At 36.8% G+C, this 72,089-nt stretch overlaps 1 protein-coding gene across 1 annotated transcript; it reads left to right on the top strand.

Annotated features, from left to right (window-relative positions):
* Positions 1-11,961: 11,961 nt before the first annotated feature.
* LOC127733529 (uncharacterized protein DDB_G0283697-like) lies at positions 11,962-50,686 on the top strand. Its single transcript, XM_052242881.1, has 4 exons — positions 11,962-11,998; positions 39,704-39,793; positions 40,217-41,485; positions 50,673-50,686. Exons 1-4 carry the CDS (start codon positions 11,962-11,964, stop codon positions 50,684-50,686), a joined length of 1,410 nt encoding a protein of 469 aa, XP_052098841.1.
* The last annotated feature ends 21,403 nt before the right edge of the window (positions 50,687-72,089 follow it).

Here is a 72,089-nt window from a genome sequence, read left to right on the forward strand (position 1 = left end):
GTGAGGCTTACCGAAAGAATATAGGGTGTATACATATTTTTTTCCTTAACAGCAACTTTGAACCCCAACAATTTCCGAATGGGCCTAACTCCCAAAAATTCATTTCAGTGTGGCCTTCCCCAAGTTATTACCTTTCATTTGAGCCATGTCCGGTGGCGAACTTTACCGTACAGCGCTGGTGAGGCTTACCGAAAGAATATAGGGTGTATACATATTTTTTTCCTTAACAGCAACTTTGAACCCCAACAATTTCCGAATGGGCCTAACTCCCAAAAATTCATTTCAGTGTGGCCTTCCCCAAGTTATTACCTTTCATTTGAGCCATGTCCGGTGGCGAACTTTACCGTACAGCGCTGGTGAGGCTTACCGAAAGAATATAGGGTGTATACATATTTTTTTCCTTAACAGCAACTTTGAACCCCAACAATTTCCGAATGGGCCTAACTCCCAAAAATTCATTTCAGTGTGGCCTTCCCCAAGTTATTACCTTTCATTTGAGCCATGTCCGGTGGCGAACTTTACCGTACAGCGCTGGTGAGGCTTACCGAAAGAATATAGGGTGTATACATATTTTTTTCCTTAACAGCAACTTTGAACCCCAACAATTTCCGAATGGGCCTAACTCCCAAAAATTCATTTCAGTGTGGCCTTCCCCAAGTTATTACCTTTCATTTGAGCCATGTCCGGTGGCGAACTTTACCGTACAGCGCTGGTGAGGCTTACCGAAAGAATATAGGGTGTATACATATTTTTTTCCTTAACAGCAACTTTGAACCCCAACAATTTCCGAATGGGCCTAACTCCCAAAAATTCATTTCAGTGTGGCCTTCCCCAAGTTATTACCTTTCATTTGAGCCATGTCCGGTGGCGAACTTTACCGTACAGCGCTGGTGAGGCTTACCGAAAGAATATAGGGTGTATACATATTTTTTTCCTTAACAGCAACTTTGAACCCCAACAATTTCCGAATGGGCCTAACTCCCAAAAATTCATTTCAGTGTGGCCTTCCCCAAGTTATTACCTTTCATTTGAGCCATGTCCGGTGGCGAACTTTACCGTACAGCGCTGGTGAGGCTTACCGAAAGAATATAGGGTGTATACATATTTTTTTCCTTAACAGCAACTTTGAACCCCAACAATTTCCGAATGGGCCTAACTCCCAAAAATTCATTTCAGTGTGGCCTTCCCCAAGTTATTACCTTTCATTTGAGCCATGTCCGGTGGCGAACTTTACCGTACAGCGCTGGTGAGGCTTACCGAAAGAATATAGGGTGTATACATATTTTTTTCCTTAACAGCAACTTTGAACCCCAACAATTTCCGAATGGGCCTAACTCCCAAAAATTCATTTCAGTGTGGCCTTCCCCAAGTTATTACCTTTCATTTGAGCCATGTCCGGTGGCGAACTTTACCGTACAGCGCTGGTGAGGCTTACCGAAAGAATATAGGGTGTATACATATTTTTTTCCTTAACAGCAACTTTGAACCCCAACAATTTCCGAATGGGCCTAACTCCCAAAAATTCATTTCAGTGTGGCCTTCCCCAAGTTATTACCTTTCATTTGAGCCATGTCCGGTGGCGAACTTTACCGTACAGCGCTGGTGAGGCTTACCGAAAGAATATAGGGTGTATACATATTTTTTTCCTTAACAGCAACTTTGAACCCCAACAATTTCCGAATGGGCCTAACTCCCAAAAATTCATTTCAGTGTGGCCTTCCCCAAGTTATTACCTTTCATTTGAGCCATGTCCGGTGGCGAACTTTACCGTACAGCGCTGGTGAGGCTTACCGAAAGAATATAGGGTGTATACATATTTTTTTCCTTAACAGCAACTTTGAACCCCAACAATTTCCGAATGGGCCTAACTCCCAAAAATTCATTTCAGTGTGGCCTTCCCCAAGTTATTACCTTTCATTTGAGCCATGTCCGGTGGCGAACTTTACCGTACAGCGCTGGTGAGGCTTACCGAAAGAATATAGGGTGTATACATATTTTTTTCCTTAACAGCAACTTTGAACCCCAACAATTTCCGAATGGGCCTAACTCCCAAAAATTCATTTCAGTGTGGCCTTCCCCAAGTTATTACCTTTCATTTGAGCCATGTCCGGTGGCGAACTTTACCGTACAGCGCTGGTGAGGCTTACCGAAAGAATATAGGGTGTATACATATTTTTTTCCTTAACAGCAACTTTGAACCCCAACAATTTCCGAATGGGCCTAACTCCCAAAAATTCATTTCAGTGTGGCCTTCCCCAAGTTATTACCTTTCATTTGAGCCATGTCCGGTGGCGAACTTTACCGTACAGCGCTGGTGAGGCTTACCGAAAGAATATAGGGTGTATACATATTTTTTTCCTTAACAGCAACTTTGAACCCCAACAATTTCCGAATGGGCCTAACTCCCAAAAATTCATTTCAGTGTGGCCTTCCCCAAGTTATTACCTTTCATTTGAGCCATGTCCGGTGGCGAACTTTACCGTACAGCGCTGGTGAGGCTTACCGAAAGAATATAGGGTGTATACATATTTTTTTCCTTAACAGCAACTTTGAACCCCAACAATTTCCGAATGGGCCTAACTCCCAAAAATTCATTTCAGTGTGGCCTTCCCCAAGTTATTACCTTTCATTTGAGCCATGTCCGGTGGCGAACTTTACCGTACAGCGCTGGTGAGGCTTACCGAAAGAATATAGGGTGTATACATATTTTTTTCCTTAACAGCAACTTTGAACCCCAACAATTTCCGAATGGGCCTAACTCCCAAAAATTCATTTCAGTGTGGCCTTCCCCAAGTTATTACCTTTCATTTGAGCCATGTCCGGTGGCGAACTTTACCGTACAGCGCTGGTGAGGCTTACCGAAAGAATATAGGGTGTATACATATTTTTTTCCTTAACAGCAACTTTGAACCCCAACAATTTCCGAATGGGCCTAACTCCCAAAAATTCATTTCAGTGTGGCCTTCCCCAAGTTATTACCTTTCATTTGAGCCATGTCCGGTGGCGAACTTTACCGTACAGCGCTGGTGAGGCTTACCGAAAGAATATAGGGTGTATACATATTTTTTTCCTTAACAGCAACTTTGAACCCCAACAATTTCCGAATGGGCCTAACTCCCAAAAATTCATTTCAGTGTGGCCTTCCCCAAGTTATTACCTTTCATTTGAGCCATGTCCGGTGGCGAACTTTACCGTACAGCGCTGGTGAGGCTTACCGAAAGAATATAGGGTGTATACATATTTTTTTCCTTAACAGCAACTTTGAACCCCAACAATTTCCGAATGGGCCTAACTCCCAAAAATTCATTTCAGTGTGGCCTTCCCCAAGTTATTACCTTTCATTTGAGCCATGTCCGGTGGCGAACTTTACCGTACAGCGCTGGTGAGGCTTACCGAAAGAATATAGGGTGTATACATATTTTTTTCCTTAACAGCAACTTTGAACCCCAACAATTTCCGAATGGGCCTAACTCCCAAAAATTCATTTCAGTGTGGCCTTCCCCAAGTTATTACCTTTCATTTGAGCCATGTCCGGTGGCGAACTTTACCGTACAGCGCTGGTGAGGCTTACCGAAAGAATATAGGGTGTATACATATTTTTTTCCTTAACAGCAACTTTGAACCCCAACAATTTCCGAATGGGCCTAACTCCCAAAAATTCATTTCAGTGTGGCCTTCCCCAAGTTATTACCTTTCATTTGAGCCATGTCCGGTGGCGAACTTTACCGTACAGCGCTGGTGAGGCTTACCGAAAGAATATAGGGTGTATACATATTTTTTTCCTTAACAGCAACTTTGAACCCCAACAATTTCCGAATGGGCCTAACTCCCAAAAATTCATTTCAGTGTGGCCTTCCCCAAGTTATTACCTTTCATTTGAGCCATGTCCGGTGGCGAACTTTACCGTACAGCGCTGGTGAGGCTTACCGAAAGAATATAGGGTGTATACATATTTTTTTCCTTAACAGCAACTTTGAACCCCAACAATTTCCGAATGGGCCTAACTCCCAAAAATTCATTTCAGTGTGGCCTTCCCCAAGTTATTACCTTTCATTTGAGCCATGTCCGGTGGCGAACTTTACCGTACAGCGCTGGTGAGGCTTACCGAAAGAATATAGGGTGTATACATATTTTTTTCCTTAACAGCAACTTTGAACCCCAACAATTTCCGAATGGGCCTAACTCCCAAAAATTCATTTCAGTGTGGCCTTCCCCAAGTTATTACCTTTCATTTGAGCCATGTCCGGTGGCGAACTTTACCGTACAGCGCTGGTGAGGCTTACCGAAAGAATATAGGGTGTATACATATTTTTTTCCTTAACAGCAACTTTGAACCCCAACAATTTCCGAATGGGCCTAACTCCCAAAAATTCATTTCAGTGTGGCCTTCCCCAAGTTATTACCTTTCATTTGAGCCATGTCCGGTGGCAAACTTTACCGTACAGCGCTGGTGAGGCTTACCGAAAGAATATAGGGTGTATACATATTTTTTTCCTTAACAGCAACTTTGAACCCCAACAATTTCCGAATGGGCCTAACTCCCAAAAATTCATTTCAGTGTGGCCTTCCCCAAGTTATTACCTTTCATTTGAGCCATGTCCGGTGGCGAACTTTACCGTACAGCGCTGGTGAGGCTTACCGAAAGAATATAGGGTGTATACATATTTTTTTCCTTAACAGCAACTTTGAACCCCAACAATTTCCGAATGGGCCTAACTCCCAAAAATTCATTTCAGTGTGGCCTTCCCCAAGTTATTACCTTTCATTTGAGCCATGTCCGGTGGCGAACTTTACCGTACAGCGCTGGTGAGGCTTACCGAAAGAATATAGGGTGTATACATATTTTTTTCCTTAACAGCAACTTTGAACCCCAACAATTTCCGAATGGGCCTAACTCCCAAAAATTCATTTCAGTGTGGCCTTCCCCAAGTTATTACCTTTCATTTGAGCCATGTCCGGTGGCGAACTTTACCGTACAGCGCTGGTGAGGCTTACCGAAAGAATATAGGGTGTATACATATTTTTTTCCTTAACAGCAACTTTGAACCCCAACAATTTCCGAATGGGCCTAACTCCCAAAAATTCATTTCAGTGTGGCCTTCCCCAAGTTATTACCTTTCATTTGAGCCATGTCCGGTGGCGAACTTTACCGTACAGCGCTGTTGAGGCTTACCGAAAGAATATAGGGTGTATACATATTTTTTTCCTTAACAGCAACTTTGAACCCCAACAATTTCCGAATGGGCCTAACTCCCAAAAATTCATTTCAGTGTGGCCTTCCCCAAGTTATTACCTTTCATTTGAGCCATGTCCGGTGGCGAACTTTACCGTACAGCGCTGGTGAGGCTTACCGAAAGAATATAGGGTGTATACATATTTTTTTCCTTAACAGCAACTTTGAACCCCAACAATTTCCGAATGGGCCTAACTCCCAAAAATTCATTTCAGTGTGGCCTTCCCCAAGTTATTACCTTTCATTTGAGCCATGTCCGGTGGCGAACTTTACCGTACAGCGCTGGTGAGGCTTACCGAAAGAATATAGGGTGTATACATATTTTTTTCCTTAACAGCAACTTTGAACCCCAACAATTTCCGAATGGGCCTAACTCCCAAAAATTCATTTCAGTGTGGCCTTCCCCAAGTTATTACCTTTCATTTGAGCCATGTCCGGTGGCGAACTTTACCGTACAGCGCTGGTGAGGCTTACCGAAAGAATATAGGGTGTATACATATTTTTTTCCTTAACAGCAACTTTGAACCCCAACAATTTCCGAATGGGCCTAACTCCCAAAAATTCATTTCAGTGTGGCCTTCCCCAAGTTATTACCTTTCATTTGAGCCATGTCCGGTGGCGAACTTTACCGTACAGCGCTGGTGAGGCTTACCGAAAGAATATAGGGTGTATACATATTTTTTTCCTTAACAGCAACTTTGAACCCCAACAATTTCCGAATGGGCCTAACTCCCAAAAATTCATTTCAGTGTGGCCTTCCCCAAGTTATTACCTTTCATTTGAGCCATGTCCGGTGGCGAACTTTACCGTACAGCGCTGGTGAGGCTTACCGAAAGAATATAGGGTGTATACATATTTTTTTCCTTAACAGCAACTTTGAACCCCAACAATTTCCGAATGGGCCTAACTCCCAAAAATTCATTTCAGTGTGGCCTTCCCCAAGTTATTACCTTTCATTTGAGCCATGTCCGGTGGCGAACTTTACCGTACAGCGCTGGTGAGGCTTACCGAAAGAATATAGGGTGTATACATATTTTTTTCCTTAACAGCAACTTTGAACCCCAACAATTTCCGAATGGGCCTAACTCCCAAAAATTCATTTCAGTGTGGCCTTCCCCAAGTTATTACCTTTCATTTGAGCCATGTCCGGTGGCGAACTTTACCGTACAGCGCTGGTGAGGCTTACCGAAAGAATATAGGGTGTATACATATTTTTTTCCTTAACAGCAACTTTGAACCCCAACAATTTCCGAATGGGCCTAACTCCCAAAAATTCATTTCAGTGTGGCCTTCCCCAAGTTATTACCTTTCATTTGAGCCATGTCCGGTGGCGAACTTTACCGTACAGCGCTGGTGAGGCTTACCGAAAGAATATAGGGTGTATACATATTTTTTTCCTTAACAGCAACTTTGAACCCCAACAATTTCCGAATGGGCCTAACTCCCAAAAATTCATTTCAGTGTGGCCTTCCCCAAGTTATTACCTTTCATTTGAGCCATGTCCGGTGGCGAACTTTACCGTACAGCGCTGGTGAGGCTTACCGAAAGAATATAGGGTGTATACATATTTTTTTCCTTAACAGCAACTTTGAACCCCAACAATTTCCGAATGGGCCTAACTCCCAAAAATTCATTTCAGTGTGGCCTTCCCCAAGTTATTACCTTTCATTTGAGCCATGTCCGGTGGCGAACTTTACCGTACAGCGCTGGTGAGGCTTACCGAAAGAATATAGGGTGTATACATATTTTTTTCCTTAACAGCAACTTTGAACCCCAACAATTTCCGAATGGGCCTAACTCCCAAAAATTCATTTCAGTGTGGCCTTCCCCAAGTTATTACCTTTCATTTGAGCCATGTCCGGTGGCGAACTTTACCGTACAGCGCTGGTGAGGCTTACCGAAAGAATATAGGGTGTATACATATTTTTTTCCTTAACAGCAACTTTGAACCCCAACAATTTCCGAATGGGCCTAACTCCCAAAAATTCATTTCAGTGTGGCCTTCCCCAAGTTATTACCTTTCATTTGAGCCATGTCCGGTGGCGAACTTTACCGTACAGCGCTGGTGAGGCTTACCGAAAGAATATAGGGTGTATACATATTTTTTTCCTTAACAGCAACTTTGAACCCCAACAATTTCCGAATGGGCCTAACTCCCAAAAATTCATTTCAGTGTGGCCTTCCCCAAGTTATTACCTTTCATTTGAGCCATGTCCGGTGGCGAACTTTACCGTACAGCGCTGGTGAGGCTTACCGAAAGAATATAGGGTGTATACATATTTTTTTCCTTAACAGCAACTTTGAACCCCAACAATTTCCGAATGGGCCTAACTCCCAAAAATTCATTTCAGTGTGGCCTTCCCCAAGTTATTACCTTTCATTTGAGCCATGTCCGGTGGCGAACTTTACCGTACAGCGCTGGTGAGGCTTACCGAAAGAATATAGGGTGTATACATATTTTTTTCCTTAACAGCAACTTTGAACCCCAACAATTTCCGAATGGGCCTAACTCCCAAAAATTCATTTCAGTGTGGCCTTCCCCAAGTTATTACCTTTCATTTGAGCCATGTCCGGTGGCGAACTTTACCGTACAGCGCTGGTGAGGCTTACCGAAAGAATATAGGGTGTATACATATTTTTTTCCTTAACAGCAACTTTGAACCCCAACAATTTCCGAATGGGCCTAACTCCCAAAAATTCATTTCAGTGTGGCCTTCCCCAAGTTATTACCTTTCATTTGAGCCATGTCCGGTGGCGAACTTTACCGTACAGCGCTGGTGAGGCTTACCGAAAGAATATAGGGTGTATACATATTTTTTTCCTTAACAGCAACTTTGAACCCCAACAATTTCCGAATGGGCCTAACTCCCAAAAAATCATTTCAATGGGTCCTTCCCCAGGCTTACCAGAAATAGAGTGTAGAATGTTTTTTTTTTTAAACAACAAATTTAACACCCCATAGAATTGCCGGATGGGCATAAAACACAATAAAAAAGAGGAATTGCATTGGCCTTGTCTAAGCTTTTAACTTTACTCTAAGCCATGTCCAGTACAGATTTTTTTCTGCATGAAAATGCTGTGGCTGACTAAAGAGTGTAAGGTCACTTTGATAAATCCCTATGAATTAAAGAAACGTTTTTTTACATATCTTTTTTTTTGTTCTGATAATCTGTTTCCATCCTGAAACTATATTTGGTTCAAGTTTACATTTATGAATAACGTATCTACATAAAACCATGATATTTGTTTTTTGCTGACATTTTGAACTTAATTAGGCCATTAGTTTTCTCGTTTGAATTATTTTACTTATGTCATTTATGGGGCTTTTTCTGGCCGAGTATGTGGTATTGTCTTAGCTCATTGTTGAAGGCCGTACGGTGAACTATAATTGTTAATTTTTGTGTCGTTTGGTCTCTTGTGGAGAGTTGTCTCATAGGCAATCATACCACATCGTCTTTTTTTTTTATTATTAAATATAATCATTACTTAATTTATTTCTATTCAACAACATATGTCACATGACAATCAGGGTTCTCCTACCATGCCAAAGGAGCACTATCTTTTAGACCAAATTATACATGTAGACGGTTTTGAAATTGTTACAATCAATGAACCCAATTCTAATTTCCTATACCAAATTCAAGTTATTTTTGCAGGTTGAAGTTTTGAAGATATATCCAAAATATTTCCAACATATTTTTTTAAAATTTTTATCACTATGTATTACCTATGGTCATCGTGTATCTTCCAGGAACGTTCATCGTATAAAGTCTATCTTATCCAAGAAATGTGTAATGTTAGGGAAAATGAAAAAAGGGCTTATAGTCAGGGTACGAAGGTTCGATTCCTTCCCTAGGCTTATACCATAATCAGCTGGTTGCAAAGAGGACAGATTGCCTAGTGGCCTCGCCCTGATCAAGTCTTTTTTTCTGTTTATGTAATGTACCATGAGAAAATACAGTTTTGTCCAACTACTACAATAAAGCTATATAAGTTTACTCCTGGCTAAGAAATAAAAACGTCAGAAAATGTTCAAATATTACCTAATTTCGTAAATGTCGTAAAATAGATATCCGAAATATCTCAATATTTTTTCTATCTTTTTGTCATCAATGACAGTGATATATTGACACACTAATTCTACTTTATCAGCCAGTTTGCTTCAATGTTGTGAACATCAGCTTTTTATTTCAAGTTAAAAATCATCGCGGATGAATCATTCACTTGCAAGTGATTATTTCGACCTCGTTGATCCGTATTCATGTGATCTTCAAATTAAACATTGGCCAGAGATGGGTTACGCATGAATTAGATGTGTTCAGTTGTTAAAATTAAAAGAACGTAAAGATTGAAAGTGAAATGAGAGTAGATTATTTGATTGAATGTATCGATCCACAAGAACTGATACTTATACCGGTAAAAAGGAGGAAAACAAATATTTTTCAAACCTGAAATATGAAATCAAACAGACCTACAAAAATACAAGTAAATACATTTGCAGGTTTTCGTTATCTTTATCTATATTTATTTTTTATACGGGTAATATAACAAGTTTAATAAGTCAATACCGACGTTGATACACTACATTTATAAAATTCAAACAGTAATATCCGAGGTTCTTGTATCAATACTGACTGTAATACTTTACATATCTATCAATTATTTTTTCTCTTCATCCAGTAACAAAAATAGTTTATACATGTTCAACACGAATAAGTAGAAACGATTTCATGAATTAGGGTCCGAAAGACCTAAAGGGAGATACATTTAATTGAAAAGTAACATATGGACCACCAATTAAATCCCCTCTATGATTTTAAATTTCAACATCCGGGCCAGCCAAATGAAGTGTTTTTTGGCAAGTACAATTTAACAAGTCATCACATAGAATAATGAAAAATACGAATTTTTTTCTGGGAAAGAATCTGAAACATTTTAACAGTCTTTCATTTATGACGATTATACTGTTGTGATCCAAAACTTTTTTTTTCAATTCTTGTATTGCTGACTTACAGAAGAAGGAAGTTGCATGGTAGAACATAAGTTAACCTGTGCAAGAAATGACCAAAATCCGACTTAGGATCTCAGAATACTTAACACATTCGATCTTTAAGATTCAAAAATGCAACAATGTCGTTCTCTTAATATTTTGCAATGTGTGCAACCTAAAAACTATTATGTCAAACATATTATGTCAAACACAGGAACATGTCATATAATGTTTTCTCCATGAACATGGGAAATAACATATAAATCATCTATTGAATATACATTTTGTACATCACTGCGGTATTTTTTTCTTATTTTTACTAATTTTACTACTGCATTGCAATTCTTTCTATCTATGACTGTTGAATTTAGTTCTGCATTGATATCTAGGAAGGATCTCATATATGCATTCAGTGGTTGATTGGTCTCTTATTCTTATTCCCATGGCTGAAGTTTCGCCCCCTTTATTTTTTTTTTAAAGATATCCGCCTCTTAAATATTTCAAATTGAAAAACGTAAAAGGTCTCCGTGTTGAAGACCGTACTGTGACCTATAATGGTTTACTTTTATAAATTTTGACTTGGATGGAGAGTTGTCTCATTGGCACTCATACCACATCTTCTTATATCTATGAACAATATATATTTTTTTTAATCTTATAACAAAAATCAATAAATCATTTGTACCACATCTCAAGAAACCTTTTTCAAACAAAACAGGATTGTTACAACCTCCCTTCATTTTGGAAAACATCCTAAAAGTTTCTTCTTTCAGTTCTGAAAAAAAATCAATATTAGTACCATTTTCTTTCCGAAAACTCAAATAAATTTCGATTCAGGGGGAGGAGGGGGTGTGGTAACTCCTGGAAAAGGAATTAATATCCGCTAGCGGGGCAAGACAAAAACACAGTTTTGGACGATTTGTTTATTTATTCAAATTCATTTCATTTGTGAAAAAAAAACATATTTTTTTTCTTTGCGATCACATATAAGAACGTACACTTTCTACGCTCCCTGGATCCACCAATGTTTAGTGTTTCTTCATTAAAATTGAGCTTCAATAGATATTCGAACTATCGAATTAATGAAAGATCGGAAGTAAAGTAGTTTGTACGAAAACTTTAAAAGTATAAATATCCATTTTTGTCACAATGAGATAAACAACCTGTAAAATGTAATTTATTTGTATGATATAAAAAAAACCCCAAAATTTACCTTCATTAGATTATTTGATTCTTGCTGCTGGTATCCGACATTCTTATTTGTTTACCGATGGCATAATGAAATTACCTACGCAAAAGATAATACACAGGGCGCAAAACTTTATTGTGCGAGTTTTCATCTCATTGGATAAAACGGTTACGTGATCAATTTCTAACATTAGTTCCAGCTATTACAAATGATATATACCACGTGTACCGCCTAACTCATTTACATATTTGAACGAACTCACCCTTCTGATTTGTTTGTTTAAATATGTTAACTCGTAAGAACCATAGTGTATAAAGTACATTCCATCCACACCCTCGAATCAGTTGCCGGGTGCTTCTGAGAGGTCCGCGTTTGAACAATATAAATAGCTGCGTCAAACTCAATATTTCCCGCCAAACAGAAAAAGAAGAACAAAGTAGTGGTTGTTTGTAAATTCAATGTATTTTCAATTCAAAGATTACTGTTTGATATAGACACTTGGTAAAGGATTTTTTATTTGTGATTCTATCAGATTTTCAATTCTTATGGATGTATCTAAAGCAGTCGGGTAAAAAAGAACAACAAGGTAAGTTTAATTTCTTTATTTTATGCCTGTTATATGTGTTTTTAGGTGTATTTTATTGTTTTTATTTCAGCCCGTCTATTTGTTTTGCAGTCAGTTATGCTATGGCTTATTTTGTCGTATTTATTTACAAACTTAGAATGCCAATTTTGTACCTGTCATTGACATTGTTTTCTTCAATTCTACATTTAAAAAAGAATTTGCTTGATTTTAACTAAAATTAAATATTCATGTTTTTTTTCTCTTGGCTGAATATAACCACATTGTCAGATTTGGGATCCGACCATTCTATGTCAATTAAATGTGATATTTCAATGTTTTAATATCGTAAACCACATTTGTTCAATATCATGAACCTAAATTATGTCAAAATTTGATCCCAATCCGAATTCAGACAGTATCAGCCATAAATATCGTGTCCAAAATTAAACCCACTGTTCAGGGTTCGACCTATGCGGTAGTATAAAGCTGCCCTCAGCGAAGCATTTAATAAGGAAATATTATTATTATAAATATTGACGACAATCTTCTTTGTCGAAAATGATCACTATTTTTATGGCCTCGCAACAAAGTTGTCGGGGCCATATAGTTTTACCCTTGTCCGAAATCCGTCATTCCGTCATTCCGCAACAAACCATTTTACGGTGTTTTTTTTTCTAAACGCCTTCAGATATTGGACTGATTTTTCGTATGTGAGTTAACCATTATGAGTTACAGATCAAGTTTGAGTTTCGTTCCGCTCCACTAATTTTTGCCGAAATTATGGGCTTTGGACTTCGATAAATTGTGGAAAATCACAGTTATACGGGTTTTTTTTCTAAACGCCTTCAGATATTGGACTGATTTTTTGTATGTGAGTTAACCATGATGAGTTACAGATCAAGTTTGAGTTTCGTTCCGCTCCCCTTTTTTTTTGCCGAAATTACGGGCTTTGGACTTCAATAAATTGTTGAAAACTACAGTTATACGGACTTTTTTTCTAAACGCCTTCAGATATTGGACTGATTTTTGGTATGTGAGTTAACCATGATGAGTTACAGATCAAGTTACAGTTTCGTTCCGCTTCACTAATTTTTGCCAAATTACGGGCTTTGGACTTCGATAAATTGTTGAAAATTAGTTATACGGACTTTTTTTCTAAACGCCTTCAGATATTGGACTGATTTTTGGTATGTACGTTAACCATGATGAGTTACAGATCAAGTTTGAGTTGCGTTCCGCTCCACCAATTTTTGCCGAAATTCCGGGCTTTGGACTTCGATAAATTGTTGAAAATTACAGTTATACAGACTTTTTTTTCTAAACGCCTTCAGATATTGGACTTATTTTTTGTGTGTAAGTTAACCATGATGAGTTACAGATCAAGTTTGAGTTTCGTTCCGCTTCACTAATTTTTGACCAAATTACGGGCTTTGGACTTCGATAAATTGTTGAAAATTACAGTTATACGGGGTTTTTTCTAAACGCCTTCAGATATTGGACTGATTTTTGTTATGTGAGTTAACCATGATGAGTTGCAGATCAAGTTTGAGTTTCGTTCCGCTCCACTAATTTTTGCCGAAATTACGGGCTATGGACTTTGATAAATTGTTGAAAATATCTGTTACATTTGTATATGGAGTTTTTTAAGCCATTAGGTTTTGAGCAGATTTTTTATATGTGAGACTACCTTCTGGTTTGTGTCCACATGCGGTGTTGAAATTGCAGATTTTTCAAATATTTTAGACGGGGCCATTCGTGTCATTTTGACACATCTAGTTTCCCATGTGTTAGCCCTATCTGACTTGTTTTATATCTGTTTTCTTTTTTTTTTCTTTTTTTACCATAACTTTTCCATATATGTAAATCATGACAGAAAACTGTTATAAGAAGCAACATTATAATAGACATTTGCGGAAACTGTCATACATCTACGATCAAGATTACAATTACACTCACAGGTAACATTGAAATCTGGGGCTTTCTCGAAGTGTAAAAATAAACCGTCGATCCAAAACACTGTAACGATAGTGATGTTTTTCTGTAGTTGAACAACGAGTTTATGCACGGCCGTCAATCGGCTAGCCGAGAGATTGGATGGTTAATCTACGTTGAGTCTGAGGCTATTTGGGCGGTTAGTCTGTTAATCGGGTCGGTTATACGTCTGTTAAGAGTAAAAGCACAATTTAATGTTTAACTCTGTTAAATATACAGATTTTAAACATACTATAAGAACCAAATTAAAAAAAAGGGCTGCCTAAATGATATCCATTGTAGAACATTTTCCTGTAAAAACATTTCATAGTCTGCGCAGTTTTCAGCAAAACTCAGTAAAAGGCGTCGCGCAAATATATGGTATTTATGCTTATACGCATAGCAATATGTTTGGATAAAGGCAAAAAAAAAACAACATTTTTTTATAACATTTAAAAGACACAAAATAGTACTTTGGTTCTAAAAAAATAATTGACATTAGTAAATATATTACGTGAGTAAATACCACTTTTAAATGAATATTAGGGGAATAAAGTCTGTTTATGGGTTGGACAATTTAAATTGTGTCAATTAAAATATTTAGCCACGACAACAGTTTTGCTACTTTTATATTTTTCCATTCAAAAAGTTAAGAATGAGATTTTCGAGTAGAAAAAATGACAATACGGGGCAACAGTATCCTACAAGGATTTTATATTTTGACTTTCTATGCATTTTCGCCTCTTGAATATGCATGAATTTATTATTAACTTTTTCATTCAGCCTTATATTTTGAATCTTTTAAAAGTCTGCAACATCTATAAATCTGTCAAGTGTTGCAATGCAGCTGGTTAAATTCCAAGAGTTTTCCAATATGCATTGTCCTTTCTACCTAGTCATCGTTGTCATTTTCTGCCAAAGGAAGTGTCTTTACCAAGTAAGGAATATGACCCGTGTTTTCTATTCGTTTGTAAGACGTGGTTCTAAACAAGAAGTTGACATTAGTAAGTTTTTAGCTCACCGGGGCCCAAAGGGCCTCATGTGAGCTTATGCCAGCACTTGGCGTCCGTCGTCTTCCGTCGTCTGTCGTCGTCGTCGTCTGTCGTCGTAAACTGTTTAAAAAATCTTCTCCTCTGAAACTACTGGTCCAAATACCTTCAAACTTTAACTAAATGTTTCTTTGGGTATTTACTTTATAAATTGTATCCGAAGTTTTGATCCATTGATAAACATGGCCACCATGGCTAAAAATAGAACATGGCGGTCAAATGAAGTTTTTGGCTTATATCTCAAAAACTAAAGCTTTAGAGCAAATCCAAAATGAGGTAAAATTGTTCAATTGGTCAAGATCTATCAGCCCTGAAATTTTCAGACGAATCGAACAACCCATTATTGGGTTGCTGCCACTAAATTGTTAGTTTTAAGAAAATTTTGCATTTTTTTGTTATTATCTTGAATATTATTATAGATAGATATAAACTGTAAACAACAATAATGTTCAGCAAAGTAAGATCTACAAAAAAGTTTATATGACCAAATTTGTTAATTGACCTCTTAATGAGTTATTGCCCTTTAAAGACAATTTTACACAATTTGTTAATCAAGTTTGCTAACATTTAAAAATCTTCTCCTCTGAAATACTGGTGAGCGATTCAGGCTCTTGGGAGCCTCTTGTTTTAAATCAATATTTGTGTATGGTGCTGATTAACAGTCAAGATTTTTAATAAAATGTCACCAAATACTAGTACTGTGAATTCATTAATATTCGTTGGATACCAATTTCCGAGGATTTCGTGGATGTCAGTTAACCAAAAGTTTAAATGTTCAACAAAGTGTATATTGTCAATTGGCATGTATGTAGACTTTGGAAAAACCCAGCAATTAAATATCCACAAAAGTGTCAGTTTTCCTCTTTTCACGAAAATTGGTTTCCACGAAAATAAATGAACCCACAGTAAAGATTTTCGTGTAGATTTTTCCATATTTATATTAATATGGTTAACAACCTATTTGCTTTGTTCACACGGAAACGAATGCATCGAATGCCAGTGTATATTTACATTATGATATAGGTAAATGTCCTCTTGAAGCAAACAAATTTGGGTATATATATATATATATATATATTTAAGCACCTAATGTTTGTGGTTCACCATCTTTGCCGCAAGTTTATTGTTTTCTGTTTGGTATTGATTTAATATAAAGGTCCATTTTGTTACATCTTTGTGATCAATTTTCTTGGCAATCGTTAATGGCAGTCATCAGGGTTTAAGAATATGAGTAGCTCGACATCGTTTTGTTAAATTATACTTTTTCACTCTTCAGGTCTTTTTTGTAAAATGTTGTTTGTGCTGTATTTAGACCCTTGTACAACGAAATTTGTTTTACATGGACACGTATAAAAATTGCGGTTTATATCCAATGCAATCATAGGTTTGAACGTTGTTTTTAATTTAGACTTGTATATATATTATTAAAAAAAATGCATCCACTGACCTCGCCTTCAAACCAAGATGGCCAACATGGCTAAAAATAGAACAAAAGAAAAGGGTGGGGGTAAAAGGCAAGTTATGCATATTATTTTAAAAACCGTATAGATAGATAATCTGATTATGATATATATGTTCAAAATGTTGAGGTCTACAAATTGTTCTTTAGCAGCAAAACTGTTCAACGACTTCTTGTAGAAACTTTTCCCCTTAATTGATGCATTATTTACCTCACCGACCCAAAAAGGCCAAGTAATCGTTTCTAATCACTTAGCGTCCGTCGTAGTGGTCGTCTGTCGTGGTCGTCGTTCGTTAACTTATACAAAAATATGTGTGCCTTACAATTTTCAGACGCATCGGACAACCGGTTGTTGATTTGCTGCCCCTAAATTGGTGATTATAAGGACATTTTGCAGTGTTTGGATATTATTTTGAATATTATAATGAGATAGAGATAAACTGTAAGCAGCAAAATTGTTAAGCAAAGTTATATCTACAAATATGTCAGCCTGACCAAAACGGTCTATTGACTCCTTTTCGGAGTTATTGCCCATTGAAGTCAATTTTTCAAAAAATTTTGTAATTTTGGATAAGTTTTCACATATATTTTCATGTCTGAAACTACAAGGCCAAATTGAACCAAACTTTACCTAAATTATACTCATTGTATCTAGTTTTAAAAATGTATCCTATGACACTGCCCATCAATCATGTACAGGAAATTTTACAGGAATTGATATGTTCATCAGGTCAACACCTATCTGCCCTGAAATTTCAGAAGTATCAGACAATCTGTTGATACGTTGCTGCCCCTTTCTTGGTAACTGTTAGGTTATTTTGTAATTTTGGTAATTATCTTGAATATTGGAATAGATAAAGGTAAACTGAAGACAGCAAAATTGTTCAGCAAAGTAAGATCTACAAATTAGTCAACATGACCAAAATAGTCAATTGATCCTTTAACGTTATTGTCCTAATTGTCAATTTTAACAGTTGTTTGTAAATTTTTATATTCCTTTACAAAAATCTTCTCTTCTGAAACTACTGAGACACATTTAATCAAACTTGGCCACAATCATTATTAGAGTATCTAGTTAAAAAAGTGTCCGATGATCCTGTCTACCAGCCAGCATGGCTGACAAGGCTACAAATAGAACCTACGGGTAAAATCCAACTTTTGTCTCTTTATTTTAAACTTTATTTTTTAACCTTCATGAATAGAGTTAATCTGAAAGGAACAAATAAATATGTTCAGAATAATGAGCTCCACCAATTGTCCATATATGTCAAAATTGCGATGAACTTCCTGTATAAGTAATTGCCCATAACAGACAAAATGTTTTGTTTTTTTTTGGGTCACTTTTCTCTATTATCATGATAATTATGATATTAAGAGATACCATTTCTTTACTGTTATGCCTTACACGATTAAAATAATAATATAATATTGAACACTTTTTTAGCTCACCTGGCCCAAAGGGCCAAGTGAGCTTTTCTCATCACTTGGCGTCCGTCGTCCGTCGTCGTCGTCTCGTCGTCGTCGTCGTCCGTCGTCGTTAACTTTTACAAAAATCTTCTCCTCTGAAACTACTGGACCAAATTTAACCAAACTTGGCCACAATCATCATTGGGGTATCTAGCAGGCAGATTAAGTTAAACATAGGACCCTATGGGAAATACAAAAACACATGTTTTCTTTTACGTAACCAAATACATACAACTAGTTTCTTTAAGAGTGCCACTGAATAAAATGAAACCAAATATGGCATGAATGTCCCAAGAGAGGTGCTAACCAAGTGTTGTTTCGTTGTGGCCGGACCATTATCCAAAATAGCTGCAAACAAGACTTGGCTTAACATGAGACCCTTTGGGAAATACATGCAAATGCTTCTTCTACAGGAGCACTTTATGGAATGAAACGAAACATGACCTATATGTTCCTTATGAGGTGCATTAAACGCTTCTATTATTAAGTCTTTTCATTGGTTTTCTTCTGATTATCATCATTAGACCTATTGTATTTGTTCTGATTATTAAGTTTTCCACTTTTCTGTGGAAAGACTTATTGTATTTGTTCTGATTATAATTAGGTCTTTCCACTTTTCTGTGGAAAGACCTATTGTATTTGTTCTGATTATTATCATTATTATTATTTTTCCGCCAAATTTTTAGATTTTAGTGTTGCAATATGTTGCTTAGATATTTCTTATATTGTATCGTACAGTTTATGCGCTTTTAAATTTCACCCTGCTAAGACGAACAATTTTCTTTGTAAGCGTTATCTCCTCAAACCCTGTTTTCTTGTGTACAAATCTTCTTCGCAACCGTCAAACATTACAAGAAAATTAATACACCAATATGGTCGTTATATCCGCAGGATCTTAAAAATAATTTTGACCAAAGCGGTCCGAAGACTACATTTGGGAGTTATTTCCCCTTTTATATTTTTAATGAGAATAATGTTGTTGTACCTGGTAAACAATAAGTGATGATACCTAGGGTATTTTGATTTTAGGTCCTTGGTAAAAAATAGATAAAATAGGGTCAAGGTCTAATGTCACGGTTATTTCTTAATTTGGATTTTGGCTTAATTTCACCTCTTTTCAAACACGATTTAAGATATCGACAACATATATTTACTATATTGTAAGTTCGGACATGTCGTAACACCTACATATTGGTTTAAAGGGTACACTCACATCAAATTAGAGTTTTCTCCCCTCTTTTATTTATCTTGTTATTTCACTTTTCGCTGTTTATCCAATGTGTGCAGCTCCTTCGTAACAAAAAAAAATATCGACAAAATTCGTTTTACAAATCATTTGTTACATCTTCTGGAATTTTTGGCTAATTTGGATCGAAGCGATTCCATGAAATTTTATAGGAGTTATCTATCTTCACCAAATAAATTTGTCGGTATGTTTTTTTTTACTTATAAACCGTTAACCGTATAACCCTGGAATGTTTTATTTGAGGCCCCTAGGTCCTAACATAGAAAATGAGGTCAAGGTCAAAGGTCAGGGTTAAATTTACAATTTTGACTTTTCCTTGTTTTTGCATTTTCTCAGACACATTAAAATATATATATAAAAGAACAAGTGCTAAATGTTTGCTTTATTGTAATGAAGATCTGTTACATTTGGTCTGAATCAATCTAAAGGCTTCTTATAGGAGTTAGTGCCCCTGAAATGTCTAAATATAAGGTTAATTGATTATAACTTCAACTTGGTTCAATATATAGCCATAAGACCTTAAACAAAAAGGTTGGGTGACATATGCCCTTGAAAAATGACAACCGGAAGTGACCTTGACAAAACCGGAAGTAACAATTTCTGCACTTTTTTCATGAAAATGTACAAAAAATCCATATATTCTGTAATCTTAATACATAAACTTATCACTAATGACTAGATGTGACTTTTGATAAACCGGAAGTAGCCAATTATCCCCTGGTTAACAGGCAAAAGTATACAGAACTATATATTTTTATAATCAGTGTGAAAAAGCTATCAAATTAGACCGGAAGTGACATTCACCACACCGGAACTAGCTAATTAACTTCCTTATTTAAACTCAAAAGTAAATGGAAACCACTTTTTTTTAGTACGAAGAATCTTATAGTTGGATGCCAATTTTAACTTTGAGTAAACAGGAACTATCTTCTTATCAATTACTTTGAAAATGTATGTGGAAAGACCTTCATAAACAATTGGTTTATAAAAATTATCATGTTTTTATTCTTCCGTCACAACGGTGCATTGTGGTTTTGCAAGATGTCGCTTAGATTTTTTGCATATGGTATTGAACAGTTATTGCGCTTTTGACATTGACCCTGTTTAGCTGAACACTTTTTATTGAAAGAGTTATCTCATCAAACACTGTTTTTCTTGTGTACACGACTCCTTCGCACCCGTTTAAGATAACAACAAAATTATTTAACCAGTTTGCACGTTATATCCTTATGATCTTAAATATAATTTTGACCGAAGCGATCCGGAAACTCCATATGAGAGTTATTTCCCCTTCTGTATTTAAAATAAGTAAAATGTAAATGTCATTGGTACCATAAGTTATAGACACCTAGGCCCTTTGAATTGAGGTCCTTGGTTAAAAAAAAAAATAGGGTCAAGGTCAAAGGTCATTTCTTAATTTGGATTTTGGTTTATGTTTACCTCTTTTCAAACACCATATAAGATATCGACAACATATGTTTACTTACTTGTTAGTTGTGACATGTCGTAACACAAACATGATGGTTTAAAGGGTACGCGAACATTAGATAAGAGTTATTCCCCTCTTGTATTTAAAGATACGCGTATGGTGATATAACTCATCAACCATATATAATTAAGGGCTAGGGTCTTTTGAAAGCCATTCAATCTTGGAAAATCCAATCGGAAGTGACCTTGTGTAAAACGGAAGTATCTATTTTTTGTACTTTATTCATGTAATTATATTTAGAACCAGATATTTTAGGTATTTCAGGTATCATTTTCAAGTTAACATTGAAATAATACTGAAAAAAAAACATTTTTCCATCCGGAAGTAAACCATATATTTTTGGAATCATCGTACAGTTAACTATCATTGACGCTGGAAATGACATTTTAAACCGAATTTAGGGTCATGGTCAAAGATCAATGTCATTTCTTAATATTGATTTTGGCTTAATTTCACCTCTTTACAAACACGATATAACATATCGACAACATATATTTACTTAATTGTTACTTGCGACGTGTCGCAACACATACATATTGGTTTAAATTAGAGTTTTCTCCCCTCTTTTATTAAAAAATATGCATATGTTGATATAACTCATGAACCAAATATATTTTAACTAAGGTCTTTTAAATGAGATCCTTGGTTGATGACCTTGAAATTGTACTCAAGGTCATAGGTTAAATTGACGTTCTAGATTTTGACTTGCTTTTACCTCATATGTTCGCATGATTAAGCCATGGAACTTTTCGCATTAAGTTGCAAGCCATATGACCTTGAAAAAGGAACCTGAAGTGACCATGTGTAAACCGGAAGTACTTATTTTATGTGCTTTTTAAATGTATAAGTATATAGAACCGTATATGTTTGGAACTAGTGTCAATTGAACAGTTTTGATAATACTAGAAGTAACATTTTTTCAAACCGTAAGTAACAAATTATCTCTCTTATTAAAAAAAGTATTGTAAAGAAACCATATATTTTTGGAATCAGCGTACTATAAGCCATCCTTTGACGCTGTTAATGACATTTTAAACATAATTTTTACTACTTTCATATAAAACAAGTGTGGACACAGATCAGTGTGGATAGTATATTTGGATGTTTGATAGTGTTTTCTGACAGAAAGACGTCTCTGGTTCCACCATAGGTTTCTATGTTGAACTGTGATGCACAGTGACATCAGACCTGTACCAAGCACTTAAATAACAGTGTCTTTTATTAAATATTGAGTTTTAATGTCCAAGACAGTCATGGAGGAGACACCAATTTGTAATCAGTGCCAACAGTTCATAGATTTTATTTAGTGAGACATTCCTTAAGCTGCAAAATACACCATGGCTGGTTTCCATTTATGTCAGTGTCCCACGAAAACGTATTTTTTGTTCTGACGTTTGATTGATTGTGTTGTCAGTCAGAATGGTCGTAAAGTGCATGCGAAGTCACAGGCTAGAGAGCCTTATTTTCGCAATGAATGTTTGCATATTTCACAGGTCAATGAGATGTTAATCAAATTGACATATATATACGAAACTGGTTACATGTAGTTGAAAAAACATGAACACAAACCTCTTTCAAGTAAAGCTATAGCAAATCAAGCAAAACCCCGATTTGATGTCAGGTCTTCTTTAATAACAAATCTACATATTGCCCGACATTCTTTGAGTGCTTCGGAAATATAAATATGTACATTCCTGTAATTGAATTTTGTGCATGTAAAAAAATTATATTTGCTAACATAAACAGTATAATGATCATTTAAACTCTATGTCTATGTTTATAAAAAGTGTTACAAAACCACCTAGCATTATATTGCTAGTAGCATTATATTGCTGCCAGTTGTGATCATCTTACCATTCAGCAGATCATGTGCTATTTTGAGTTGTATGTCAAATTTTTATTTCACAAAGAATGCATTTGCATAACAATGAACTTAGTTCAAAGCAAAGCAATTTAAAATACACTTAGACAAAAAGCTCCATCCAGTGATATACTTTGTTATAGACTTATACTTATAATGAACAAAAATCCTTCATAACCACCTCTATAATCATGGATGATATAGCAAACATGCCAAACTACATGGATCAGAAGTCTTGAAAAAGACATATTTTTGTATATTATATATACGTAACCCAATTAAAACATCTTCAGTTGTGGTCAAAGCATTCAGTTTCTAGCAAGTAGTTGTCACTTCATGCACATGTTAATGATATATGCTGAGTGTCCCTCTTTTTGAAATAAGAACATACTTCTACCTTATCATAGTAAACAGGTTAACAGGATTAAACGATTTCTTTAAAGGAATATATTGGTGTACAAACTCGACCAATTTACTCACAAACAAATCAAAGTCCAGTTTATACACCAATAGATTCCCTTAAAAAGACGTTTCATCCTTATTATTATCTAAAATCATCGATTTACGGCTTTGACCATTAAAACTTCGGTAAAAAGAACTGTTTCTTACACGCATTTTGAAATTTAGCTGCTTTCTAAGGTAACACTACACAATTAGAAAATAAAATTGAAAGTGAATCACAAAATGAGACAAATTCAACCAACTTGGCCACTACCACCATGAGGGTACGGAGCTTAAAAAATGTGTCGGATGACCGAGCCGTCTTGCCTGCCTGCCAACCAACATGACATACATGGCTAATAATATAACATAAGGGGGAAATGCAGTTTTTGACTTCTCTAAAACAAAAGCAAAAGTATAACGGTTGCATTATTTCATGCATCAATTGAAAATAAGAATATATGTTGAGCGACACAGGCTCCATGGAGCCTTTAGTAACAATTTTTCATCAATCTTACAAAAATATTCTCCACTTAATCTACTGTGCCAAAAAAATTCAACTTAGCCACAATTTTGAATAGAGTATCTTGATTGAAAAATGTACCCAATGACATAGCCGTCCTAGCTAAAAAAATGTGGGTTTACTCTATTGGAAAATTGTAAAAATAATTTCAAATAGTCACAATTCTGAAACTTATGATACTGGGTCTGGTAACTATTATAAGATTACAATGCGATGATTAATTAAACTACTGGGCCAATGTAAGTTTTCTTTTTATGGTATGTATATACCCAACAAAAGACTTAGCAAGGTTCGGTTATATTTTTTTGATATGACAGCGTTTGTCACACCACCTCCTTCTTACCATGTCAATATTAAAATAAACAATGTTCTTGATATGGTACCCATTGTCTGTTAACGACCGTTGTCGTCCTTGTATGTCGTCTAATGTGCCCCATGCATTAACTAGTTAAAGTGGTTTTTTCTAATGATAATACTGAATGAAGTGATACCGAATGTGTCAACGCTTTACTTAATTTATGATAAGGTATGTTTAATGAAACCATCCTTGCATATATGTAATATGATGTTTTGCTTTAAAACTTTAGGAGCAGTTAGCCGGACACACTTTATGTACTTTTGGGACGGAACGACAGACGCAAAGAACAAACAGTAAAAGATATCATCAAGACTCTACTCATCTGATCGGTACCATGCATTGAAAAGAAGAAACAACAGAAATGTAAATAATTGGAATTTTGCATGTTCTCGCTCTCTCTCTCTTTTGTTATGATATATATATATATACATTGTAAGAGTAGGGTTAATACCTTGTGCTAACTTTTATAATATGCAAACATTAGTACAATTTTTATACGCCCGTCAAATTTTTGACGGGATGTATTATGGTATACAAATGTCCGGCGTCCGTCCGTCTGTCTGTCTGTCCGTCTGTCTGTCCGTCCGTCTGTCCGGCGTAAACATGTCGCACCGTAACTTGAGAATGACTTATCCAAATTTCATGAAACTTAACATAGTTGTTTCTTATGATGGTCAAACGATCTGTATACTTTTTGAGTTACGGGACTTAGTAACTAAAACAGGTGTGTGTTTTTTTTCACATGTCGCGCCGTATCTCAAAAACAATTTATGATTATTGCTTAAAACTTTACACACTTCTTAGTTATATTAATCTTAAGATCTGTATACTTTTTGGTGATGATTCAAAATTTTATTTTAGAGATATTGAGTATTTTGTTAAAAAAGGGTGAGGGTTTTTTCACATGTCGCGCCATATCTCAAAAACAGTTTATGATTATTGCTTAAAACTTTACACACTTCTTAGTTATATTAATCTAAAGATCTGTATACTTTTTGGTTTTGATTCAAAATTTTATTTTAGAGATATTGAGTTTTTTGTAAAAAAAAAGGGGGGTTTTCGCATGTCACGCCGTATGTCAGAAACTATTTATGCTTATTGCATAAAAATTCACACACAAGTCAATGGGCGTATCATGCGCTCATGGCGCAGCTGTTTTTAGTTCTCTTGAACCAACAAACAGTGTAGACATAAAAGCAATACCTGTACAAAACATCCAAGTATATATACACACTCTCTTATACGATTATTATAAGTTACATAGCGGTTAGTGACCTATTACGATATACATCGTATTAGGTCACAATCACACTATGTAACGAATTTATCTTACCGACTATCTTTATTTGTTCAATGTATACTAGAGTTGTCTCATTTGCAATCAAACCACATCTTTTTATGATTATATTAAAGTATCCAATTGTGTTAAATTCTACAAACCTACTTCCACATGTCTGCACATACAAAATAATGTCAGCAATAACAATTGAATATCAACAACCTTGATATAACAATATTAAACAGAACTTTTAATACATACAAATAAGCAAATAATGCCAAAGTCTTAACTTCACTACTAGTCGTGTATTGAAATAAGCCCCGCCTCCATACCAACCTAATATTGAATATACAAGGTCTCCACGCGGACGCTTTTAACCAATCATATTCCTAGAAAAGTGTAAGAGGTTAGATACATGGATACACCCGTCAATAAAAGACTAATAAATACAAAAGACTTTCTAAAGATGATAGTCGAACGACAACGACGATGCTATATTTAATATGAAATACACATTATTCTAACATATATCTACTGATATAATATATATTTCAAACATCAGTATCAAACAAAATACGTTTCATATATATAGCTGAGTAAACTTTAACAAGATGTATAATTTACAAGCCTTAGGAAAATTTCGACTGTTCAAATTGACGGTGTCGTGCTGAATGATAACATAGGACATACAGTACCGCGAAAATAATGTTGATGCGGAAAAACGTAACACCCTCTATGATATATGGGATAAAACACACAGGGGACATTAATAACATAATACACTGCCCGTTCACACGAATGAAATTACAAATTTTGTACCGATTTTCTTGCATTAATTTTTATTGAAGAGTATGGATTTTCTATATTTAAATTTATTCATAGAAATTGTAAAGCAATCGATAAATGTGTATGCAATTTGGGTTTGCTTTGCAAAATATTAACTAAGAAATGACCACGATGTGGATGATTGTCAATCACACAACTCTTTAACAGCGAACTTACGTCATTGATCTTACCGTTCAACCTGTGTCAAAGGTAGACAACAAAAGGTAAAAACAAAATTAAATACAAAGCAATACTGTGTATAGTGAAATATAATAAAAAACAAGTTTTATATAGAGTGCATCGACCTTAACCGGTACATGTAGTGTTCACATCAAAGTGGCTTTGTTTTATATATAACCAATATATCAAAGTAGTGACGTAAACAGTTAAAATTCATTGCAGTAGAAGCAGATTTCGACAATTTTATAACCTTAAATGTTGACATCTAAAACATTCTATTTACATTAGGAAGAATTATGGTTAAAACATACAGAAAGAAGTATCTTCATCGACATCAGATTAATGAACAGGAAGTACGGACTGCAATACGAGAACTAGAATTAACAACTTTTACAAAGTCATGGAGGGTAAAAGACTCCGAGTATGGCATGATTTGCAAGTTTTTAGGAAGAAAAAATGATGACAGTAACAGATCCAAAATTCGAGGCATCATTAATTATGGTATCAGTTTACAAAAAAAGAAGGAAAAAGGAAAGAGAAAGCTTGAAGTGACAGAAAGTAATCGACAAAAAAACGAAGAAGGTATTGTCACGGTTGTAGATGTTCTTATTACCTACTGTTCTGTTATTCGTCAAAACCCAAAGAACTCTTGAAACTAACTGCAAGATTTTTCCCGTAGAACTACCATTGTTTAGCTGTTCATGTTAATAAATTGTTTAATGTATGTACATTGCTTTTATTCCAGGTTGATTAAGACGTAAACAATCGTTCACTATACATCACATAAACCATAACCTAATCTCAACATTTAAAAAGAATGAATGCATAATGTTGTAACATGTTTTGTTATTAATAATCTCAAGCTGAAATATACAATAGGAAATTTCTGTATTAACTGTTACTGCATTTTGTTTTGATGATTAATATGTAAATTCTTATGCATCGAATGACAATACCATCTTTTAAAAATTTCAATAAACCAATAGCATCTGAACTCAGAACCCTCCCCCTTTCCCCGAAGATTGGCGTTTTGTATATATATTTGAACATGTGGTGAAATTGAAAAGAATACAACTCATCATTGACACCACATGCTGTTATTAACTTTACGTTACAGTGAAGCCCAGATGAAAAGTTTACAACACAAAATAAATAATGAAAATCCCTCCCCTCATTAAAAAATAAACAAGTGATACCCAATTCCACAATGAAAAATGACGACTTGATTTATAAACACTTTTAGGTCAAATCAAAGTATAACTACTTAATTTCAGACTCCTGACTTTTGACAGGCAGCTGCAGACATGAAGCTGGGATAAACATTAATGCTGAACTAACTGTATCACCTAGCCTCTTACATTTTGCTAACACGAAATAAAAACAAAAGATAGAATTTTTATAAAAAAAGTCCTAGCTCTTTAAGATAGACAAAGTAACAAATGCTTATGAATAGACGATACATAGAAGCAGTCAGAGACAAATTCCTGTTGCTTTAAGCTACTTCAATGCCAATACAAAAAATATTAAAATTATCTTGAAGTATTAAGCCATAAAATGATTATTAATCATGTCTATTTTCAATACATGGACATATAATTGGCCAAAACGAATTCTTAAATTTGTGTAGACCCATACGTATTTCTTAAAAAGATATATGTAGTTGGTACATGAATATCCTGTTTAAAGATAGGAACTAGTACAATGGTCACACAAAAACGTGACATAACAGGAAAACAAACAAAATTCTCAACCCAATCAGAAAGGAAGTGATCTTACCTAAGATGCTCATGAAGGGAGGGCCAATTTTGTTTGACATCTGTCATCCGACATGAAGTAATACAACTAGAAAATCAATGATTATACAATTTCGGTGGTATCACAGCCAGGACAATATGATGGGATTGTGTGTATGTCAATAAGAACATATCCGCGGTACTTGTTACCCTAATATGCCATCACCGTCTGCCGAGTCGCTTAAACGTTTCTAGTGATATTTTCAGATTTAAGATTTGAACCATCGGTTTCAAAGGTTCATAGGAAAATGAACTGAATATGCATCCACTGCTAAAATATAACTACACAGAAATTGGAATGTTAAAACTGGAAAGCTGAACTTATTTCTGTCTTAAAGTAATGATATGATCCGAGTCTTCTTGTCAATTTCTTTATCTGTGTCAAGGTATGAGGCATAGAAGTTACGTTTTTTTACAACGAAAGAAACATGAAAAGTAAAATAAAGACTTCAGTTCAGTCTTTCCTTGAGACACAAGTTATCATAAGACCATACTTAAAAAAAACATATATGAACCGAGAGAGTCACAATCAAAACATGTTTAGTGACAGAACACGTCTTATATAAATATAACAATGGCAGGATTGATGAGGTATGAACATGATTTATCATGATATTTGCAAAAACATCTGGTTACATAGCTATTAAGGTAGATAGGGTGTGTAAATTTAAATCCACAGAATTGTTTGATGATTTGTCAAAATGTACTTTATATCATTTTTTTTCAAAAATGTAATAAAATATATTGGTCACCCTGCCTTTTCACGCTACAGGTTGAGCAAATAGTCTGATTTTGTATAGATTATGCAACGTAAACCCAAATCTTAGTCATAAAAAGAAAACAAAGCCAAAGAATTTTAAAATAAGATATAAGAATATAGCTCTAATAATATAGAAAATTCACAACTCATTCTATTAGAAGAGTAACTTTATCGAGTTATCTCCTATAATGTCTGAGTAATCTACCCTGATACGGAAATTTTATAGAAACTTACAGGACAGAGAAGCACACGAAAGAAAGAAAATATCATACAACAGGAATAATTTAATTATTGTAAAATACTGCCGTAAACATGATAAAACACATTATTTCCTATATAAACATAAGTCTTGCAAAATGAATTACATACTACTGTCGAAATTTGCAAATTTCATTAAAGATCTAGACCGACTGCAATCTGCTTTTTTAGCATTCCTGGCCCGAAGGGCCAAGTGAGCTTTTCTCATCACTTGGCGTCCGTCGTCCGTCGTCCGTCGTCGTCCGTCGTCGTCGTTAACTTTTACAAAAATCTTCTCTGAAACTACTGGGCCAAATTTAACCAAACTTGGCCACAATCATCATTGGGGTATCTAGTTTAAAAATGTGTCCAGTGACCCGGCCAACTAACTAAGATGGCCGCCATGGCTAAACATAGAACATAGGGGTAAAATGTAGATTTCGGCTTATATCTCTGAAACCAAAGCATTTAGAGCAAATCTGACAAGGGGAAAATTGTTTATTAGGTCATTATCTATCTACCCTGAAATTGTCAGATGAATCGGACAACCCGTTGTTAGATTGCTGCCCCTGAATTGTTAATTTTAAGAAAATTTTGCCGTTTTTTGTTATTAGCTTGAATAATATTATAGATAGAGATAAACTGTAAACAGCAATAATGTTCAATTAAGTAAGATATACAAATAAGTCAACATGACCAAAATGATCAGTTGACACCTTTAGGAGTTATTGCCCTTTAGAGTCAATTTTTAACAATTTTTCGTAAATTTTTGTAATCTTTTACCAAAATCTTTTCCTCTGAAAATACTAAGATGAATTTAACCAAAGTTGTACACAATCATCATAAGGGTATCTAGTTTAAAAATTGTCCGATGACCCCGCCCGCGAACCAAGATGGCCGACATGGCTAAAAATAGTATATAGGGTAAAATGCAGTTTTTGGCTCATATCTCTGAAACCAAAGCATTTTGAGCAAATCTGCCAGGGATAAAATTGTTCATTAGGTCAAGATCTATCTGCCCGAAAATTTTCAGACCATTCAGGCAAACCGTTGTTGGGTTGCTGCCCCTGAATTGGTAATTTTTAGAAAATTTTGCAGCTTTTGGTTATTATCTTGAATATTATTATACATAGAGATAAACTGTAAACCGCAATAATGTTCAGCAAAGTAAGACCTACAAATAAGTCAACATGACCAAAATGGTCAATTGACCCCTTAAGGAGTTATTGCCCTTTCTATTCAATTTTTAACAATTTTCATAAATTTTGTAAATTTCTACAAAAAATTTCCACTGAAACTACTAGGCCAAGTTCATTATAGATAGAGATAATTGTAAGCATCAAGAATGTTTAGTAAAGTAAGATCTACGAACACATCACCATCACCAAAACACAATTTTGTCATGAATCCATCTGTGTCCTTTGTTTAATATGGACATAGACCAAGGTGAGCGACACGGGCTCTTTAGAGCCTCCAGTTTAAATCCAAGATGGAGAAAGACACCCGATCTACCTTAAGCATTTCACAGTTATTCATTTTTCACGGTAAAAGGGCTTCCCCTATTAGTAGTTGTTAAATTTGTATTTCCCAAAACAGTATCAATAAAGTTTTGTGAAGTAAAAAAGAATAAAAAACATGTTATTCCGTAAAAAAAATATCTTGCAATGTAAATTAGAAAGTAATTGTTCATGATGTTCTTTTCTTTAAAAGCATTTTATAGAAAAAAAACAAGATATGGTATGATTGCCAATGATACAACTCTCCTACAATGACGTAGCAACCTATATATCACTATACGACCTTCAACAATGAGCGAAACCTATATTATGAAAAGAAAAATGTAAAACAAATTAAAAGTCAAAACCAACTAATACTGATAAATAAATCAATAAACGGAAAATAAATATGATATACAGCAACATACGAATTCCATTGAATTACGAACGAAGACAGGCACATACATAAATTGCGGGTTGAAATTGCAAGCGGACCACAACCCGCTCCGATGGCTGTGACATAGTACACCAAAGGTACACTAGAACAAAGTAAGAACAAACTACTAAACAATTAATAACCAATTGTTCAAAGAACAATTGAAGGTCTTTCCACATCAATTTTCTAAATAATTGATAGGAAGCTACTTCTGGTTTACTCAAAGTTATTAATAGCGTCAAAGTATAATTTTCTTCATACTGATTCAATAAATAAATGGTTTCTATATACTTTTGCCTGAAATAAGGGAGATAATTGCCAACTTCCGGTTTAGAAAAATGTCACTTCCGGTCTCATATGATAGCTTTATTCACACTGATTCCAAAAATATATAGTTTGTATATACTTATGCCTATAATAAGGAAGATAATATGCTACTTCCGGTTTATGAAATGTCACTTCCGGTCTCAAATGATAGGTTAACCTATGATCATTCAAAAAATATATGGTTTCTAGGTACTTTTCCATGAAATAAGTGCTAAAAATACTACTTCCGGTTCACTCAAGGTCACTTCCGGTTTACTTTTTTCAAGGTCATATGTCAACCAACAGTTTGCAAAAAACCCAATGGTTTTATCATGTACCAAGTTGGAGTAATAATCAATTAACCTTAAACTGAATCATTTCAGGGACAATAACTCCTATAAGATATCATTGGATTGTTTCAGACCTAATGTATCATATCTTAATCACAATTAAGCAAACATTTTGCACTAGTTCTTTGATTTGTAATTTTAAAAGTGACAGAGGAGATCAAATAACAAGGAAAAGTCAAAATTTAGAATATGACCTTGGCCTCAATTTCATTTAAATGAACCAAGGAACTCAAATCAATATACCTTAGGTATCTATCACTTACCATTCATGCTATACATTTATATATCCCTTATGTCAAATACAGAAGGGGAAATAACTCTCATATGGAGTTTACGTATCGCTTCGGTCAAAATTGGACAAAACATCCTGAGGATATAACGAGCAATTTGGTAAAATAAATTTGTCGCTTTCTTTTACGGTTACGGAGGAGATGCACGCACAAGGAAAACAGTGTTCGGGGAGATAACTCCTACAAAGAAAAGTATTCAGTTAAGCAGGGTCAATTTCAAAGGCGCATAAACTGTTCGATATCATATACGAAACATCTATTCGGTTGTCATTTTTCAAGGTAATATGTCACCCGACCTTTTATAAAAGGTCAAATGGCTTTATAATGAACCAAGTTGAAGTAATGATCAATTAACCTTATAATTAGACATTTCAGGGGCACTAACTCCTATAAGATGTCATTAGATTGTTTCAGACCAAATATAACATATCTTCATCTATATATTTAAATGAGAAGACCTCATTTTGTGTGTCGCTTCTCTTCCTTCCACAATAAATTAATGGTCATGCCCCTGTGTCCTATAGGTACTATACATAGTCGCATTTGTCATCCTCGCTTATGATTATTCAGTTTGCTATATTTTGGGAGGAAAACGAAAATAAAGGCGTCCGGATATTGTTTCCGTCATCAGACGGACTTTTAAGTCATAGACAAGACTTCCGTTATGGACTGTTTTAAAATTACACATAATTGTCCTACGTACTAGGGGACAGGACAATTATATTCGCGTTTTTCTGTATACTATGATCATACATATACTATAAATAAAGTGTATTTGCTATTTACTATCAATTCCAAGTTTACTACCCACGGCGGTCACTGAAATATTATAAAGAGAGCCGTGAATAGTAAATTTGGAATTGATAGTAAATAGCAAATACACTTTATTTATAGTTTATGTATGTTCATAGTATACAGAAAAACGCGAAAATAATTGAAATTAACAGAAAAAAAATAATGGACCTTGGAAAAAAGGGGAGGGCTAAAACAAATTGTCCTGTCCCCAAGTACCTATGACTTTTGATACCTTTCCTGAAATTCTCCAGTAATAAAATCTTTTACAAAAATTCATCTTACAACAGTTTACATACTTTCAACCACGCTCTTAATGACCGCGATTTCGCGGGTGTGTTCTAGTTACAATAAAGCAAACATTTTGCACTTGTTCTTTTATATATATCTTTAAAAGTGTTGGAGAAAATGCAAAAACAAGGAAAGGTCAAAATTTAGAACTTGACCTTGACCTTTGACCTTTGACTTCATTTTCTAAGTTAGGGCCTCGGGGCCTCAAATAAAAAGATTCCAGGGTTATACGGTTAAAGGTTTATGAGTTAAAAAAACATACCAAATTTTTTTGGTAAAGGTAGATAACTCCTATAAAATTTCATCGAATCGCCTCGATCCAAATTTACCCAAAATTCCTGAGGATGTAACGAACAATTTAAAAAAGAATTTTGTCGATATATTTTTTTGTTGTGAAGGAGACACACACTTGATAAACAGTGAATAGGGAGAAAACTCTTACAAAGAAAATTGTTCGTCTTAGCAGGTTGAAATTTAAAAGCGCATAAACTATACGATGCAATCTAAGAAATATCTAAGCGACATATTGCGAAACAAAATTAGGCGGAAAAAAAATAATAATAATAATAATCAGAACAAATACAATAGGTCTTTCCACAGAGAAGTGGAAAGACCTAATAATTAAACAATTCTTGTTTATGAGACCGAAATAGCAATAATTTAACATTCAGTTAAGTAAGTTAAAGACATAATTATAAATATTTGAAAATATCATCTCGTTTTGTGTCCCCCAAAAAAGGAATCGGCCGATTGTAGGACTATTAATAGTGCGTTTTCAGATTCATCACTCAACAACATCATCTTTACCGAACATTTGTATCATTTTACGCATGATAGCCAAATTGAAAATTTTCGTCACATTTTTCACAGGAACTACAATACAGTTACAAGGATTTCGGAAATTGTATTTTCATGGTTCATTAAGTCAGCTATACCGTGTGATGCGTTTTCAGATTCATTTCACAACAACTTCTTGTTTATCAAACACTTTCTTTATTTTACACATGATAGCCAACATGAAAATGTTTATCACATTTTGCTCAGGAACTACAATCTCCGGTTTTACCGAAATATTTGGGCGGAGTATCACCAGTGAGCAGTAGCTCAAAGTTTCACATGTATCTACGAAAGAATTTAAGCAGTTTCTTTAAACAGAATTTGCAAGTGATAAACAGATTTTTCATTGAAATCTAGAATGTCAGAGATGCATAGGGAACAGGGTAGAATATTTACACACTGTAAATATTTATCAAAGGTACCAGGCTTATATTTAAGTACGCCAGATGCACGTTTCGTCTACATAAGACTTATCAGTGACGCTTACATCAAAAAAGTTATAAAGCCACACAAGTACGAAGTTAAAGAGCATTGAGGACCCAAAATTCCAAAAAAGTTATGCCAAATAAGGCTAAGTTAATCTATAATTGGGATAAGAAAATCCTTGGTATTTCGAATAATTCATAATTTTGTAAACAGAAAATTTATAAAAAGGACAATTTAATTGATATTCATGTAAACACCGAAGTGCTGACTACTAGGCTGGTGATACAATCGAGGACGACACGTCCCCCCAGCAGTGACATCGACCAAGTAGTGTAAATAGTTATCAAAGGTACTAGGCTTATAATTTAATACGCCAGACGCGTGTTTCGTCTACATAAGACTCACCAGTGACAATCACATCAAAATAGTTATACAGCCAAACAATTACCAAGTTAAAGAGTATTGAGGACCCAAAGTTCCAAACAGTTATGTCAAATATGGGCTAAGGTATAATGACAAAGGAACACTAGTCCAACATATGACAATCACATTTGTACAAAAGAAAATCAATATCAATGCCATCATTTACTGTGATTGCATTATCTTCATTGTTAGTTTAACTTTTATTGTTAAATATAATAATGCATTGTATAAACAAAATTTTACATAAAAAAAATTCCAAAGTTTTCTACTGATTTATATTTGAATTCATTAATTCTGAAGAGAAATAATAAATTTAGACATTTTTCGAGAAGCCTTCTAGAAATTACTATATCAAGAGCCAACCAATCGTATACGCCAAAATGCTATTTAACTTTGTGAATAAAATACCTAATAGAGATATTTTATTTTGATAGATCATAACTCTTTCGTTTCGATATTTCTATTCTTTGTATTAAGTTAAATATAAAATAAAGCATACCAAAGTTTAATACGGGGATGTTTAGGCGAAAACATTGTGATGTTTTTTCTATGATTCTCAAAACTTGCAATTACTGACAACACATAAAAAATCAAACTATATATATCCATGAAGTGTCACGTTTATTTTTAGAAGGTGTAAATACCTAACAAAGTGCAGTCACCATAACATTGAGTTTTATAAGGCCAAGGGGATAATACGAATAAATATAATCATAAAAAAAGACTTCTAGATTAGCTTGTGCTGTCATATTTTTACTACAGTTTACTCATCAAAATTAAACTCATCTCATGTATTCAAATGTTTCTTACTTTGAAATACTTATAATAAAATTGAAAATGAAAATGGGGAATGTGTCAAAGATAAATCTATATTTCTTACTTTTCAAGGTATCTATCTATGAATTGTAGGCAAAAAAACTAAAAAAAAGATATTTTTTTTTTTATTAAAAGTCAATAACTCAAAAGAGAAAACAACTGATGATTTCGGCCATGTATAATACTTCTTGCTTATCATTTCTGCTTCTTCAGTTTATATATATATAGAAAACCTATTCAATCTAATAGGAGTAAACACAAATTATATTAATGTTATAAATCGTTTGTAAACTGGCAGGGTTGGCCATATTGAACTGTTTGTAAAAGAGGGACAGTCAAACTCATAAATCGAAAATAAACTGACAACGCCTGGCTAAAAATGAAAAAGACGAACAGACAAACAATAGAACACATGACACAACATAGAAAACTAACGCGAACCCAACCAAAAACTAGGGGTGTTCTCAGGTGCTCCGGAAGGGTAAGCAGATCCTGCTCCACGTGTGGCACCCGTCGTGTTGCTTATATTATAGCAAATCCGGTAAAACTTGTCATGTTGAAATTTTTTATCGTAAATAAATGGTAAACAGATTTTAACATTTTGAAAATAGCATACTTTAGTTTCACGACTTAAATTCGGCCATTCATGACTCCTTTAATTGAGGACACCATCACGACTCCAACCCGACCATAGATTCAATACATATTCGATTATTCCAACCAATTCGCGATTTTTACAAGTCTTTGCTCGACTTGCTAGATTATATAAACTATGCTCAATCTCTGCCCGATCTAGACCAGACCAAATCGACCTGATTGTATAAAGGGGTTGTATTAATAATCGGGAAGTGGTTGGGTATGTACAAATTTCAATTAAAAACCGTCAAATTTCTGGTTGGACTAAGTATATCAATTGGCTGAACGTCACTACACTTGTATGTCGCAAAAATAGTTTTCGGTCTCTAACTTTAATTTCCATCAATCAAAGGTTATGCAACTAAACTATGATATTACCATAAAACACAGATCAAGCTCGATTTTGGGTCACTTTAACCGTTCTTCAGTTATGTCCCTTTATAATCTTATATGCAAACTGGCGCATGCACACATTTTACATTTATTTGTGTATCATGCAGTAGTCATGGTAGTTCACTGATGCCTTCTCATACAAGTGGAACTTTCCTCGTGCTTGTGGAGCACTGAATGGTAAGCACACATGGAAGAAGTGCACAACATACTGTGGTAGGCTAAACTGCAACTGTTTTTTTTTTCTCAATCACACTACTGGCTCCCGCAAGTACACATTGGTTAGTGTAACTAACAGTGGAAGTGCATCCCATGCTAACCTTTTAAATCATTCTGAACAAAGAAATGATAACAGAACAGAGACTATATGCATCTCTTTTTCAATTTTCCAGCAAGTTTCAACAGGGATAAGGAGAGTATGATTTAGTTAACATATTTGTAAGGTCCCTCATATATTGCTGTTCGACGCACGCAAAGGCTCCATGTTGAATGCCTTACTTTAATCTATAATGATTTACTTTTACAAATTGTTACTTGGATGGAAAGTTGTTTCATTAATATATTGGCACTCCTACTATATCTTATATATATATATATTATAATATTATCTTCAAATACCCAAGAAGTAGCATTTTATACGGAAGACGTGCGTTTCATATACATAGACTCAACAGTGACACTGGAATAAGGAAGTGTTACAATTGAGAAGTATATATTACAGTTTTATTAAGTGGCTGTTTCTTTATTGACCCTGTTATAGATTCGAGGTTAGCTTTTGGACCATAGACTCGAAGAGTCGACGACGAATACAGCTGATCGATAATATATCACAGGGCCGACACAGAAACAGACAGTTAATAACACCTTTATTTGTTGATTTTGATTCTTTTAATCAAAATAAACTACACATGAACTAAGATACTTAAGGTGAAGAAGATACGTAATCACGTCAATTGATTTTTTATTCATATTCCAATTGATTATAGTGCAAACTGGTAAGTCTGTTGATGACCAAACACACGTTTTGCATATCAAGTTATAAGTTTGTATTCTTTATTGGTTATTTACCACTACCATGACTTTAACTGCTTATTGTAATTGCTGTTGATATTGAAGTGGTCATTACACATTTTTGTTGTCAATATCCTTCAAAAGACATGCCTTGACGGAGAGTATTAACCGTTGCACTTCCGTCTTTTTCATACAAATTTTTAACTAAAACTATTACAATAGATTAAGAGAAACGTTACAATAGATAATTTCTACAAATAAGTCTGCATTGAATAAATTGTCAGTCGATGCCTTATTAGAGTTGGGCCGTGTTCACACCAAACGCCATGTACAGTAAACATGTTTACATTTAGTTTAAGGTAATGTACACTGGTTTCACATTAAATGTGTTTAAATCTATAAACCTTGTTTAATTACCTGTACATACTTTTAAACTATATGTCATTTAAATGTTCATTACGTAGAACCAAATGCAAATTTTTCTGACAACTTTTCTACAAGTTAGGGAACGACCATTTGACTTCAAAAAAGGGGGATGGATTTTTCTTGAAAAATATTCTGATCCCCAATTTGATAAAAAAGAAAAGAAAATCTGGTCATAGAGATGATTAGATAAATGTTCGAATCCAGAGTTTCCCAATACTTTCCAGTGTTAAATGTTGAAAAATTATATTTGATTGCTGGCATCGAAAAAAACTGATTAAAAACAAATATACCACCCCCCTTTTTGAAGTTAAGTGGTTGCTCCTTTGTGAAAGCCATTTTGACGATTTGCATGGTTTAAAGATACTAAAGATGTCTCGATTTCGCATTGACCAGTGGCAAATATTTCCGTGTACGTCCAGTCAATTCGGGGAAGACCTTTTCAGATGAATTATGTGTTTGGCAATGATGATGTTTTGAGTCTTGATAAGGGTTTAATAAAGCAACCTTAAGTTTTTCTTATAACAAATAAATATATCAAGTTTAGACAAATATTTCTGTAAAGAACTTTATTCATAATTGTTATAAATATGAATTTTATTCAAAAGCCGTTCTTTAATAGTTATCCCATGAGGACGCGGCGTGTTAGTGTAAGATCATCCCGATGGCCGGAGGCCAGAGGGTGATCTAACACTGACACACCAAGTCTGAATGGGATAACTATTTTACATCCCAGCTGTTTTAGATTAAACGAAAAACCATTTACAATACAAAAAGTCTTGTTTAGAACGCCACACAACCATTATAATATATCTTATATATTACTATATAATGTATACCCTTTATGACCCCCGAACACGATGATTAAATATGAATCATGTCAACTCGCCCCAAAAGCCAATCGGCCCACACTAAATCGCCCAACTCTTGTTTACCAGCTCGCCCCACATTTGAAAGGGGGTAAAATCCCACTGAACAATCAGTCTGACAACTCACTTATTTAAGAAAAGTGTTAAAACCCCATTGAATAAAGGTCTTAAAACTCGTCCTACTTATGAAAATATCTTTCTTCCTTTTAGTATGTTAAATTACTAATAGTTGGTATCCAGTCGTCCTAGTGTAGGGTTATGTGTCGTTGGTTGTTATGCTAAAGGTCTTGAGTTCGAATCCAAGCACAGACACTGAATTTCTTCTACATAAATTTTGATAGATAGCCTTTTCCGTATAAATATTTCTAAGTTTTATAGTGGATTTGACATTCCCGCTAAAATGTTACAGAACAAATGAAAGCATGCAAAACAAAGAAACTCAAGCTGGGGTGATCTGGAAGGGGTGATCCGGCTCAGATCACTCCTGGTAGAACAAAGGAGCTGGGATGTAATTCCTTAAATATACTTGGTAAAATTAAAGTTCTAAATGCCTAGTTTTGCGTAAACTTAACCTACACAAGGCCTACATTGACTATCGACTGCATGTAGACAAAACATAATTAAAACTACATGTACACGTAACCATTGAGTTTTATCAATGGGAACGTAATTGTGTTTAGTTTACGTGTGAGTTACACTAACACAACACCGAGTTTAGGTAAATGTGAACACGGCCATAGATCAATTTATCTAATAAAAGCTTTTTATTCAAACTTTTGCAAGAGCAATAAATACGGATTTCGATATACATGTATATCGACTGCAATTATGACTGTAATATCTTGATAACAGGTGTCGGTCTAATTGCATGTTTTTCTTGTTATGGATTTGTGGTAATTGGAGTTCTGAAAATAATTACGGACAGCTATTCACGTAATTTATTACAGTTTGAATGCTTCATGAAATAATTGAGTGTTTTCATTCATACAATTATAGGACCAAGTGAGCATGATCTGATTGAAAACGAGGAATTCCAAGAAGACCAGAAGCAGACATTAACAGATGAGGATACATCAGACCCGGAAAGTCAGAAAACCGGAAAACGAAAGAAACAAAAGAAAAAGGACAGTCATGAAGACATTAACACTCATACCAGCTCTTTAACTTCTGGAAACACTGCTATAAAGGAAACAAATGTAAGTGATGGGACGAAGAAGAGTAACCAACACACGAAAGACCGGACGCTAAGAACTATGAAATTACCAACAGATATGGTTAAGATCGATTCTAAGTTACCGTTGGGACGCACCAGAGAAGAGACCAATAGAGGTAAAACATACAAAAAGACAGATAAAGAATATTCGTTACAGTTTCCGACTGAAAATGTTGTTAAAGATACTACTGTCACTTACCAGAATGAGCAGGACAAACAACTGAAAGGTCAAGACCAAAAACAGAAAGAGGAAGTATCTTTTAAAAATGCTGAAAAACAGTTAACGCCTAATGAAGATCTGTTAGATACGAACGACAATCATGCACCTACTACAAAAGCAGAATTAGTTGGAAGTGATACTATGATACAGTTAGGAAGAAAACAAGAGATGAAAAAAGAAAGAAACATGGACAGAAAAACAGACAAAGGATATTCATTACAGTTCTCAAATGATAAGCCTGACACAGATATTAATATGACTGATCAGAATGACAAAGACAACCAATTTAAAGATCAAGAGCAGAATACCAGAAAGGAAGATGACTTCAAAGTATCTTTAAAAAAAACGAAAGGACCGTTAGCGCCAAAAGGAGATGTGACAAAAATGAAAGACCATTATGACCCTAGTGCAGAAGAAGATTTAGTTGAAAGTGATTCGAGTTTACCTCCTTTAAAGTTAAGAAGAAATCAACACAAGAAAAATGACAGTAAAACAGGCAGTAAAACAGGCAGTAGGACAGACAAAGGATATTCATTACAGTTCTCAAAAGATAAGCCTGACACAGATATTACTATGACTGATCAGAATGAGAAGGACAACCAATTTAAAGATCAAGAGCAGAATACCAGAAAGGAAGATGACTTCAAAGCATCTTTAGAAAAAACGAAAGGACCGTTAGCGCCAAAAGGGGAAGTGACAAAAATGAAAGACCATTATGACCCTAGTGCAGAAGAGGATTTAGTTGAAAGTGATTCGAGTTTACCTCCTTTAAAGTTAAGAAGAAATCAACACAAGACAAATGACAGTAAAACAGGCAGTAAAACAGGCAGTAGGACAGACAAAGGATATTCATTACAGTTCTCAAAAGATAAGCCTGACACAGATATTACTATGACTGATCAGAATGAGAAGGACAACCAACTTAAAGATCAAGAGCAGAATACCAGAAAGGAAGATGACTTCAAAGCATCTTTAGAAAAAACGAAAGGACCGTTAGCGCCAAAAGGGGATGTGACAAAAATGAAAGACCATGATGACCCTAGTGCAGAGGAGGATTTAGTTGAAAGTGATTCGAGTTTACCTCCTTTAAAGTTAAGAAGAAATCGACACAAGAAAAATGACAGTAAAGCAGGCAGTAAAACAGGCAGTAGGACAGACAAAGGATATTCATTACAGTTCTCAAAAGATAAGCCTGACACAGATATTACTATGACTGATCAGAATGAGAAGGACAACCAATTTAAAGATCAAGAGCAGAATTACAGTATAACAGAAGGGGACACAGAGAGTGAAACCGATACAGAGTCCTACACATATACATCAAATGAATACTTTGATAAGAAAGGTCCAATGACAAACATCAGCAATGTAGACAGACAACAAAGAACCAAACAGAAAGGCGACCAAAAAACTACATATCAAAGTAAATTTGAAGACTTCAGCAGAGAATACTCTTTTTCAGATGGAATTGCAGGTGATCGTTTTGATGACATATCGGAAGAAGGGCAAAGTAGGCACAAAAGTGATATTGGTGTTAAAAAATTCTGTAAAACAACCTTAGAATATGCATTTGGACCAACAGCCACCAATGAATATTTCGAGAAAGAAGTTCCTACAAAAGGGGAGTTCAAAATTAAATCTTCACAATGGCAAGAACTTTGTAAGACGAAAAGAAATCGATGCTTTGCTCGTGGTTCTTGGGAGCACATAATTTCTGATGGTATACAAAAAACAAATCCCTATTGTGTGTACATATTTCGATGGCACAAGGTATCTATAGCCAGAAAAAAACCAACAAAGACACCGTTATTTCGTGGTACAGGAGAATGTAGGTTCGATGGCTGCAAAAATAAATGCAATTTTTCCATGGACAAGTCGTATAAAGTTTCATTAGAAATTACATCTCAAGTTAAGCACAGGATGACTGAAAGCCATGCACGTCCAATTAGTGGAGCGTTGAGGCAGAAAACAAAACAGGAATTTACCTATGGTCAAAAACCGTACAAACATTATCTTCATAAAATTAAAGAAACACCTGTTGATGTTAAAATGGCTGGCAATTTTTCTAACTTTGGAACCACAACAAGAACATTCCAACAAATATCTAGTGAATCAAAATACCAGAACAAATTGGATAAATCTGAATTTGAAAGTTTGTGTATGCATGCACAGGAAATGAAAGATCAAATTGTGGGGAAAAAGATTTCTGGATTTATACAACATATAGCAGTGCTACCACCTTACATAATGTACTGGACTGAAATGGGTATACGCATTTGGCACGACATGGCAAAGTCAAGCACTGTATATTGGGATGCAACAGGTAGTATTTTAAGCCATCGCAATGACAACTTGAAATATTATTACTATGAATTAGCATGTGTTAATCCTGTGGCAGGACAACCAGTAATACCTGTTTCGTCAATGATTTCGTCTCTTCATTCCACTGCATTGGTTAGATTTTGGCTTGCTGAATTTCGTAGGTCCGAGAAAAAGATATATGGCCATGCAAATGCATCTATCCCCCATCAAGTAAACAGCGACAGAAGCATGGCTTTCATCCAGGCTTCTTTATCAGAATTTAACAATGAAAACCTGAACACATTTAGAAACAGGGCATATAGAATAGTAACTGGTGCTGCCACGGATAATGATTTTGATGGAACTTTCCCTCATGCCTGTCTGTCCCATGTGATGGGTTCATTTCGCAAAATTATCAACGATCACTACAAAACCAATTATGATTTCGGAATGTACTGCTTTAGTACTTTGTTAAACTCGGCAACACTTACAGATTTAGAGGAAAGATTAAGGGCAATTTACTACGTTCTCTCATCAACAGTTTTAGACAAAAAGACATTGGAGTCCATTGAGTACATTCAAGAAAAAGTTTCTACTTTAGACATTGACAGTAACGCTTTGGCAGATATTTGTACCGATAGCCTGTATTCAGGGGATGCAAAAGTTACGGAATTGTTTACTGAGGAAATAAACCCAAATTTTTTAACTGAAGAAGATTTTGATATGAGGTCCACTAGAAATGAATTTTGTTATGTGGCCAATAATATTTTGCAGACAGTGAGGAATGAGCTTGAGGAATTACCGATACTTGCACAGTTACCTCAAAACAAGAGATATTCTCCCGTCCTACTAGACAAAATACACAAATTGTACATACCAACAATACCATTATGGACAAACCTACTTCTGGGGGACCTATCCAGACACGGAACAACAAAGGTGTATAACAGAACTTATCCCTCTGATGTTGTACGTGGAAACACAAAAATTGAAAAAAGGTTTCAAATACTGAAACATATACAACTTGATGGGAAGACCACTAATCGTTTGGATGAAATATCGGTCCAATTGAAAGATCACATCACTGTTGTACAAGAACTTGCCGTTTTAAAGTCCATAAAATCTGGCCATCGGGTAGTCACAAGGAAGGGTAGGAGTACTAAGACTATTGAAGAAAGTTGGGACAAAAAACAAGCAACTACAAGAGACAGCCAATTAATTGGTAAATATCAGAAAACTCCATCGGCAATAACGATAAAGAACTTGAAGGATAAAAGCACAGTAACGCCGAAAAAAACAGTTCTCAATGAGAAATCAACAAACAAAGTAGAAGTGAAGGGAAACGTTGAAAGGAAATCGAACTCCCAGAACACTGATAAGCCGGTTGATAAACAAACTAGGATGTTTAAAGATGATAATCGATTGACTTGTAACCTGAAAGACCTTAAGAACAACAAATATCTTCAAGAGATTTACAAAGACATGGGCAGAGATTACAACGACCAATCATTTTTACAGCTGGTGAAAGATTCGCGGTCAGGATTAGAAAACGTAGGCGAATCGTGTTGGTTCAATTCCGTTGTCCAAATGTTCACCAACACTAAATTCATGAGAAACATTAACGAACAATTTCAGACGGAGCTATCGTACGAGGAAAACATCAGGACAGTGTTGGGTGTGTTTGACAAAGTGGGAAAAGGAGAAGAAGTAACCCGTGGTGCTCTGCAAAACGCACTGAATGATTTATATACCATATATGGACTGGAAACGGAACAACAACATGATGCGCATGAATTTGTGCAAACAGCCATACAGCATTTTATGGAGCTGTATGGGGAGGACACGTACATCAAGGTATGCTAAATACTATTTATTGTTTTATTGTTGAAGGGTTAGGTTACGTGTAGTTATCCATAATAATGATAATTCATAACTATTGTTCAATCTACAGTAGACTCTTATATGGACCAATTATACATATAACAGTGCAGGGAGGGGATATTTCCAGTCTTTATAATAGTGTTTTGTATAGTTTGTGCCCCGAACGTCATTAGCGTCATAAATTGACAACATGTCTCTAGGATGTGTATGTCACCTATAAATCTTATAATGACAAATTTAGTCTGTTGATAGAATTAAGAAAACCCGAAATAGACATACAGTACAAAGATTTTGGTCTGTTTTACGTCAATTATAACATTTCTGTTTGTAAATATAGAATTTTACATTCATGATAGAAAAAGTAAATTTTTAGTGCTAACTGAAATCCTCCATGCAGCTACAGGAACGCCTTTTTCCTTCACTTCTTCACGGTTGCTACTTAACATAATTTTTCCGCATATTGATTGTGATGAGCTACTGCGTGTCAGTGTAAAACAACAACAACCTGTTTGTCGATATTTTATACGGCAACATGTGCCTAAATGATATACTTAATTGCGATTAAACGCTGAGTTGTAAATGTAGTGGTAAAGCGGTCTGTTCGACCCAGATATTTGAACGAAATTTTCTCGTATTTTAGTCAGAAGTTTAGTAGATAAACATAAACAAAATATTGCATGTTATTATTGGACCTTGTATCTATAATTTATGTCAATAGGTCAAAGAGTCCTACATATGCACTTCATGTGGAAATAGATCAGGAATTGGTGAACAAATTTACAGCGATTTACAATTGAGTATCGGTGACGATGTTAAATCACATGAAGGAATTCAGGTGAGTCCGCTTTTAGAACAGTATATCATTTTAAAAGTAACTCAATAGTTACTCAAAGTACCAAAATAAAGCGTGTAACTAAGATAGATGGTGTTCGCTGCCTTGTTGTGAAAATTTTTTGAATCGGCTACATTTACAAAAGAAACATAAATTGTCCATGTACATTTTAATGTACATTTGAATGTCAGATATCACAAGATCTGAACAAAACTGTAGTTTATCAGAAAATACTGGTATCCAAAAAATATACTTGTAAGCAAAATTTTAAAAACAATAAGGCTGTCAAAAACTCGTAAAAATACAACGACATATAGAAATATTACACTGTGACAACACTTGTACGTAATTGTTGATAAGAATTTTCTAGCCTCCCTAAATTGTCTCCAAAAATCGTCATTCTCCCTAGAAATATTAAAAAATTATGTAAAATAGCTTTGTTAGCGCTCACAAAGGTACAATTTTTGTCAGATTTCCAAAAAACTCATACTTTAGGTTAAAATCCGCAATATATCAAAACAAATCTTAAATTGTGGGCGCTTGAATTTTTTAAAAGAGTTATGCCCCTTAGAAATATTAAATTTTGTGAGCGGTCTCACGGATAAAATTCATGCACGATTACAATAAAACTTATATTAAATGTTTCTATCAGCGATATCTCGGACAAATTCCTATAACGGTGGCCGATCGACTTTTTTGTTGAGTTATTTTCTCTGGAAATATTCCTTTATGGGAAATGGTCTAGTTAGCACTCTCACATGTACATCTCTTGCACTGAATTTTTAAAAATGATACTATAGGTTAGTATCAGTGTTATCTCAGATAAATTATGAATAAACTCATCATATTAAAAAGGTGGACGATCGTCATTTTTTAAAGAGTTATTCCCCTTATAAGTATTCATTTCATGAAAATAACTTCGATAGAGCTCTCCCTGGTACAAAAGAGGGACAAAAGATACCAGAGGGACAGTCAAACTCATAGGTCGGAAACAAACTGACAACGCCATGGCTAAAAATATAATTAAAACTAAAGACTAAGCAACACGAACCCCATCAAAAACTGGGGATGATATCAGGTGCTCTGGAAGGGTAGGCAGATCTTGTTCCACATGTGGCACCCGTCGTGTTGCTTGTGTCATTACAAATCCGGTAAAAAGTCTAATTTGATAGGTCACATTAATGAAAACGGAAGGGTATTGTAGTTACGACATAAGAAACATATCCGATATCATCTGTGAAACGGTTATTCCGTAACGGTCAACCAACTCGTGATGGCGTCCGTAAAATGAACGAATGGATGATTTCAATTTCGCCATTTGGAACTCTTAATTCAATAGCTTCATTGTGAGTAGCAATCCTCTATCAAGGAAATCATGATAGGAAATACAAGCCCGGGAATATCGTATTAATTGGGAGATATATACTCCGTATTCAGGCGCTTCTCGAATGTTGCTACATAGAAATGGAAAGTTCACAATTGGGAAGCTGTAATCATCTTTTTGTCGTAAAGTTTTTTTTAACCGACCCTCATTGTCAATTTCTAGATGTAAGTGTAGATATGAGGCAGACTTAACTCTATCTGTAGTATCCTTTATCTCCAGTTTGATGGGATAGATTCATTCAACATAGTAACCCAACTGTTTATTATTTAGTGAGAGAACATCATCTATATAGCTGAACATAAAGTTAAAGGATATTGCTAATTTATTATCTTTCTTCCTTACAAGCTTCTGTAAGAAGTCAGCCTCATCATAAAAAGAAACTTGACAAGATACAATTCTTGACAGATTTTTATGAAACTTATGATATAGGTTAATATAAACAATATATCGGACACGTTTTAAAATGGTGGCCGATGAACCTGTCTTTTCAAGTTAGTTATTCAATTTGGAAATATTAATAAGTGCAACCTGTGCGTGGGACATTGGAACTTTGTTCTTCTATTATCTTGAAAAATTGATATATTTTTAATGACGTCATAATTGACTTGATTTTATGTTTACACAAAATTTGCAAAGATCCGATTTTTTTGGGAGACCAGAATGATATGATAATTTCTCGCCAATACTTATTTCTGACGATTTGTGTTATTTATTATGAATGATTTATCTTGGATTAATTAAATACTATCGACGGTTGTTTTATTGTGATACGTGATGAAACTGCTTGGAAGTTGAGTAGTATTTTTTCAATACCAAATAAGGAGATGTGATATAAATTCCAATGAGACAACTATTCACCACAGTTCTTATGAAATTGATGTAGCTAAAAATATGCAACCATAAGGGCTTGCTTCAACAATGAGAAACCCAATACCGTATTGTCGGCTATAAAAGGTCCCGACATGTTAAATATGAAACAATTCAACTCATAAATCCCCCCATATCTAAGGAATTTTACAAAGAGCTTCCAATAGTCCGATATTGTGCACTTTCAAATATTAAGTTATTTTGGAATGTTTGGCTACTTTCATATTTTATATTTCGATATATTTTAACTGCATGTCCAATGTATTCTCAAATGTTTCGATAGCAATCTATTCAAACTTGCCATTTGTAAATGTTGAGTAAAAATTGGCTTCCAAATGCTAGGCTTTGATATTTCCCAGTGAAGATGAATTAGAAAAAAAAGCTGTTATACTCTAACCATACTTTTAACTTATATTACCTTATGTATACAGAATCTAGAAAATCGATGGGAAATGATTATTATAATTGTCTTCTATTAATTTGACAGGACCACTCCTCCCAGTACATGAAAGATGCAATAGAAATATGCCTAATAGAGTCCATGTACAATGTCCTTGCTACTTGTTATGTAATCTCTTTATCGCGTTTTTGAAATTTGATTTTATTTTTGTGAGATGATAACAAATAATCTATATTACATCTATCTAGCGGTTTCATCTGCTTATTTTACTTTCCAGGATTTATTGAATCGATATTTTAGCGATGAAGAAATCGACTTGACATGTTGTGAGGACAAAAAGAAATGGAGAAATGTCAGACTATTAAATATTCCAGCAGACCTATCAATATGCTTAGTGAGACATGGTATTAAAAACAACAGGGCCATCAAGAACAGTAAGCCTATTTCTATTGACCGAATTATCAATATGGGGAAGTATATGTATCCACAAAGCGACGTGTTTTATAGGCTTACAGGTGTAGTCATGCATCATGGGGCAGGAGCAAGGAAGGGACACTATACATACGTTAAGGAAGATGGAGGTAAACCAGTTTTATTCGATGATGCAGCAATCAGTTCATTTGACAGTAACAGAATTCTTACCGACGGTTATTTGTTTCAGTACGAATTAATTCCTGACGACGAAACTATCTGCCATCACAGCTTACCAAATGTATTTCATGCAATAAAAGAATCCATGGGGTGGTCTGAGATAAATAATAGTGTCCCATTTACACCAGGGTTGAGTGTGAGAAAGAACGAACTTTTTAAGTTGATTGAAAAACTTGAAGTATCGGATGACAAGATTCACAATTCATGGAAGATATATAAGCTGCTGCAGGAGTCAATTGGACAAGCTACCTTTTATAATGGGGCAGACTATCTGGAAGAACTTATAAAAGCTGTTTTGGAATATTTCTGCAGAAACTCTCCAAATATTCTTCAGCGTGCGTTTGGCTTAGAAACCATTAAACATGCTCACTGTGCATCCTGCAACTTTAAAAGCACATATAATCAGCACGATATCATTACTGATATAGAAGAATTGAAACCGGTCTATACTTATCTATCCACTGCCAGCAAGTCAACATGTACAGTATGCGGAAAGGAATCATTAAAAGAAGAGAAATATATAACAAACATTGGCAGCACAGTTATTGTGACAGGTTCCTTAGATATGATCTATCCAAAATCACTGAAACAACTTGGAGACAAGTATACACCCCGTGCAGTACTATCTTCTTCTGGTACCATCCTATTCAGACAAAAAGAGGAAGAAGCTATACCTTTATTGCTGGAAGAAAATGGTGCATTGATTGATATAACAAGTAATGAAATATCTAGTCGCTTGCAGGATACCACAAACACCTGCATTTTGTTCCTAGATAGAAAGTCTGACGGTGAGGTATTCGATCATTTATACAAACTTGTTGAAGTAAATGCTGATTTTCAGACTGATAGTGAAACATTATCACTATCAATTGCTGCCGAAGACAGAAGTGTAATTGAGAAATTTAACGCACCTTTCACCTGTGGATCACTACGATTAGACAAAAATGATGTTAACCGATTTTTGCACGATGACTTCTCGGATAAAAATATTGATGCATTTATTCAAACATTAACAAAAGAGGAGGATTGTACCATTATGCCTGCAGCCTGGTACCACGACAGGCTGTCATCATTGCAGAAGGAATATACTTGGTATGACAAAAATTGTATAATGATTCCAGCAAATGTAAGACACAATCATTGGATTCTGATAGTGATTCGGCCCACAGAGAGAATCATGTATTACTTAGACCCACTTGCAATGGAACCAATAACAGAAGTGCTGGACAGAATATGTGGTGTATTGAATAATCAGTGTGTTCTTGAAACTTTCAATAGTGTGAAAGGACATTGGGAAGTACAGAACTTGATGGAGACAGGCTTGTTCCCTATGCAAAGAGATTCTTCATCGTGCGGTCCTTTAACTTGCTTGTATGTTGCGATGATAAAAGGAAAGAGGTCAGTGAGGCAATTAAACGTTACGGGCATACAACTAAGACAATATATTTTAAACGAAATCATCAAATCATACAAGGAACAAACAGAGGATAACAGCGTTTTTGGGATACATAATATTATTTTAACATCCGACTTAGACGAGATTGTGTATAATATCGTAACAGGAAAGCAGAAATGCAACACAGCACATAATAATTTTTTGAAAAATCCAAATGCTATTCACCGCAAAGCATTGATAGGATATGGATCAGATTTTATCGAACGGGACGAGTACTATGAAGTTGAGAGTTACCTATTTGACAGATAATTTACACAAATTAAAAAGCCTTTTAGATTACCTAATAATCAGTGTGTATTTGATGATGCCGATGGGCTCAATAAGAAACTACAACAGAACTTCGTCTACAGAAGTTGGTATGTCGATTGTGTGCTTGTGAAGGAGGTTCTAGCGGAAGTGCTTGGAAGAATTCATGATAAATCAGGAACGGAAATTAAAAGACTATGCATAGAAACTGAATTCTCAGCTACAGAGGCAATCAAAAATGAGATTAAGGGTTTTAGAGAAGCTAGGAAGAAGTCAAAGATGGACTAGTAATCAGCATAAAGGGGATTGGAAGAATTTTTTTGTCATTGTATTTACAAAATGTAAATAGTAGAAACAAATAAGTGTTATTGTTTTGAACAATTTTGTTAATACTCTTTCTATCATGGTAAATTTACAAATAATATTTTCAATTTAATTTGGTATTTCAAAGAAAACAAAATACAACTCATGTACATTCAGCTTTCAAAATGAGATATATGATTTCTCATTTCAGCAATGTCTATCTAGACAATAGCACAACGTAACTTAAACTTGGATTTTGTTAATTTCAGATATTTAGATTATTGCGGTTAAAAGCAACAAATAGTGTGTGTGGAAACTATATTTCCATGTCAATTGCATTACTACAAAATTTTTGAACTATTGAAAGAATAAAAGTTTGTGTCCAATTGATATTTCTATACAGTAATCATAATAGCATGCTAAAAGTATATATATATATATATTTATATAGATTAGACCGTTGGTATTCCCGTTTGAATGGTTTTACACTAGTAATTTTGGGGCCCTTTATAGCTTGTTGTTCGGTGTGAGCCAAGGCTCCGTGTTGAAGGCCGTACCTTGACCTATAATGGTTTACTTTTAAAAATTGTTATTCTGATGGAGGTTGTCTCATTAGCACTCATACCACAACTTCCTATATCTATATATATTTTTTATTAAGTGCACCAATAGTTTTCAAAATGAAATGATGGTTTTATTCCATAAAAACAAATTGACGTACACTTCAGTCCTCATTTCAAACATTAAAAGTAATATTTGCATTGATAAAGCAATTGATTTCTTTACATTTGTCAGATTTAAAACTGTCCAGTTAACATTTTAAAATGGCAGTGCAATTGAGTCCACGCCAATATTTCAATTTTAATTTTACACAAGTACACTATATAAAGCTTTCTAAATATGTTCATGTAACAAAAAACTATCTTACGCTGTCTTCAATTCAACGTAACATTTTTACAGGAAAACATTAATTGTTTGTAGCAATAATCATACTAAAAACCATATACATCATCAAGTCACTGAACAATGTTATTTTAACTTTACGTGATTTATATTCCATGTTTTACCAATTTGTTTTAGCATTCAAAGTTTGAAATGGTGATTTACTTTGCAAATCCACCAAACATGAACTGATTGACTCAAGTGAGCACCCCTTTTTTCAACGAAATATAATATTCCAACACAGTACATACATATGTATAGCAAATTAATAAAAAAATTAGGGCATCATGAATTCTGTTTCAACCGTCCTATATAATAAAACATGTTATTCCCTCCGTTCGTTTCAGTAGATTTGCCCACCTACGATAGTAGAGGGACATTATGTGTCCTGGTCTGTGCGTCCGTTGGTGCGTCTGTACGTTCGGTCGTCCGTCTGTCCCGCAACAGGTTAAATTTTTTGGTCGAGGCAGTTTTTGATGAAGTTGAAGTCCAATCAACTTTACACTTAGTACACATGTTCCTTTTGATATGATCTTTCCAATTTGAATTCTAATTTAGAGTTTTTACTCCAATTTCACGATCCACTGAACATCGAAAATGATAGTGCGAGTGGGTCATCCGTGCACTATGGACACATTCCTGTTTTTTTTTTTTGTTTTAAGGTGGTACATACATGTAACACTGCAGGGAGATAATTTTGTAAAAATCAGCTGAACGTTTATATCACATTCTACATTAAAGCAAATAATGAACGATTAAATTATAAAAATTAGTGTTTGTCAAAATGCTATAGATTCAATGATATTTTTCTGATATATAGTGTGTGGTTCAATTATTTTGAAATTTATTTTTTTCAAAGGGTCAAAGTAAATATTTTGTCAAAATGTTTTGAAAATGAAACGAGCCAAATAAATTTTTGACAAGGTCTTTAGTACCACCTGAAACTAGTTTTTGTTAATCGTATTTCAAGGTCACTAGATATGAGTATTTAACATCAATCACATTTTCATGTTATTATATATCGCCGTTTAGTCATTATCACAGCAGTTTGAAACCTAATTAGTACATATGTGCATCTTGTCATGCAGCAGACTTGTTGAAAGTGAGTGATTGTTTACCCGATTTCATGTCTCAAAGACAATTATATTGCAGGCAGAAAAGAGTTCAAATAATCTCATTATTTGTGATTCAATTGAGTTTTGCTGAAAAGCAATTGACTAGTTTGTGAACGTAAGTTTATTATATTCATTTTTAAAATTTTATGTATAGTCAATTGTTGCAGTAAGCCCAACTGCAAATGATATCCAAATTTGCTAGTGTAATATTTACATTTTGTATGAACCACAAAATTCAACATGATATTTTTGTTTAATAGAACAACATTACTGCAAATTATCAAATAATTATATATATTTGCTGCAATAGTAAATACCTTATAAGTGACCCAAATAGATGTAGTTTGAACACAAACATGGCATTTGCCATGAATCCATCACTGCGTTAATTCATATGTCAGGGATAGACAATCACACATATTGTTTTGTTTGTACTTCTTAATCTTAAAAATGTACATTAATTGATATTGAAAAGCAATCGTTCGTTTTCCTTATAAAAAATAAACACATGTCTCATATTATATGATTGAAGGTATACATAACTATATTTGTCAAAAATTAAATATTAATTAAGTCAATTATTAGTTGTTTAGTGTTTTGTTTTTAATATGCATTAAGGAAGTATTTTTTTGACGTATCAGCCTCGTTGAAATAGCGTTCGGGTATTATTTCCAAGAAATGTGATACAAAGGAAAAATATCAATGATTCAAAAACGTTAAAATCAAACTATGTGAAAAAAGTAAATGTTAGGTAAATAAATTGTTAATTTTCATAAGCAATCCGGTCAGTGTCATCAACAAAAATGTTGACAAAATTGGTATACACCCTACATTTTGTCGGTAAGCCTCGCCAGCGCTGTACGGTAAAGTTCGCCACCGGACATGGCTCAAATGAACTGTAATAACTTGGGGGACGCCACAGTGAAAGGAATTTTTGGGAGTTAGGCCCATTCGGAAATTGGTGTGGTTCAAAGTTGCTGTTAAGGAAAAAAATATGAATACACCCAACATTCTTTCGGTAAGCCTCGCCAGCGCTGTACGGTAAAGTTTGCCACCGGACATGGCTCAAATGAAAGGTAATAACTTGGGGGAGGCCACACTGAAAGGAATTTTTGGGAGTTAGGCCCATTCGGAAATTGTTGTGGTTCAAAGTTGCTGTTAAGGAAAAAAATATGAATACTCCCTACATTCTTTCGGTAAGCCTTGCCAGCGCTGTACGGTAAAGTTTGCCACCGGACATGGCTCAAATGAAAGGTAATAACTTGGGGGAGGCCATACTGAAAGGAATGTTTGGGAGTTAGGCCCATTCGGAAATTGTTAGGGTTTAAAATTGCTGTTAAGGAAAAAAATATGAATACTCCCTACATTCTTTCGGTAAGCCTCGCCAGCGCTGTACGGTAAAGTTCGCCACCGAACATGACTCAAATGAAAGGTAATAAATTGGGGAACGCCACAGTGAAAGGAATTTTTGGGAGTTAGGCCCATTCGGAAATTGTTGTGGTTCAAAGTTGCTGTTAAGAAAAAAAATATGAATACACCCTACATTCTTTCGGTAAGCCTCGCCAGCGCTGTACGGTAAAGTATGCCACAGGACATGGCTCAAGCGAAAGGTAATAACTTGGGGGAGGCCACACTGGATGGAATTTTTGGGAGTTAGGCCCATTCGGAAATTGTTAGGGTTTAAAATTGCTGTTAAGGAAAAAAATATGAATACACCCTACATTCTTTCTGTAAGCCTCGCCAGCGCTGTACGGTAAAGTTCGCCACTGGACATGGCTCAAATGAAAGGTAATAACTTGGGGGACGCCACAGTGAAAGGAATTTTTGGGAGTTAGGCCCATTCGGAAATTGTTGTGGTTCAAAGTTGCTGTTAAGGAAAAAAATATGAATACTCACTACATTCTTTCGGTAAGTCTCGCCAGCGCTCTACGGTAAAATTCGCCACCGGACATGGCTCAAATGAAAGGTAATAACTTGGGGGAGGCCATACTGAAAGGAATTTTTGGGAGTTAGGCCCATTCGGAAATTGTTGTGGTTCAAAGTTGCTGTTAAGAAAAAAAATATGAATACACCCTACATTCTTTCGGTAAGCCTCGCCAGCGCTGTACGGTAAAGGTCGCCACCGGACATGACTCAAATGAAAGGTAATAAATTGGGGAACGCCACAGTGAAAGGAATTTTTGGGAGTTAGGCCCATTCGGAAATTGTTGTGGTTCAAAGTTGCTGTTAAGGAAAAAAATATGAATACACTCTACATTCTTTCGGTAAACCTCGCCAGCGCTGTACGGTAAAGTATGCCACAGGACATGGCTCAAGCGAAAGGTAATAACTTGGGGGAGGCCACACTGGATGGAATTTTTGGGAGTTAGGCCCATTCGGAAATTGTTAGGGTTTAAAATTGCTGTTAAGGAAAAAAATATGAATACACCCTACATTCTTTCTGTAAGCCTCGCCAGCGCTGTACGGTAAAGTTCGCCACTGGACATGGCTCAAATGAAAGTTAATAACTTGGGGGACGCCACAGTGAAATGAATTTTTGGGAGTTAGGCCCATTCGGAAATTGTTGTGGTTCAAAGTTGCTGTTAAGGAAAAAAATATGAATACTCCCTACATTCTTTCGGTAAGCCTTGCCAGCGCTGTACGGTAAAGTTTGCCACCGGACATGGCTCAAATGAAAGGTAATAACTTGGGGGAGGCCATACTGAAAGGAATGTTTGGGAGTTAGGCCCATTCGGAAATTGTTAGGGTTTAAAATTGCTGTTAAGGAAAAAAATATGAATACTCCCTACATTCTTTCGGTAAGCCTCGCCAGCGCTGTACGGTAAAGTTCGCCACCGAACATGACTCAAATGAAAGGTAATAAATTGGGGAACGCCACAGTGAAAGGAATTTTTGGGAGTTAGGCCCATTCGGAAATTGTTGTGGTTCAAAGTTGCTGTTAAGAAAAAAAATATGAATACACCCTACATTCTTTCGGTAAGCCTCGCCAGCGCTGTACGGTAAAGTATGCCACAGGACATGGCTCAAGCGAAAGGTAATAACTTGGGGGAGGCCACACTGGATGGAATTTTTGGGAGTTAGGCCCATTCGGAAATTGTTAGGGTTTAAAATTGCTGTTAAGGAAAAAAATATGAATACACCCTACATTCTTTCTGTAAGCCTCGCCAGCGCTGTACGGTAAAGTTCGCCACTGGACATGGCTCAAATGAAAGGTAATAACTTGGGGGACGCCACAGTGAAAGGAATTTTTGGGAGTTAGGCCCATTCGGAAATTGTTGTGGTTCAAAGTTGCTGTTAAGGAAAAAAATATGAATACTCCCTACATTCTTTCGGTAAGTCTCGCCAGCGCTCTACGGTAAAATTCGCCACCGGACATGGCTCAAATGAAAGGTAATAACTTGGGGGAGGCCATACTGAAAGGAATTTTTGGGAGTTAGGCCCATTCGGAAATTGTTGTGGTTCAAAGTTGCTGTTAAGAAAAAAAATATGAATACACCCTACATTCTTTCGGTAAGCCTCGCCAGCGCTGTACGGTAAAGGTCGCCACCGGACATGACTCAAATGAAAGGTAATAAATTGGGGAACGCCACAGTGAAAGGAATTTTTGGGAGTTAGGCCCATTCGGAAATTGTTGTGGTTCAAAGTTGCTGTTAAGGAAAAAAATATGAATACACTCTACATTCTTTCGGTAAACCTCGCCAGCGCTGTACGGTAAAGTATGCCACAGGACATGGCTCAAGCGAAAGGTAATAACTTGGGGGAGGCCACACTGGATGGAATTTTTGGGAGTTAGGCCCATTCGGAAATTGTTAGGGTTTAAAATTGCTGTTAAGGAAAAAAATATGAATACACCCTACATTCTTTCTGTAAGCCTCGCCAGCGCTGTACGGTAAAGTTCGCCACTGGACATGGCTCAAATGAAAGTTAATAACTTGGGGGACGCCACAGTGAAAGGAATTTTTGGGAGTTAGGCCCATTCGGAAATTGTTGTGGTTCAAAGTTGCTGTTAAGGAAAAAAATATGAATACTCACTACATTCTTTCGGTAAGTCTCGCCAGCGCTGTACGGTAAAATTCGCCACCGGACATGGCTCAAATGAAAGGTAATAACTTGGGGGAGGCCATACTGAAATGAATTTTTGGGAGTTAGGCCCATTCGGAAATTGTTGTGGTTCAAAGTTGCTGTTAAGAAAAAAAATATGAATACACCCTACATTCTTTCGGTAAGCCTCGCCAGCGCTGTATGGTAAAGGTCGCCACCGGACATGACTCAAATGAAAGGTAATAACTTGGGGGAGGCCTTACTGAAAGGAATTTTTGGGAGTTAGGCCCATTCGGAAATTGTTGTGGTTCAAAGTTGCTGTTAAGAAAAAAAATATGAATACACCCTACATTCTTTCGGTAAGCCTCGCCAGCGCTGTACGGTAAAGGTCGCCACCGGACATGACTCAAATGAAAGGTAATAACTTGGGGGAGGCCACAGTGAAAGGAATTTTTGGGAGTTAGGCCAATTCGGAAATTGTTGTGGTTCAAAGTTGCTGTTAAGGAAAAAAATATGAATACACTCTACATTCTTTCGGTAAACCTCGCCAGCGCTGTACGGTAAAGTTCGCCACCGGACATGGCTCAAATGAAAGGTAATAACTTGGGGGACGCCACAGTGAAATGAATTTTTGGGAGTTAGGCCCATTCGGAAATTGTTGTGGTTCAAAGTTGCTGTTAAGGAAAAAAATATGAATACTCCCTACATTCTTTCGGTAAGCCTTGCCAGCGCTGTACGGTAAAGTTTGCCACCGGACATGGCTCAAATAAAAGGTAATAACTTGGGGGAGGCCATACTGAAAGGAATTGTTGGGAGTTAGGCCCATTCGGAAATTGTTAGGGTTTAAAATTGCTGTTAAGGAAAAAAATATGAATACTCCCTACATTCTTTCGGTAAGCCTCGCCAGCGCTGTACGGTAAAGTTCGCCACCGAACATGACTCAAATGAAAGGTAATAAATTGGGGGACGCCACAGTGAAAGGAATTTTTGGGAGTTAGGCCCATTCGGAAATTGTTGTAGTTCAAAGTTGCTGTTAAGAAAAAAAATATGAATACACCCTACATTCTTTCTGTAAGCCTCGCCAGCGCTGTACGGTAAAGTTTGCCACCGGACATGTCTCAAACGAAAGGTAATAACTTGGGGGAGGCCACACTGAATGGAATTTTTGGGAGTTAGGCCCATTCGGAAATTGTTAGGGTTTAAAATTGCTGTTAAGGAAAAAAATATGAATACACCCTACATTCTTTCTGTAAGCCTCGCCAGCGCTGTACGGTAAAGTTCGCCACCGGACATGGCTCAAATGAAAGGTAATAACTTGGGGGACGCCACAGTGAAAGGAATTTTTGGGAGTTAGGCCCATTCGGAAATTGTTGTGGTTCAAAGTTGCTGTTAAGGAAAAAAATATGAATACTCACTACATTCTTTCGGTAAGTCTCGCCAGCGCTGTACGGTAAAATTCGCCACCGGACATGGCTCAAATGAAAGGTAATAACTTGGGGGAGGCCATACTGAAAGGAATTTTTGGGAGTTAGGCCCATTCGGAAATTGTTGTGGTTCAAAGTTGCTGTTAAGAAAAAAAATATGAATACACCCTACATTCTTTCGGTAAGCCTCGCCAGCGCTGTACGGTAAAGGTCGCCACCGGACATGACTCAAATGAAAGGTAATAACTTGGGGGAGGCCACAGTGAAAGGAATTTTTGGGAGTTAGGCCAATTCGGAAATTGTTTTGGTTCAAAGTTGCTGTTAAGGAAAAAAATATGAATACACTCTACATTCTTTCGGTAAACCTCGCCAGCGCTGTACGGTAAAGTTCGCCACCGGACATGGCTCAAATGAAAGGTAATAACTTGGGGGACGCCACAGTGAAAGGAATTTTTGGGAGTTAGGCCCATTCGGAAATTGTTGTGGTTCAAAGTTGCTGTTAAGGAAAAACATATGAATACTCCCTACATTCTTTCGGTAAGCCTTGCCAGCGCTGTACGGTAAAGTTTGCCACCGGACATGGCTCAAATGAAAGGTAATAACTTGGGGGAGGCCATACTGAAAGGAATTGTTGGGAGTTAGGCCCATTCGGAAATTGTTAGGGTTTAAAATTGCTGTTAAGGAAAAAAATATGAATACTCCCTACATTCTTTCGGTAAGCCTCGCCATCGCTGTACGGTAAAGTTCGCCACCGAACATGACTCAAATGAAAGGTAATAAATTGGGGGACGCCATAGTGAAAGGAATTTTTGGGAGTTAGGCCCATTCGGAAATTGTTGTGGTTCAAAGTTGCTGTTAAGAAAAAAAAATATGAATACACCCTACATTCTTTCGGTAAGCCTCGCCAGCGCTGTACGGTAAAGTTTACCACCGGACATGGCTCAAATGAAAGGTAATAACTTGGGGGAGGCCACACTGAATGGAATTTTTGGAAGTTAGGCCCATTCGGAAATTGTTAGGGTTTAAAATTGCTGTTAAGGAAAAAAATATGAATACACCCTACATTCTTTCTGAAAGCCTCGCCAGCGCTGTACGGTAAAGTTCGCCACCGGACATGGCTCAAATGAAAGGTAATAACTTGGGGGACGCCACAGTGAAAGGAATTTTTGGGAGTTAGGCCCATTCGGAAATTGTTTTGGTTCAAAGTTGCTGTTAAGGAAAAAAATATGAATACTCACTACATTCTTTCGGTAAGTCTCGCCAGCGCTGTACGGTAAAATTCGCCACCGGACATGGCTCAAATGAAAGGTAATGACTTGGGGGAGGCCATACTGAAAGGAATTTTTGGGAGTTAGGCCCATTCGGAAATTGTTGTGGTTCAAAGTTGCTGTTAAGAAAAAAAATATGAATACACCCTACATTCTTTCGGTAAGCCTCGCCAGCGCTGTACGGTAAAGGTCGCCACCGGACATGACTCAAATGAAAGGTAATAACTTGGGGGAGGCCACAGTGAAAGGAATTTTTGGGAGTTAGGCCAATTCGGAAATTGTTGTGGTTCAAAGTTGCTGTTAAGGAAAAAAATATGAATACACTCTACATTCTTTCGGTAAGCCTCGCCAGCGCTGTACGGTAAAGGTCGCCACTGGACATGGCTCAAATGAAAGGTAATAACTTGGGGGACGCCACAGTGAAATGAATTTTTGGGAGTTAGGCCCATTCGGAAATTGTTGTGGTTCAAAGTTGCTGTTAAGGAAAAAAATATGAATACTCCCTACATTCTTTCGGTAAGCCTTGCCAGCGCTGTACGTTAAAGTTTGCCACCGGACATGGCTCAAATGAAAGGTAATAACTTGGGGGAGGCCATACTGAAAGGAATTGTTGGGAGTTAGGCCCATTCGGAAATTGTTAGGGTTTAAAATTGCTGTTAAGGAAAAAAATATGAATACTCCCTACATTCTTTCGGTAAGCCTCGCCAGCGCTGTAAGGTAAAGTTCGCCACCGAACATGACTCAAATGAAAGGTAATAAATTGGGGGACGCCACAGTGAAAGGAATTTTTGGGAGTTAGGCCCATTTGGAAATTGTTGTGGTTCAAAGTTGCTGTTAAGGAAAAAAATATGAATACTCACTACATTCTTTCGGTAAGTCTCGCCAGCGCTGTACGGTAAAATTCGCCACCGGACATGGCTCAAATGAAAGGTAATAACTTGGGGGAGGCCTTACTGAAAGGAATTTATGGGAGTTTGGCCCATTCGGAAATTGTTGTGGTTCAAAGTTGCTGTTAAGAAAAAAAATATGAATACACCCTACATTCTTTCGGTTAGCCTCGCCAGCGCTGTACGGTAAAGGTCGCCACCGGACATGACTCAAATGAAAGGTAATAACTTGGGGGAGGCCACAGTGAAAGGAATTTTTGGGAGTTAGGCCCATTCGGAAATTGTTGTGGTTCAAAGTTGCTGTTAAGGAAAAAAATATGAATACACTCTACATTCTTTCGGTAAGCCTCGCCAGCGCTGTACGGTAAAGGTTACCACCGGACATGGCTCAAATGAAAGGTAATAACTTGGGGGACGCCACAGTGAAATGAATTTTTGGGAGTTAGGCCCATTCGGAAATTGTTGTGGTTCAAAGTTGCTGTTAAGGAAAAAAATATGAATACTCCCTACATTCTTTCGGTAAGCCTTGCCAGCGCTGTACGGTAAAGTTTGCCACCGGACATGGCTCAAATGAAAGGTAATAACTTGGGGGAGGCCATACTGAAAGGAATGTTTGGGAGTTAGGCCCATTCGGAAATTGTTAGGGTTTAAAATTGCTGTTAAGGAAAAAAATATGAATACTCCCTACATTCTTTCGGTAAGCCTCGCCAGCGCTGTACGGTAAAGTTCGCCACCGAACATGACTCAAATGAAAGGTAATAAATTGGGGAACGCCACAGTGAAAGGAATTTTTGGGAGTTAGGCCCATTCGGAAATTGTTGTGGTTCAAAGTTGCTGTTAAGAAAAAAAATATGAATACACCCTACATTCTTTCGGTAAGCCTCGCCAGCGCTGTACGGTAAAATATGCCACAGGACATGGCTCAAGCGAAAGGTAATAACTTGGGGGAGGCCACACTGGATGGAATTTTTGGGAGTTAGGCCCATTCGGAAATTGTTAGGGTTTAAAATTGCTGTTAAGGAAAAAAATATAAATACACCCTACATTCTTTCTGTAAGCCTCGCCAGCGCTGTACGGTAAAGTTCGCCACTGGACATGGCTCAAATGAAAGGTAATAACTTGGGGGACGCCACAGTGAAAGGAATTTTTGGGAGTTAGGCCCATTCGGAAATTGTTGTGGTTCAAAGTTGCTGTTAAGGAAAAAAATATGAATACTCACTACATTCTTTCGGTAAGTCTCGCCAGCGCTCTACGGTAAAATTCGCCACCGGACATGGCTCAAATGAAAGGTAATAACTTGGGGGAGGCCATACTGAAAGGAATTTTTGGGAGTTAGGCCCATTCGGAAATTGTTGTGGTTCAAAGTTGCTGTTAAGAAAAAAAATATGAATACACCCTACATTCTTTCGGTAAGCCTCGCCAGCGCTGTACGGTAAAGGTCGCAACCGGACATGACTCAAATGAAAGGTAATAAATTGGGGAACGCCACAGTGAAAGGAATTTTTGGGAGTTAGGCCCATTCGGAAATTGTTGTGGTTCAAAGTTGCTGTTAAGGAAAAAAATATGAATACACTCTACATTCTTTCGGTAAACCTCGCCAGCGCTGTACGGTAAAGTATGCCACAGGACATGGCTCAAGCGAAAGGTAATAACTTGGGGGAGGCCACACTGGATGGAATTTTTGGGAGTTAGGCCCATTCGGAAATTGTTAGGGTTTAAAATTGCTGTTAAGGAAAAAAATATGAATACACCCTACATTCTTTCTGTAAGCCTCGCCAGCGCTGTACGGTAAAGTTCGCCACTGGACATGGCTCAAATGAAAGTTAATAACTTGGGGGACGCCACAGTGAAAGGAATTTTTGGGAGTTAGGCCCATTCGGAAATTGTTGTGGTTCAAAGTTGCTGTTAAGGAAAAAAATATGAATACTCACTACATTCTTTCGGTAAGTCTCGCCAGCGCTGTACGGTAAAATTCGCCACCGGACATGGCTCAAATGAAAGGTAATAACTTGGGGGAGGCCATACTGAAATGAATTTTTGGGAGTTAGGCCCATTCGGAAATTGTTGTGGTTCAAAGTTGCTGTTAAGAAAAAAAATATGAATACACCCTACATTCTTTCGGTAAGCCTCGCCAGCGCTGTATGGTAAAAGTCGCCACCGGACATGACTCAAATGAAAGGTAATAACTTGGGGGAGCCCACAGTGAAAGGAATTTTTGGGAGTTAGGCCCATTCGGAAATTGTTGTGGTTCAAAGTTGCTGTTAAGGAAAAAAATATGAATACACTCTACATTCTTTCGGTAAACCTCGCCAGCGCTGTACGGTAAAGTTCGCCACCGGACATGACTCAAATGAAAGGTAATAACTTGGGGGAGGCCACAGTGAAATGAATTTTTGGGAGTTAGGCCCATTCGGAAATTGTTGTGGTTCAAAGTTGCTGTTAAGGAAAAAAATATGAGTACACTCTACATTCTTTCGGTAAGCCTCGCCAGCGCTGTACGGTAAAGGTCGCCACCGGACATGGCTCAAATGAAAGGTAATAACTAGGGGGACGCCACAGTGAAATGAATTTTTGGGAGTTAGGCCCATTCGGAAATTGTTGTGGTTCAAAGTTGCTGTTAAGGAAAAAAATATGAATACTCCCAACATTCTTTCGGTAAGCCTTGCCAGCGCTGTACGGTAAAGTTTGCCACCGGACATGGCTCAAATGAAAGGTAATAACTTGGGGGAGGCCATACTGAAAGGAATTTTTGGGAGTTAGGCCCATTCGGAAATTGTTAGGGTTTAAAATTGCTGTTAAGGAAAAAAATATGAATACTCCCTACATTCTTTCGGTAAGCCTCGCCAGCGCTGTACGGTAAAGTTCGCCACCGAACATGACTCAAATGAAAGGTAATAAATTGGGGGACGCCACAGTGAAAGGAATTTTTGGGAGTTAGGCCCATTTGGAAATTGTTGTGGTTCAAAGTTGCTGTTAAGGAAAAAAATATGAATACTCCCTACATTCTTTCGGTAAGTCTCGCCAGCGCTGTACGGTAAAATTCGCCACCGGACATGGCTCAAATGAAAGGTAATAACTTGGGGGAGGCCTTACTGAAAGGAATTTTTTGGAGTTTGGCCCATTTGGAAATTGTTGTGGTTCAAAGTTGCTGTTAAGAAAAAAAATATGAATACACCCTACATTCTTTCGGTTAGCCTCGCCAGCGCTGTACGGTAAAGGTCGCCACCGGACGTGACTCAAATGAAAGGTAATAACTTGGGGGAGGCCACAGTGAAAGGAATTTTTGGGAGTTAGGCCCATTCGGAAATTGTTGTGGTTCAAAGTTGCTGTTAAGGAAAAAAATATGAATACACTCTACATTCTTTCGGTAAGCCTCGCCAGCGCTGTACGGTAAAGGTCGCCACCGGACATGGCTCAAATGAAAGGTAATAACTGGGGGGACGCCACAGTGAAATGAATTTTTGGGAGTTAGGCCCATTCGGAAATTGTTGTGGTTCAAAGTTGCTGTTAAGGAAAAAAATATGAATACTCCCTACATTCTTTCGGTAAGCCTTGCCAGCGCTGTACGGTAAAGTTTGCCACCGGACATGGCTCAAATGAAAGGTAATAACTTGGGGGAGGCCATACTGAAAGGAATTTTTGGGAGTTAGGCCCATTCGGAAATTGTATGGGTTTAAAATTGCTGTTAAGGAAAAAAATATGAATACTCCCTACATTCTTTCGGTAAGCCTCGCCAGCGCTGTACGGTAAAGTTCGCCACCGAACATGACTCAAATGAAAGGTAATAAATTGGGGGACGCCACAGTGAAAGGAATTTTTGGGAGTTAGGCCCATTCGGAAATTGTTGTGGTTCAAAGTTGCTGTTAAGAAAAAAAATATGAATACACCCTACATTCTTTCGGTAAGTCTCGCCAGCGCTGTACGGTAAAGTTTGCCACCGGACATGGCTCAAACGAAAGGTAATAACTTGGGGGAGGCCACACTGAATGGAATTTTTGGGAGTTAGGCCCATTCGGAAATCGTTAGGGTTTAAAATTGCTGTTAAGGAAAAAAATATGAATACACCCTACATTCTTTCTGTAAGCCTCGCCAGCGCTGTACGGTAAAGTTCGCCACCGGACATGGCTCAAATGAAAGGTATTAACTTGGGGGACGCCACAGTGAAAGGAATTTTTGGGAGTTAGGCCCATTCGGAAATTGTTGTGGTTCAAAGTTGCTGTTAAGAAAAAAAATATGAATACACCCTACATTCTTTCGGTAAGCCTCGCCAGCGCTGTACGGTAAAGGTCGCCACCGGACATGACTCAAATGAAAGGTAATAACTTGGGGGAGGCCACAGTGAAAGGAATTTTTGGGAGTTAGGCCAATTCGGAAATTGTTGTGGTTCAAAGTTGCTGTTAAGGAAAAAAATATGAATACACTCTACATTCTTTCGGTAAACCTCGCCAGCGCTGTACGGTAAAGTTCGCCACCGGACATGGCTCAAATGAAAGGTAATAACTTGGGGGACGCCACAGTGAAATGAATTTTTGGGAGTTAGGCCCATTCGGAAATTGTTGTGGTTCAAAGTTGCTGTTAAGGAAAAAAATATGAATACTCCCTACATTCTTTCGGTAAGCCTTGCCAGCGCTGTACGGTAAAGTTTGCCACCGGACATGGCTCAAATGAAAGGTAATAACTTGGGGGAGGCCATACTGAAAGGAATTGTTGGGAGTTAGGCCCATTCGGAAATTGTTAGGGTTTAAAATTGCTGTTAAGGAAAAAAATATGAATACTCCCTACATTCTTTCGGTAAGCCTCGCCAGCGCTGTACGGTAAAGTTCGCCACCGAACATGACTCAAATGAAAGGTAATAAATTGGGGGACGCCACAGTGAAAGGAATTTTTGGGAGTTAGGCCCATTCGGAAATTGTTGTGGTTCAAAGTTGCTGTTAAGAAAAAAAATATGAATACACCCTACATTCTTTCTGTAAGCCTCGCCAGCGCTGTACGGTAAAGTTTGCCACCGGACATGGCTCAAACGAAAGGTAATAACTTGGGGGAGGCCACACTGAATGGAATTTTTGGGAGTTAGGCCCATTCGGAAATTGTTAGGGTTTAAAATTGCTGTTAAGGAAAAAAATATGAATACACCCTACATTCTTTCTGTAAGCCTCGCCAGCGCTGTACGGTAAAGTTCGCCACCGGACATGGCTCAAATGAAAGGTAATAACTTGGGGGACGCCACAGTGAAAGGAATTTTTGGGAGTTAGGCCCATTCGGAAATTGTTGTGGTTCAAAGTTGCTGTTAAGGAAAAAAATATGAATACTCACTACATTCTTTCGGTAAGTCTCGCCAGCGCTGTACGGTAAAATTCGCCACCGGACATGGCTCAAATGAAAGGTAATAACTTGGGGGAGGCCATACTGAAAGGAATTTTTGGGAGTTAGGCCCATTCGGAAATTGTTGTGGTTCAAAGTTGCTGTTAAGAAAAAAAATATGAATACACCCTACATTCTTTCGGTAAGCCTCGCCAGCGCTGTACGGTAAAGGTCGCCACCGGACATGACTCAAATGAAAGGTAATAACTTGGGGGAGGCCACAGTGAAAGGAATTTTTGGGAGTTAGGCCAATTCGGAAATTGTTTTGGTTCAAAGTTGCTGTTAAGGAAAAAAATATGAATACACTCTACATTCTTTCGGTAAACCTCGCCAGCGCTGTACGGTAAAGTTCGCCACCGGACATGGCTCAAATGAAAGGTAATAACTTGGGGGACGCCTCAGTGAAAGGAATTTTTGGGAGTTAGGCCCATTCGGAAATTGTTGTGGTTCAAAGTTGCTGTTAAGGAAAAACATATGAATACTCCCTACATTCTTTCGGTAAGCCTTGCCAGCGCTGTACGGTAAAGTTTGCCACCGGACATGGCTCAAATGAAAGGTAATAACTTGGGGGAGGCCATACTGAAAGGAATTGTTGGGAGTTAGGCCCATTCGGAAATTGTTAGGGTTTAAAATTGCTGTTAAGGAAAAAAATATGAATACTCCCTACATTCTTTCGGTAAGCCTCGCCATCGCTGTACGGTAAAGTTCGCCACCGAACATGACTCAAATGAAAGGTAATAAATTGGGGGACGCCACAGTGAAAGGAATTTTTGGGAGTTAGGCCCATTCGGAAATTGTTGTGGTTCAAAGTTGCTGTTAAGAAAAAAAAATATGAATACACCCTACATTCTTTCGGTAAGCCTCGCCAGCGCTGTACGGTAAAGTTTACCACCGGACATGGCTCAAATGAAAGGTAATAACTTGGGGGAGGCCACACTGAATGGAATTTTTGGAAGTTAGGCCCATTCGGAAATTGTTAGGGTTTAAAATTGCTGTTAAGGAAAAAAATATGAATACACCCTACATTCTTTCTGTAAGCCTCGCCAGCGCTGTACGGTAAAGTTCGCCACCGGACATGGCTCAAATGAAAGGTAATAACTTGGGGGACGCCACAGTGAAAGGAATTTTTGGGAGTTAGGCCCATTCGGAAATTGTTTTGGTTCAAAGTTGCTGTTAAGGAAAAAAATATGAATACTCACTACATTCTTTCGGTAAGTCTCGCCAGCGCTGTACGGTAAAATTCGCCACCGGACATGGCTCAAATGAAAGGTAATGACTTGGGGGAGGCCATACTGAAAGGAATTTTTGGGAGTTAGGCCCATTCGGAAATTGTTGTGGTTCAAAGTTGCTGTTAAGAAAAAAAATATGAATACACCCTACATTCTTTCGGTAAGCCTCGCCAGCGCTGTACGGTAAAGGTCGCCACCGGACATGACTCAAATGAAAGGTAATAACTTGGGGGAGGCCACAGTGAAAGGAATTTTTGGGAGTTAGGCCAATTCGGAAATTGTTGTGGTTCAAAGTTGCTGTTAAGGAAAAAAATATGAATACACTCTACATTCTTTAGGTAAACCTCGCCAGCGCTGTACGGTAAAGTTCGCCACCGGACATGGCTCAAATGAAAGGTAATAACTTGGGGGACGCCACAGTGAAATGAATTTTTGGGAGTTAGGCCCATTCGGAAATTGTTGTGGTTCAAAGTTGCTGTTAAGGAAAAAAATATGAATACTCCCTACATTCTTTCGGTAAGCCTTGCCAGCGCTGTACGGTAAAGTTTGCCACCGGACATGGCTCAAATGAAAGGTAATAACTTGGGGGAGGCCATACTGAAAGGAATTGTTGGGAGTTAGGCCCATTCGGAAATTGTTAGGGTTTAAAATTGCTGTTAAGGAAAAAAATATGAATACTCCCTACATTCTTTCGGTAAGCCTCGCCAGCGCTGTACGGTAAAGTACGCCACCGAACATGACTCAAATGAAAGGTAATAAATTGGGGGACGCCACACTGAATGGAATTTTTTGGGAGTTAGGCCCATTCGGAAATTGTTGTGGTTCAAAGTTGCTGTTAAGGAAAAAAATATGAATACTCCCTACATTCTTTCGGTAAGCCTTGCCAGCGCTGTACGGTAAAGTTTGCCACCGGACATGGCTCAAATGAAAGGTAATAACTTGGGGGAGGCCATACTGAAAGGAATTTTTGGGAGTTAGGCCCATTCGGAAATTGTTAGGGTTTAAAATTGCTGTTAAGGAAAAAAATATGAATACTCCCTACATTCTTTCGGTAAGCCTCGCCAGCGCTGTACGGTAAAGTTCGCCACCGAACATGACTCAAATGAAAGGTAATAAATTGGGGGACGCCACAGTGAAAGGAATTTTTGGGAGTTAGGCCCATTCGGAAATTGTTGTGGTTCAAAGTTGCTGTTAAGAAAAAAAATATGAATACACCCTACATTCTTTCGGTAAGCCTCGCCAGCGCTGTACGGTAAAGTTTGCCACCGGACATGGCTCAAATGAAAGGTAATAACTTGGGGGAGGCCACACTGAATGGAATTTTTGGGAGTTAGGCCCATTCGGAAATTGTTAGGGTTTAAAATTGCTGTTAAGGAAAAAAATATGAATACACCCTACATTCTTTCTGTAAGCCTCGCCAGCGCTGTACGGTAAAGTTCGCCACCGGACATGGCTCAAATGAAAGGTAATAACTTGGGGGAGGCCACAGTGAAAGGAATTTTTGGGAGTTAGGCCCATTCGGAAATTGTTGTGGTTCAAAGTTGCTGTTAAGGAAAAAAATATGAATACTCACTACATTCTTTCGGTAAGTCTCGCAAGCGCTGAACGGTAAAATTCGCCACCGGACATGGCTCAAATGAAAGGTAATAACTTGGGGGACGCCACAGTAAAATGAATTTTTGGGAGTTAGGCCCATTCGGAAATTGTTGTGGTTCAAAGTTGCTGTTAAGGAAAAAAATATGAATACTCCCTACATTCTTTCGGTAAGCCTTGCCAGCGCTGTACGGTAAAGTTTGCCACCGGACATGGCTCAAATGAAAGGTAATAACTTGGGGGAGGCCATACTGAAAGGAATTGTTGTTAGTTAGGCCCATCCGAATTATTAGGGTTTAAAATTGCTGTTAAGGAAAAAAATATGAATACTCCCTACATTCTTTCGGTAAGCCTCGCCAGCGCTGTACGGTAAAGTTCGCCACCGAACATGACTCAAATGAAAGGTAATAAATTGGGGGACGCCACACTGAATGGAATTTTTTGGGAGTTAGGCCCATTCGGAAATTGTTAGGGTTTAAAATTGCTGTTAAGGAAAAAAATATGAATACACCCTACATTCTTTCGGTAAGCCTCGCCAGCGCTGTACGGTAAAGTTTGCCACCGGACATGGCTCAAATGAAACGTAATAACTTGGGGGAGGCCACAGTGAAAGGAATTTTTGGGAGTTAGGCCCATTCGGAAATTGTTGTGGTTCAAAGTTGCTGTTAAGGAAAAAAATATGAATACACCCTACATTCTTTCGGTAAGTCTCGCCAGCGCTGTACGGCAAAGTTCGCCACCGGACATGGCTCAAATGTAGGATAATAACTTGAGAAAGGCCACAGTGAAGGGAATTTTTGGGAGTTAGGCCCATTCGAAAATTGTTGGGATTTAAAGTTTCTGTTGCAGAAAAAAAAATATGAATACACCCTACATTCTTTCGGTAAGCCTCGCCAGCGCTGTACGGTAAAGTTCGCCACCGGACATGGCTCAAATGTAGGGTAATAATTTGAGAAAGGCCACAGTGAAGGGAATTTTTGGGAGTTAGGTCCATTCGAAAATTGTTTGGATTTAAAGTTGCTGTTAAGGAAAAAAATATGAATACACCCTACATTCTTTCGGTAAGCCTCGCCAGCGCTGTACAGTAAAGTTCGTCACCGGACATGGCTCAAATGAAAGGTAATAACTTGAAGGAGGCCACACTGAAAGGAATTTTTGGGAGTTAGGCCCATTCGGAAATTGTTAGGGTTTAAAATTGCTGTTAAGGAAAAAAATATGAATACTCCCTACATTCTTTCGGTAAGCCTCGCCAGCGCTGTACGGTAAAGTTCGCCACCGAACATGTCTCAAATGAAAGGTAATAAATTGGGGGACGCCACAGTGAAAGGAATTTTTGGGAGTTAGGCCCATTCGGAAATTGTTGTGGTTCAAAGTTGCTGTTAAGAAAAAAAATATGAATACACCCTACATTCTTTCTGTAAGCCTCGCCAGCGCTGTACGGTAAAGTTTGTCACCGGACATGGCTCAAATGAAAGGTAATAACTTGAAGGAGGCCACACTGAAAGGAATTTTTGGGAGTTAGGCCCATTCAGAAATTGTTAGGGTTTAAAATTGCTGTTAAGGAAAAAAATATGAATACACCCTACATTCTTTCTGTAAGCCTCGCCAGCGCTGTACGGTAAAGTTCGCCACCGGACATGGCTCAAATGAAAGGTAATAACTTGGGGGACGCCACAGTGAAAGGAATTTTTTGGGAGTTAGGCCCATTCGGAAATTGTTGTGGTTCAAAGTTGCTGTTAAGAAAAAAAAATATGAATACTCCCTACATTCTTTCGGTAAGCCTTGCCAGCGCTGTACGGTAAAGTTTGCCACCGGACATGGCTCAAATGAAAGGTAATAACTTGGGGGAGGCTATACTGAAAGGAATTTTTGGAAGTTAGGCCCATTCGGAAATTGTTAGGATTTAAAATTGCTGTTAAGGAAAAAAATATGAATACACCCTACATTTTTTCGGTAAGCCTCGCCAGCGCTGTACGGTAAAGTTTGCCACCGGACATGGCTCAAATAAAAGGTAATAACTTGGGGGACGCTACAGTGAAAGGAATTTTTGGGAGTTAGGCCCATTCGGAAATTGTTGTGGTTCAAAGTTGCTGTTAAGGAAACAAAATATGAATACACCCTACATTCTTTCGGTAAGCCTCTCCAGCGCTGTACGGTAAAGTTCGCCACCGGACATGGCTCAAATGTAGGGTAACAACTTGAGAAAGGCCACAGTGAAAGGAATTTTTTGGGAGTTAGGCCCATTCGGAAATTGTTGTGGTTCAAAGTTGCTGTTAAGGAAAAAAATATGAATACTCCCTACATTCTTTTGGTAAGTCTCGTCAGCGCTGTACGGTAAAGTTCGCCACCGGACATGGCTCAAATGAAAGGTAATAACTTGGGGGAGGCCATACTGAAAGGAATTTTTGGGAGTTAGGCCCATTCGGAAATTGTTAGGGTTTAAAATTGCTGTTAAGGAAAAAAATATGAATACTCCCTACATTCTTTCGGTAAGCCTCGCCAGCGCTGTACGGTAAAGTTCGCCACCGAATATGACTCAAATGAAAGGTAATAAATTGGGGGAGGATACAGTGAAAGGAATTTTTGGGAGTTAGGCCCATTCGGAAATTGTTGTGGTTCAAAGTTGCTGTTAAGGAAAAAAATATGAATACTCCCTACATTCTTTCGGTAAGCCTTGCCAGCGCTGTACGGTAAAGTTTGCCACCGGACATGGCTCAAATGAAAGGTGATAACTTGGGGGAGGCCATACTGAAAGGAATTTTTGGGAGTTAGGCCCATTCGGAAATTGTTAGGGTTTAAAATTGCTGTTAAGGAAAAAAATATGAATACTCCCTACATTCTTTCGGTAAGCCTCGCCAGCGCTGTACGGTAAAGTTCGCCACCGAACATGACTCAAATGAAAGGTAATAAATTGGGGGACGCTACAGTGAAAGGAATTTTTGGGAGTTAGACCCATTCGGAAATTGTTGTGGTTCAAAGTTGCTGTTAAGAAAAAAAATATGAATACACCCTACATTCTTTCGGTAAGCCTTGCCAGCGCTGTACGGTAAAGTTTGCCACCGGACATGGCTCAAATGAAAGGTAATAACTTGGGGGAGGCCACACTGAATGGAATTTTTGGGAGTTAGGCCCATTCGGAAATTGTTAGGGTTTAAAATTGCTGTTAAGGAAAAAAATATGAATACACCCTACATTTTTTCGGTAAGCCTCGCCAGCGCTGTACGGTAAAGTTTGCCACCGGACATGGCTCAAATAAAAGGTAATAACTTGGGGGACGCTACAGTGAAAGGAATTTTTGGGAGTTAGGCCCATTCGGAAATTGTTGTGGTTCAAAGTTGCTGTTAAGGAAACAAAATATGAATACACCCTACATTCTTTCGGTAAGCCTCTCCAGCGCTGTACGGTAAAGTTCGCCACCGGACATGGCTCAAATGTAGGGTAATAACTTGAGAAAGGCCACAGTGAAAGGAATTTTTGGGAGTTAGGCCCATTCGGAAATTGTTGGGTTTCAAAAATGGTAAGTTCTCACTATACATTTTTTGGGAGAGGAGGGGGCTTTCCATAAATATTTATATTTATATTTTTCAAATGTTTCGAGCATTAAGGTTATATTTCTATTGTTTTAAGAAATATTTTATGTAAAATACATCTGTAATGTTGTTTTATTGATAAAAACTATATTTTACATAAAGACAATTATGCAACTTACATAAGGGTTTACATTCGAGGACAACGAGAATTTACGACATCTTGAAGAGGTCATAAAAC

The sequence above is a fragment of the Mytilus californianus genome, unplaced genomic scaffold (genome assembly GCF_021869535.1).
Source record: "Mytilus californianus isolate M0D057914Y unplaced genomic scaffold, xbMytCali1.0.p SCAF_3, whole genome shotgun sequence".
NCBI classification, from domain to species: domain Eukaryota; kingdom Metazoa; phylum Mollusca; class Bivalvia; order Mytilida; family Mytilidae; genus Mytilus; species Mytilus californianus.

Coding starts and splice junctions, on each gene's coding strand:
- LOC127733529 (XM_052242881.1), top strand. CDS start 11,962: ATGTATCTAAAGCAGTCGGGTAAAAAAGAACAACAAG. Junction 11,999..39,703: donor GGGTAAAAAAGAACAACAAG/GTAAGTTTAATT, acceptor ATACAATTATAG/GACCAAGTGAGCATGATCTG. Junction 39,794..40,216: donor GGATACATCAGACCCGGAAA/GTCAGAAAACCG, acceptor CGCCTAATGAAG/ATCTGTTAGATACGAACGAC.